Here is a 67,941-nt window from a genome sequence, read left to right on the forward strand (position 1 = left end):
CCAATATGACCAACCTTGTTCAACTGTAAACACAAAAAAGAACCAGGAAAAGCTTACTTTATCAGTTCGTTCCCCATCTACGTATCCCGATCTCAATATTGATCCATATATAAGGCGCACCTGATTATAAGGTGCACCATCAGCTTTTTCAAATGATAAGGCTTTTATGTGCACCTTTTAGTGCGGAAAATATGGTATATATATATATATATATATATATATATATATATATATATATATATATATATATATATATATATATATATATATATATATATATGTCCTTCGTTCTCATCTTGATTTGTGTGTGTGTGGCAAAAAGCGTCAAGAAAAAATTGAAGTGATATCATTTGGGTTATGGTTCTGTGTGGTATCATTTAGACTGTTGAATGTTTTGGTAGACGAACATGAATTCCTCGTAAAAATGAAATGCTCTCTGCCTGTATGAACCTTTGTCGTGAAACATGCAAATTTTCGATAGAGCTTTAGTACAAAGGTAATGCAGACCGCCCGCCCCTACCCAGTGGATTTTTTTTATTTTCAAATCTGGAGGCACAGTGCATCCAGAGTATGCTTCCCTTCACCAGTTGCAGCTGAAAGGTAAGAAGTGTCTTTTGACTCAATATTTTTTGTCAATTAATGCAATTTACTTACCTGCATGTTAAAATGTTAAAAACAGTCATATCGATTTGTAGTATTGTGCCCAAAATAGTATTTTAATATCGCTACAGCGAGGAGGAAAAACAAAATCTGTATAGTAATAATTTATCCCAATTGATTATTTCCACAAAGTAAAGCACAAGCTAGTAAATACAGTTAATAATATATTCTTCATGAAGCTCATACATGCACTTGCTTGATTTAATAACAAGAAAAATGACAATTCATTGTAATTTATTAAATGTTTCTTTATATCATTTCAAAAGGCAAACAAAGGTGAATTATGAACAGTGTGGTTCTATTCTCTAGAATATGTTTGATCAAAGGTCATCATTAGTTGTTTTCCAATTAACCAACACAACCACACAAATCAATAAATGATTTCAATCAATTAATGTATCCTTTTTGTAGCTAACTCTTTGAATAATAATTCAGTAGCTCTATGTTTCTCTGTAAGATTTGTATTTGCATTTTATAATGTGGTTATAACACTGACGTAAATGCAAACTAGGCTAAGTCTATCATAAAAGTACAGTAAAATTCATGAGGAAAAAAACGCAACCAAGTTGACAAAGCATGAGCTATGGCCTGCTTAATTCAATATTTGTGGTGGTCAATAGGAGTGAATACATTTCACTGAAATAAAGTAGTTTAGGGAATAGTCTACACGTAGCCTGGGTTCTTATAAAAGGGTGGTAAATGTCTCAGGTTTGCCCTTAATTTTTTTCATTAGAAAAAAAAAATCTCTAAAAACTATGACCAAAGTGGAGATTTGCCAAATTCCCTAGATCCGCAATTATAAACCGGAATTTTATACCATGACTCTGCGACGAAAATGCTCTGACGTCACATGCTTGACTTGTGTTTGAGAATAAACATGGATGCCCACTTTATGCCCCTGGTAGTGTCAGCCATGGCAAACAGTGAGGGTCCAGACTCCAATGATGGCTCCAATGAAGTCAGTGAAGTGGTAAAAAAAATAAAACCTTTGTGGCAAGGGCCCGTGATGACAGCCGCCCAAAGTTCCTGAGGGCTCTGAATGTTGTAAGGTTGATCTGGTTGACATGTTTCGGCAAAATCGTGTGGGCATTGGGGGCAGCGCTTCTTGTTTGTCAGACTGGGGTGGTGGTCTTCTTATGAAGAGGGACTGGAGGATGTGTTCCAACTATAGAGGAATCACAATCCTCATCTTCTCCAGTAAGGTCTTTTCAGGGGTGCTGTAGAGGAGGTTCCATCAGCTGGACGAACCTTGCTTACAGGAAGAGCAGTGTGACTTTCATCCCGGCCGTGGAACCCTTGACCAGTTCTATACCTTTGGCAGGATCCTCGAGGGTGCATGCCTAACCAGTCTACATGTGTTTTGTCGACTTGGAAAAGGTGTTTTACCGTGTCCCTCGGGGAGTTCTGTAGGGAGTGCTTTGGGAGGGCCCGGTAGCGAACCCCCTGATAAAAGCTGTTTGGTCCCCGTACCACACTTGTCATAGTTTGGTCCGCATTGCTGGCACTAAGTCGAATCTGTTTCCAGTGAGGGTTGGAGTCCGTCAAGGCTGCCCTTTGCCACCAGTTCTGGTCATTACTTTTATGAATAGAATTTCGGTGCAGCCGAAGCATTGGGGGCATCCAGTTTCTGGCTCTTAGCATTGCATCCTCTACTTGTGGATGATGTGGTGTTGTTGGCTTCCTTGGGCTATGACCGCCAACCCTCACTGGAGAGGTTTGCAAGCTGAGTGTGAAGCAGCTGGGATGAAGAACAGCACCTCCAAATCTGAGACTATGGTCCTCTGTCAGAAGAGGGTGGAGTGCCCTCTCAAGGTTAGGGATAAGGTCCTGCCCCAAGTAGAGAAGTTCAAGTATCTTGGGGTCTTGCTCATAATTGAGGGTAGGATGGAAGGGGAGATCAATAGGCGGGTTAGTTAGCATCTGCTGTGGTGTGGACTCTGTACTGGTTTGTCACGGGAAAGAAAGAGCTAACCTGGAAGGCGAAGCTCTCTACTTACTGGTCTATCTATGTTCCTGCCCTCACCTATGGTCATGAGCTTTGAGTCCTGACTGAAAGAATGAGATCCAGAATACAAGCGACCGAAATGAGCTTTCTCTGCAGAGTGTCCAGGCTCTCTCTTAGAGATAAAGTAATCCTGACGCCGGTGACGTTTGGATGCAAAACCTATTTGCAATTGGACAGAATTTGGTCAAATTACTGCCATCTAGCGGCTTGGCATGCTTGGAAATGAATAAAACTACACTATGTGGATTCGGCTAGAAGCATCCATTTATCCATCTATTTGCTATAGACTCATATTTTTCAAAATAAACAAAGCTTATATGGATGGATTGTTTTACACATGAAGAGGGGAGAATTATCCAGGTTTAACTAGCCCTGGTTACGTGTAGACAAGGCCTAAAATAGCACCGGTGATCATAAAAAGGAAGAAAACGTATTCAATATGTTAATGCGTGCATTCTTTGGTGGAGAATAGTCATGTGACAACTTACTCATGTGACAACGAGCCTTGGTCTCTCCTATTCCTTTTATTGTGATGTATGGTTTACTGAATGTTGATTTTTCCATTAGGGACACAATGTTTTGCACCATGTTAGTGTACCTGATGGGATCTTTATACACGCAGGTAATGATGCTTCTTCACATTTTACTGTGTGATGTTTCCAGTATTGACTGCTATGAACTTACATTACTGTTAACTTGAAGGGGTGGTCAACTCAAACATTTTCTGTACAATAAAATGTTCCATGCAACTCCACAAGTCTGAACACAGTATTCAGATTAACTATGCGTTTGTTAAAAATAAATTAAGCAGCGTAACCTGCTCATTTTTTTGTCTCGTCTGAAATTAATATCACAGTTGCTAAGGGCACAGCTACTGGCCATTAATAGTTCAGCTTACCAATGTCACATGACTAAATTAAAACAACATACTGAGCTGTGATTTGGCATAAAAACAGTTTGATGCTACACTGTATCTGCATGGCTGACTAGTATTACATAGTCGTCAATCTTGACACATTTTCAGCATTTCTCTTCAAATTTCAATCAATGTACTCTATTTACAAACATCTCTGAATTCTATTAAGTTACTTTAACTGCCCTTTTCTCTACTCTATATGTATGGTTGTGTAAATCATGTTCCATTACAGTGGATCTCAGAATCACAAAGTAACATTTTGTATACATCACAATGACAAGATATATTGATTTCATTGCATGCAGTACACAGCATATTTTTAATATATGGAAAACAAATAGTGGAGAAGTATTTTATAAATAAATCGAATGTTTGTTCTTGTGATTTGCAGGCTGATGCTGCTGGTATGTATTACTACCCCTTCAAATTTCATTTACACATTTAACTGCTCATATTACAGATATACACATATACGCATACACATATTTTCAAATTTGTTGTGCAGCGACCAAGTTCAAGTTAATATTTCCAATTGCATCATTGGCTTTCCCAACCCAGCAGCCTTACTGTTCTGAGGCTCTTTATCAATGAAACGAGATGACTATATTTTGTATTAATTGGGGTATTTAATTAAAAAAAAATGTTACTGATGTTTCTCTAGGGATATCCTACATTGCTGAAATGTTGGTGGAAAGTAATGTCACATGCTCAGCCCAGACCATCCTGTCAGCCTTGAACCAATCAACCAATCTTCAAGTGACTGATGGGAATGGAACGTTCCACACAGTGATGATCGATAAAAGTGAAATAGTTGCAGGTACATCATGCAAGTTACTGATTAGCTTCTTCTGCCGCATGACAAGCTACCTAACCCTACATCATAATATACAAATAATCCTGGAAAGAGGAACCAACACCAACTGTCCCAATGCAGTATCAATCAGTTGATACTTGGATGAAAAAAACTCAGAAAGTATATCATTCATATTTTGCTTATTATACATTGTACTCCGTATGAAAAAGCATCCTGTGTTTCCCATTCAAGAATGCAAAGTTATTGAAGAGGAATACACGTGCAACTGCTCTGATGGGTACACTTGGAGCAAGGAGGTGTGCTACAATCTAAACTGCTGCAGTGAAGTGACATGCAAACACAATGTTTTGACATTCTCATCAGTCTGCATTGAAAAGGTCCAAGGTAACAGATAACAGGAGTTGCAACTTGATTATTTAAAAAAAAAAAAAATATATATATATATATATATATATATATATATATATATATATATATATATATATATATATATATATATATATATAGTGGACCCCGTGTTACAGCGTCCCTGGCGTATGTATTTTTCATGTTGCGATGTGGAATACTAAGTTTTTTAGCTTTGCAACAAAAAACAACTGTTTGCTGTATTTGTGTTGTCTTACCTCCATCTGCAGGCGTTTTTAGGTAATTGCACTTACTTTCTGTTCTGTTGCCTAACTGCCTCCATGCAACACGTCACTACAATGCCAGTCTGCTATTGGTCAGGGTCTCCTCACAGAGATGCTGGTCTGCTAATGGTCGGCCTCACTCGTTTCAAAATGGCGGAACGGTAAAGCTTTGTTCTATTGTGAGTGGTTACAAAACCTAGGTTCTCACTTTAACATCACTAGCAATCTTGGGCCCCGTAGCTAACCAATTAAAGTTTGAATTAATGACTAAAATGCACAATAAATATGATATTGTATGCACTCACACTAAGATCAAGTCCTTAGCGTGTCGGCATCTTAGTGACACCGTAACGCCGACCAATAGCAGAAGAGCAGCGCAGGCAGTTTGACGAGACCAAAAAATGAGCAATGACCTAAAAATGCCGGAAGATGGAGGCAAAATACCATAAACATAGCCGACCCCTAAGGTCTATACAATTGTTGATGTTGTAAAGCGGTAAAAAATGCCATAGAGAGGGGACAAAGAATGTTGCAGTCCATGTCCTGAAGTGAAAAACAAACAAAAAACATAAGACAGTACCGTCGTAAACCGAGGGTCCACTGTAAATAGATTTATGACAAAACTATCAGTTTGAGAGTCAATCTGCTGCCCTCATAAAACCTTGACCTGTTCTTGTGAAAACTAGCATTTCACCATTATTTACTGCGATAGACTATACTCACTCTTTTATGCGGTGCAGTCTTTGTGAATAGAAGACAAGGAGGACATGTTAGGCAGAAATACAACGAGTGAGGTCAGAACTGAACAAAATCCCTCTTGTCATCTCCACAGTCCACCTCAATGGAATTTCAACACTAAAGGGAACCACATGGGATTCAAACAAAACTAAACAGGTACATAATTTCATCTGCATTGAGTTTAATCACATTCTTATATTTTCTTATATACTTATTCTTATATATTATATATTAGGGATGATAGGGATAATAATAACAATAATAATAATAAGAAGAAAAAGAATAAGAATAATGCAAACGTGCTAGAGAAGTGAAAATGACCATCAAACACCGACAACACATACTATAGTAATCAATGTAATCTATAGTAAGACACTAATACAGCGCATATTATCAAAGTGTTTCCGCAGTACTAGAAGTTTAATTGAGGAGAAATTGTACAAGGCAAGCTACCTTGTTGACAGTGGGCCCAGCACTAGCTTGTTGTGCATGGAAAAGTTGTTAAATGCCACTAGAATGTGTAGATTGGTGTGTAATGTGAAGCGCTGGGATACCATTTCAGTTACCATTTCTATACCCACTGCCATTTTTTTTAAAACTGTGGGACACATTGTCCCAACAAGTTAATATGAATCTAGCATATTAGCCGCTAAATAGGAATTGTATACGTGTGTAAGTGTGCGTGTGTATGGATGTGTGCGTGCGTGGGTGCCTATTATGAAATTTTACTCACCCCCCTCCCCTTTTTTTTTTTTAAAGCTTGAAAGTGCCTTTCAAGGACTTAATAGTTTGGAGCACCTGAACATTAAGAGCTTGAGGTATTGTACTAAAAAAAAAAAAAAGGTTCAATTTTGTTTTTGTTTGAAATAGCTACTTTGTGACATATCATACTGTTGTCTGTTACAATGCGGTACTTGTGGATTGGTATCAAATATCAATATTCCTGCTTTCTGAAGAATTTAAGATCTGCATTTTCATGTGGTTTATTTTTGCAAATGCATAATTTTATATGTATATATATGTAGATTTTCTTTTCTTCTTTTATAAATACTGTATATTTTGATATATCTGATATGTACTGTTTTTTGGAAAGCCCAAACCTTAAAATATCTTAAAAAATGAAAATGTTGCTGCTACCATCAACTTTGTGTTTTTGAGCTTTTCTCAATCTTTAAGGCAATTCAACGACTCTTTGGAATTTGAGGTGGAACTTAGAGTCAAATTTGAAATGGCGAAACTCCAAGGCATTGTGTCAATTTTGGAAGCCAATCTTGGAGCTGTTTTCAAAATCAGCTCTATAGGCAAGTAAAAGTTTGTTGTTGATGTTTGTTCATATCTAATGATGTTTGCGATGGTTTGGTGTTTCTTTGTGCTGAAGATTTACTCAAATATTCTCGAAGTTGCAAGTCAGTTTCTGAAGAGTCCAGTTAAGTTCTTAAACGGCTAACATGGTGAGCACATCAATAATCTGTGATCGCCCTGCCTACTTTATATTATCTAGCCATGGAGGTCTGAGCAAAGCATTCTGGGATGCATTTTAATTCAAATCGGCATTTCGTTAAATGACAATCTCTGATCGGCTCTTAGCCAGGAAATGCAAGATAGAAGTTTTCAAATTCGGCCTCAAAAAGGCATCATTTGTTAAATTAAGGTCAGGAAAACATTGCTTATTACTTGTGGTGTATGTGACACTTCACGTGGTTAAATTTAAACTTTGTTTTAGATAACCGTCAATTAAAATCTTTTTTCAAGTGGTTAAAATGGATGGTTAGATGGATGGACTGCAGGCACTGAAGGCTGATAGAGGGGACATGACTGCTTATTGCAGACTGGTGCCAGGGGAATCCTTCAGGCCAATTTACAGCGGTACTTGTTTGGTTTTAGTATATTTTTTCTAAGGTTTGCCCACCTTAGGATGATTGAGTGATTGTAGGAAAAGGAAGCCTTAAGATTTCATCTTTGGGTCTTGGGCTTTTAGGTCTGAGTGTTGATTTTAGGTTTGATTGTTGTTTTCTTTGGCAAGTGCTTTATTTTTTTCGAGGGCTGGGGGCACTGGGGATGACTTTCTTGAAGGAAGTGATGACGGAAATATTGGAAGTGATGACGGAAGTGTTGTAACATTTGACTGAAGGACCGACAATTACAATTTGGGTAAACTTCCAAAAACGATGGACCAACGACGACAACAAGGGATCACGTACCGCCAGGACTGTAAATGACAAACCAGCAAAAACATGTAAACTGCCGGCCTTTGCTAATATTTATGTGTTTTCTTTCTCTTAGGCATGGTCACCATAGAGTCAACAGAACCTTTTGTTTCATATATGTCTGCATTTAGTCTGAAATGCACTCTAGAAGAGGCATCGGAGAGCTCTCGCTGGAAAATCAGCAGGCTGAATGAGAGTTTTGATCTTAACAATAGCAGTGTGGTCACCCTTGATTCAAACTGTGCCACAAAAGAATATAAATCTTGCACTGCCGTCACAATTCATAAAGCAACAAGCCTCTGGGCAGGTGAGTTGGGAGATTTCTTATGACAATGTCATTAACCTCTGATAGATTAGCATGACTTCCACGTACTTTTGTAAATGTATTTTGGAATAAACCAACCATGCATCCATCCATTTTGTCATTGTTTCAAATTATTGGTGCATGATTGAATTTTCTTCCATGTATCAAATATTCCAACAGAAAAGTCCTGATTTCGAATTCTCTAAGTAACTGCCACACATAATAAAGTATAGCACAGTATAGCATGTTCCAACATTCACTTTCTGTGAATTCCGAAAGACAAATAATAAAATAGGGCACTGGTGTGTATGGCATCTGTGTGCCTGTATGCGCTCCTTGCAAAATCTCAGGATGCTTCTGAATTGGCACCAGTCTGCTCCTGAATTGGCACCAGTCTGCTCCTGAATTGGCACCAGTCTGCTCCTGAGCAGTGCTTGATGGTGGAAAGGCCTAGAGAAAAGGCAGGCTAGCGGATAGCCCTAATAGCGTCACCAACCAGGGAATGACTAGGAATTTATTTTTTGAAGCGGTTTGTAATTTGATTTCCAAAAAAAGTTTTTGCATTGTCAAGACTTTCTGTCTAGTAAATGACACATTTACTTGCAGCCATTTTCCAAGTCTTCCTATTGTTTATTGCAGGCATGTATGAATGTGAATTCACTAGTGGGTCATTTAAGCATACCGCGACGACAAATCTAAGAGTGGCATCCCTGCCTGAAAATATCAGCATGAGAGCCAAACCAGTTACTGTGGACTGCTCGAACAGACAAAGCTCTGAAAATGTTACAGCTCTTATAACTGCCACTATCGATAACAGCGACACCTACAAAGTCTGGTGGCGATACAAAGATGGACATGAAAGGCAACGTAAGCTGAAACATATTATATTATATTATAAGGTGCATAAACCTGTAACTGACATGTTTTTTCTTCTTCTACAGCTAATTCAGATTCATCGGTCTACTATTTCAAAGCTGTAATCAGTTGCCAGAAAGCTATTGAAGGACATTTTGTGACTGTCACCTTTGAAAATGTCAAAGGTCAACATAAAACTGCAAGATTGAAAATTCCTGTGATTTATGGTACGCAATATTCATTTTTTCAGTCTTTCTTTCCACATAAGTTTTTTTTGTTCCTTTCATAAATGTCTAATTATCTAAATAATTGTTTCCTACCGTATTGGTCCGAATACAAGTCGACCTCGCTTATAAGTCGACCCACCCTTTATTACGGTCAATTTTAAAAAACTCACAATGATAAGTCTACTTCTGACTTAAGTGGTTACATAGATCATGGCTGTCCAATTATAACACATGGCTGGTGCTATTAAAATGCTGAAATAACGGTTCATATAGATGTATTTTTTCATCGTATATTGAATAACGTCGTGGTTGGGGGGGGTGGCAGGAGCAAATGCATGTAGACGTAAATGCTGAAACTAAAGTTGCAACAATAAAATTATTTAAAGTTTCAATTTTTTTTGACACAGCTGAATATTCAATATTGATTTGTCCAAAAGCCCTAAAAGTCATCATCACTATCAGGCCAAATAGCTCCTCCCATTTAAATCCCAGAAATCCTTATCTTACTCCTCCTTCCTCCAAACATCCTTGTTACTCTTCCACGGAAAGTCATCCTCTAACCCATCAAATTTGTTTGAGATGTAGGTCCTCGGAGAGAATTTTCTGATTATCTTACTTGGGACGTTCTTTACCCAAGTGACAACTATTGTGAGATCAGAGCGTGGAAGGTTGCCATTCGCTGCTTCTGCCTCCCGTCTGCTGACATCCATGCCGGCTTGTTCAAGCGCACATCCAAGGGCTGAAGGGGACAAGTCAGGCTGTCTTTTCCTTTTCATAATTCCTCATGTCTGCAGAAAAAAAATGATCCATACAGCCTCAATGTTGCCAACAAAGAGGCAATTAGGCGACGCTTGATGAAAGTGAATTTTTTTGATGTTCTGCGCAGACGTTTTAAAACAGACTATATCGAATTAGGGATATATATATATATATATATATATATATATATATATATATATATATATATATATATATATATATATATATATATATATATATATATAATCATTTTAAGCCTTGTAAATGCCATATTACTTATTTCACTTTCTAATTAATGTTATTCAAACACAGACATGTGGAAACATATTGGTCTGTTTGATTTATGTGGTTATAAGTCAGCCCACCCCTAATATGGGGGTTGAGAATGAGGCGGGAAAAAAAAAACTTGACTTGTATAAGGAGAAATATGATGTATGATCTTCTACATTTCTTCCTATATTTCTTTCAAGAGGGTGAGAAATTTTGCAAAGAAGATGGGGATTTGTGGCCCAACACCCCAGATGGAGACACAGTGATTAAACCATCATGTCCAGAAGGCAGAGTTGGCTATGAGTCACGCACTTGTAACGGAAACGAGTGGCAGCCAGTTTTCTCCAAATGTGTCAGCAACCATTTGTTTAACCTTATAAAAGCAGCAGAGGTAACCCATGTTTCGTGCTTTTACAAGCAGCATAATGATGATCAAGCTATACTAATACTGTTACAATCATAACATCCAAATGTTTCGTTTATTGCCAAGGTATCTTAATGTAAGGTTTCACACATCTTTCTTCAGTCAAAACACAATAAGGATAAAGAACAATTCACTTTACATGAACTTATGTTATTTTTCTACTCAGAGGTAGAGGTACAAGATAATTGGAAATGATAAGATAGGGTTGGGCGGAGGAAATCAGGAGCAAGTTTTCACACTCACACGCGTGTGTGAAAACCTGCTCCTACATGTGTGTGTGTGTGTGTGTGTGTGTGTGTGTGTGTGTGTGTGTGTGTATATGGTGTGGTCCTTTTCAAACAAACATGACAAACATCTAGAATACAGTAGTTTAATGAGTTTGTTTTCACATTTCTAGAACTTCGTGAATGGACAAGAGGCCACCCCAGAGGCGGCCATGGGTATTTTTAGAGGACTTCTTAATAGTTCTCTGGTGAATTCAAATTCAAGTGAAAGGATGGCTGACCTTATGGCATCTATCTACATTCTTGAGTTGATGGCCAACGCCTCAGAAAAAATCCCTTTGCAGAATAGTGTCTTATCAGTAAGTGTTTGTCAGTTCTTAACACGAACAAAATATTGTTGGGCAACTGGGTAGCCTTGTGTGTGTGTGTGTGTGTGTGTGTGTGTGTGTGTGTGTGTGTGTGTGTGTGTGTGTGTGTGCGTGCGTGTGTGCGTGCGTACCTGTCCTTGTGTTAACCAATCAGCTCCCTGCTTTCATTGTCCCTTATCCAGGTGTTCCTTGTTGTCTAATTTGTGTGAGTGTATTTAGTTCATGCTTGTTCAGTTCTTGTGGAATTGTTGTCATGCCTGCCTACTTGTCTTTTGTAATGTTTACCCACCTACCTGTATTTTGTAGTATTCTTGCTGTCCTGTTTTTGTCCTGTTTCTGTGAGCTTCTCAGCAATTCGGTCCACAATCCTCATTATTCACACCGCCCCTTCACTCATAAATGTGACAACAGGATAGGAAATTCCATCTCAATTTTATACGCTACACATCTTGTCACTAAACAAATTAAAACCATGATCATTTAAAAAATATGTTCATTAGCACCTTTGCACGGTGGGGTAGGAGGAGTGTCGATGGTGAGGTTGAAGTCAACCATGCTTCCTTTGCTGTAATCATTCCACAATAGCATACATGTAACAATACCCTGAATTGATGTATAAATCATTTATTTACATTATTTATTATCATTTGATATACAGTGATCCCCCCTACTTCACGGTTAATGGGGGGTGTCAACCCCCCGCGAAGTCTAAAACCCGCGAAGTAGGGTATCAGTTCCTAGATTTCTATGTACGCCCCAATATAGCTGCAGTAACCATAAACAATCCTTTTTTAATTATTTTTTTGCATATTTTATTTCCTTTCTCCTATTATTTAACATTAAATTATCCTTATTAACCGTATTGTATATTCATTAAATAACTATTATTACTTAGTTTGTTGAGAATTTGTTCTCAGGACTGGTTAACTGCACCAAGACTCCGATGAAAGAGTACGCAAATCATCACTTGAACTTCACATTTATTTTGGCTCATGTATGGTGTATCATGTAGTATCTGTTGAATAATAAATCAACAATAATCTTAAAGTCAGTAAACTAACATATAAACACTTGCAGAACTTTAATCTGTGAATTTACTGTATTTTTAGCCGATATTAGCGGGTTAGCAACAACTAACAACAACTACTAACTATAAAGTGCAACCTCTACACACACGAACACATAAACAGAATAAACACTCATCGCTTACTAAACATAGGCAGTAGCGTGCGTTATCAACATAAATGATAATAAACTATAAATATGATCTTACGTTGTCATTCACTACGTCACCTTAACGAGCCGAATGACGCACAGAGAACGTAAAACAGGAAACGGAAATGCACCCCGACCCGACAAATTAAAAGCATAAATTTCAAAATAAGAAAAAAATCACAAACTCTAACGCTTGAAGAATTCTTAACATAGTTATTAGCTAATATTACTTAGTTATTTGATGAATACAGTACTATATAATGTACTTTTTTGTCTTTTTCAATTTTTTCCATATTTGTGCATTTTTTTAATTATTTTTTATTTTGAAATATTTTTAATTTTTCCTGGAAAAACCCGCGAAGTACTGAGACCGTGATATCTGAGACTGCGAAGTAGGAGGCATCATTGTATATTTTAAGTAGCACACCGTGCCAGCACAGCTAATAGGGGGCGAGGGAAAATAAATGATTCACAGTCATCCCAGTTATTTATTCTACATTAATGCATTGAACGAATTATAATAAAGGATGAACAGATTGATACATGGATCACTTAAAAAAAAAATAATAGCACTCTCATAACCGTCAAGTTGGAGAGGACCATAGACAGACACCACTTCAATTGTGATCTACAAAATGTCTTGTAGAATGTCTTGACACCCAGAATGCTTTGCCACACATGTACTAATCATACAAACATATAAAAGGACAAGCGCACTGGGTTCCGGCCTTGTTTTTTCTAGGTTGGAACCTTCATGTAAATAAGGGACTTCTGAATCAAATAAAAAGAGAAGGTTTGGAAAGCCTGCTTTAGAGTGCAGTAGAATTATACTTGTGCAGTCCTTCTCTGATCTCATGCATGAGCTGAAAAAGAATGCCTTTTCTCTTTCTTTGTGTATAGTTTCTCACAAAGTGAAACAGGTGAACCTGACATATACAGTATATATAATTTATTTATTTTTTTTGCATTTCAGGACTTCATACAAGCAGCAAGTAATATGTTGGACCAACCCTGGGACGGAGGGAATACCTCAGTTATTAATGACCTGTCTTCAAAGTATCTTGGGGCTGTGGAAAGTTTAGTGAAGAACATCCAAATCAACAGAGGTCAAACATTAACTACTCACAATTTAGACCTCAACTTTTGCCCAGATGCTAACTGTAAAGTGACTATGTTCAATAGCACGGTAATTTTGAACAGGTCACCTGGATCATTGAAAATACTGGCTGTGAAAAATCTGACGGACAAATTGCGAAACAACTTTCTCAACACGACGCCATCACCAGTTTTAATATCTGCAACACTAGAACACAAGGATAAGTCATCTTTAAACATTAGTTTGGACTTCTTCAAGGAGCAGGAGATCTCCGGAAAATCTTTCTGTGTGTTCTGGAACACCACAGGATGGTCAGAAGAAGGATGCAGAGTAATAAGTAGTAGCAGTAACAACACCGTGTGTGTGTGCGATCACTTGACTCCATTCTCAGTTCTTTTCGGATTTGGTGATAAATCATCACAAAGTGTTGATATTCTTACAAAAGTAGGTCTGAGTGTGTCCATTTGCTCCTTGCTTATCTTTCTTCTCAGTCAGTTTCTGGTATGGTCAGCGGTGGTCAAAACAAACCTTTCCCATTTTTATCACACAGCCATGGTGAATATCGCCTTGTTCCTTTTGCTTGCCCACTGCAGTTTCTTGATTTCCTCCTTAACTAATCTCCCAAAGTATCCCCCATGGTGCGAAGTTGCGACTGTCTGCAAACATCTTTTTTTCTTGGCCACATTTTGCTGGATGCTATGTCTGAGCATCGTGCTTGTTCACCATCTGATTTTTGTCTTCAAACCACTTAGCAAAATGGTTTTCACGGTACTCTCCAGCATAGTCGGCTATGTCTGCCCGATATTCATAGTGGTTTCCACCTACATGTATTGTAAAAATAGCAACACACCTTACCACAATGACAAATGCTGGCTAGTTTCTGGAAAAAATATTACAAGTGCCTTGCATTCTTTTATTATCCCAGTAGGAACTATTACTTTGACAAATCTCTGTTGTTTAGTGATTGTCATTATCACTCTGTTAAAGTCTCCGGTCCTCGATGGCTTCAGGGCAGATCACAAGGAAACAGCCAAAAGTATCCTCAAAGCCGTGGTTTTTTTGACACCAATTTTTGGATTAACATGGATCTTTGGATATCTTTACTACGTATTGGACCCCAGTGAGACGTTTTTTAAATTTGTGGACCACAGTTTCTGCTTCCTAAATTCCTTTCAGGTACGTTCAACACATACAAACCTAACCACAGTCCTAATACCATAGATCACGGGTGTCAAACTCAAGGCCCGGGGACCAGATCCGGACCGCCACATAATTTTATGTGGTTCATGAAATGCTGACTTGACTTTAGGTTTCTGGCTGAAATACTAATCTTGCAAGCTGCCTTCAACTTTTAAAATTATGAGGAAAAAAAAAGTTGGTCAAAAATGTTTCTAGTTTGAATAAGGATTAACTTTTTTTAAAAAAATTCGGGCCCCTTGGTGCACTTGAAGTCATTTTTTTTTCTTTTTCAAATAAACTTGTAACCTATATAAACACTGTTAAAAAAGTTAATATTTGTCGAAAGTTTATTTATATTGTTTTTTTTTTATTTATAGTCACCGCGATGAGGGGGGGGTTGCAAAATGTTTTCACTCTCCTGGGGGCCCTTTGCAAAAAATAATTGAGAAACACTGAGTTAATTGAATTTTTTTTATACCTTTGTATTCCTATAAGTTTAATTATCAAATATTCAAATATACAATGAAAATCTAATAAAGACTTTTCAAATTATTGTGTGATATAAGCATATTTAAATATATTGCATGGCAATTTTTCAACTCAAAAAGAAAAAAAAAAGATAAAATTGGACGTTGCGTCTATGTATGCTAAAATAGTGAAAAGGCACCACTTTGCTTGTCCACCTATTCATCATTGCTTATACTTCATTCTTAATACTGTATATTGCGATTAGCAAGGACAGGAACAGCACTAGAAGTTAGCTCCTCCCTCCCTTTAAAGTTCCAGCCGGACCAAGAAAGACCTTCATGGCTTGGAGTTACTTATAATGCTCCTGTGGAATCACTTTACGAAGGCAAAACATTTTAGTGGCAAAACGGTGCCATTTATCATGGTAAATAAAGATGCACCAAATTTTCCTGTTTTGGAAGAGGAAGATCTGTCATGCGCACAAATAAAGGTTATTACATGTAAAAGCAACATTGAGGCATGATAATCATCATCTAACAATTTTACATTTATTTTACATTTATTTTGCTGTTTTTCTTACTGGCTTGCAGGGACTTTCTATTTTGCTGTCAGGCTGTTTTGCAGAGAAAAAGGTTGGTGAACTTTTTCAAAATATCGATTAAACCTACAAATTTTGTATCCAAGGGGACCTAGTCAATATATTTGTGTGTGTACGTTTGTAACAGGTTCGAGAGGAACTGTTGAAGCTCATAATGGTACACTTTTAAATCTTATTTATTTTGAATTATGCCTTTGAATTGGAATATAAAGTGCTTTTCTGCTTATATTCTCAGGTGAATTTGAAAACTCGAAACGAGGTCAAAAAAATATCTTCATGCAGGAAGGGCAAATGAATGTTGAGGTCGGCCACTTCATGCTCGTCCTGACTGACACCATTTTCTGCCTCTTTAATTTTTGTATCTTTTTTTTTTATATAATCTGGGCTATATTGTTTTGTTACTAAGTGTGGCTGAACTGCTCATATTCTTCTCCAAATCAACACCAGATTGCTAAATAAAGATATACTTTACGTCCAGCATAGGGCGGCAGTACAAGAGACAATTGTCATTGTCATTCCTTTCAATACTGTATACAGTACGTATTTGCAAGTTGAATACAGGGATTTCGAGGCATTTTGATAAGCTAAGTAAAGTGCAGTTTTTCTACCGTATCCCTTCATCGTAGTGATTATTTATGGTAGCCCCAGACTGCATCAAAAACCATTTTGTTTAAAAAAAAATATATTTTATAATTATGACAGATATCTGGTGTGTTCTATGTTTTCTATCCACAAGCAGCAATACTGGTAACACAATATCCCAAACTTTTTACGTTTTCCAGTAACGAGTCCAAAGATTATCAGTTACTTTTTCAAGTTGAATAAACTACACAGCTAATCTTTAAAGAGTGCCAAATAAAATGTATTTAAGGTGACATCAAATACAGTAACCTCCCCACCTAATGCAATTACAACAAACTGCCAATGTGTTGCAGCAGTGAGAAAGAACTGACACAAAACTGAACAAGGAAAAGGAAGGGAAACTGTTAGTCACACTATGATTGCAGGTCAAAGTTCTCCTATATACTGTGTATATTTATATATATATATATATATATATATATATATATATATATATATATATATATATATATATATATATATATATATATATACAGTATATATAATCATAAATACATAAATAAAATCACATATACTGTGTACTGTATATAAAATGTAAACATCACAAATTTACCTACAATTTTACACATATTAGACATACATTTTAGACATATTTTTAATTATATATTGTTTTAACTCTTTTCAAGCACGGCCATTGATTCACATTTTTTCAGTTCTATTTGATACAGTAGTTGTTCCATAAATTGACACCTCGAACAGATACACACAATTGCTTGCTTGTGGCGAGCAAAAAAACAAAACAAAACAAACAAAAAAAACAGATAAGCCGCACTGGACTATAGGCTGCAAGGCTTTAAACATGAGGAAAAAGTCACGGCTTATAGTCCGAAAAATACGGTATATATCTATATATAAATATATAGATATATATACCGTATTTTACGCACTATAAGGCGCACCTAAAAACCTTAATTCCTTTTAAACAGCTGATGGTGCGCCTTATAATCAGGCGCGCCTTATACATGGATCAATATTGAGATTGGGATTCGTAGATGGAGAATGAACTGATAAAGTCAGATTTACCTGTTTCTTTTGTGTGTTTACAGTTGAACAAGGTTGGTCATATTGACATTGAGTTATTATGCTATTGAGAGTTTAGAGTTATTACTTGAGTTATTATTGTTATTACTTTGAGTATTACTCTATTGTGATTGAAAAGGTTTTAAAATACATTATGTCATTAATTGAGGGTGCGCCTTAAAATCCGGTGCCCTTATATATGGAAAAGTTTTAAAATATGTCATTAATTGAGGGTGCACCTTGTAATCCGGTGCGCCTTATAGTGCGGAAAATACGGTATTTGTCACACACAAAAAATACAGACAACTCAGCAAAACATAACAATCACACCTGGTTTTGTCACACAAAACAGAGGGCTCACACTTCCCAGCCTCCCTGGTAAAGTCTATTCAAGGGTGCTGGAGGGGAGGGTTCATCTGGAAGTCGAGCCTCGGATTCAGGAGGAGCATTGTGGTTTTTGTCCGGGCCGTAGAACAGTGGACCAGCATTATAGCCTCGGGAAGATCCTCGAGGGTCCATGGGAGTTTGACCCCATCCAGTCTACATGTGTTTTGTGGACTTGGAAAAGGCATTCGACCGTGCCTTCTGGGAGTTCTGTGGAGGTTGCTTCGGGATTACGGAGTACCGAACCCATCTGGTATGTCACGTTTGGTCCCTGTACCACCAATATCAGGGTTTGGTCTGCATTGCACGCAGTAAGTCAAATCCATTTCCAAGGTTGCCCCTTGTCACAAATTCTGTGCATTACTTTTATGGACAGAATCTCTTGGTGCAGCTGAAGTATTGAGGGGGTTTGGTTTGGTAGTCTCAGCATTGCTTCTCTACTCTTTGCAGATGATGTGGTGCTGTTGGCTTCTTCAGTCTGTGACCTCCAACTCTCACCGGAGTGGTTCGCAGCTGACTGTGAAGTGGCTGGGATGATGATCAGCACCTCCAAATCTGAGACTATGGTCCTCAGTTGGAAATGGGTGGAATGCCCTGGGAATGCCCATGTCCTGAGGTCCTGTCTCTCGTGGAGAATTTCAGGTATCTTGGGATCTTCTTCAAGCGTGAGGGTGGGATGGAACAGGAGATTGACAGGTGGATCGGTACAGCATAATGTGGACTCTGTACTCATTAGTCGTTGTAAAGAAAGAGCTGACCCGAAAGGCAAAGCTCATTGTTTATCGATCTACATTGCTGCCCCCGCCGGTGGTCAACAGCTGTGGGTCATGACCGAAAGAACGAGGTCCCAGATGCAAATGGCCGAAATGAGTTTCCTCCACAGGAGGTCCAGGTTCTTCCTCAGAGGTAAGGTCTATCTGGGAGGGACTCAGCAACGAGCCGCTGCTCCTCTGCGTTGAGAAGAGCCAGTTGAGTTAGTTCGGGCATCTGGTTAGGATTTCTCCTGGACTCCTCCCGGGTGAGGTGTTCCAAGTATGTCCGACCGAGAGGAGACGACCAGCGACAACCTAGGACATGCTGGAGGGACGATGTCTCTTGGCTGGCCTGGGGATCCTCCCAGAGGGGCTGTAGAGAGGGACGTCTGGCTTCCCTGCTAAGGCTATTGCCCCCGTGACCCTACCCCAGATAAGTGGAAGATGATGGACGGATGGAAAAAACTCAGTATTCTGCATCGCAAAGTGAAAAAACGTAAGTCAGCTATGCTGTAACCCGGGATCCACTATATATATATATATATATATATATATATATATATATATATATATATATATATATATATATATATATATATATTAAAGGAATATAAGAGTTTGAGCTTAAAGTAGTTCATTAGATGTTGCTACATTCTGTGTATGAGAGTGTGAGACTGTAAAGTGAACAAACAATATGGGGTGCACGGGAGTGTAAGAATGGAATGTTTCAGAGCAAGCGGTGCTAGTCGCGGGGATGAGATGACCTTGGCACCTGGTGAAAAACAACTTTGAGGAAAACTACAACCGGGAGGAGTAAGCAAGCAATTCTGCAGGGGAAGAAAGACCAATGAGAGCAAGCTAAAGTTAACAACAGTATACACATAGCCAATAAAATAATGCCAGGATGCCTTTGTTGATGTGCCATTTGCATATTGTGTAGTATAACTCATTGCTGGGCAACTCGGATGAGAGTACGTCTGCTGGTGGCAACAGCGGCGTACAGGGCTGTATTGAGAGGGACCCGAGACCCAGGTGCTTGTATTAGATCTGCGTGTTAGGAATAAATCCACTAGTGTGTGAAAATGCCGGCTTCCTGATACCTTTCTATTGCAGAACGAGCGCGCAAATTGTTGGATGAGTGGCAGTTGGGTAAGGTCACAAATTGGAGTCAGATTACCAACTTGAGTTTATGTTGATTTAGAAATAAAATTCCAACAATATATATATATATATATATATATATATATATATATATATATATATATATATATATATATATATATATATATATATATATATATATATATATATATATATATATATATATGTATGTATGTATATGAACGTAAGTAACTGTAATAACAGTAAACTAACTAAGCTTTTCAAGGTGTGGACTTTCCACAAGCATAAAATATTTGTCATGTTCCAGGTCATTCATCATCAGTTCAGCTTTATTGTAATATCAGTGCTCTCAATTTAAACATTTTCTTACAAGTACAAGTACAGTGATAAATTACAAGTAAGTGACAAATTCATCCACGGTATGGTTACATCTTCAGTGTTAGTACTTTTTTACCAGTAGCTTTGTCCTTTTATGAGCATTGCAAATACTTCTTGTTGAAATGATGTATTTTGATTAAAATGGAGTTTGTGGTCTCAAGTCAGGAAAGCCCAAAGCCATTTGCTGTCCAAATAGGTAAAAAATAAAATAACAGAGTCGGTGTTAATGCTGGTAACTGTAAGTACTATACTGTGTACATCTGAACACTGGGCTCACAGTCAATGTGAGACACTTGGAGATTGCATCTGCCTATTCTCACACACACACCACTGTATAGAGAGGAATCACTTGAAGGACACCTGAAAATAAGCAGATGCTAATGAAGTAACTATTGGTCAACATGAATCCATCACATTCAAACAAATGATAAATAGGGGTCAGAATAAAGAATAAAGTTCAGATTTCTTCTGTATGCTTTTCCTGGCAATTTTGTAGTCACATCACTAAACTCAATTAAATGGCATACACACCTGCATGACACTGCTCCTCCCCTCTTCACACAGACACCTTCATTCAAATACCTGGTTCTCTTTGTTTGATGGGTACCTCAGACTTGATCAAATGTGTCAAATCTGTTGATATAAATTAATTCACTGAAATCTTGCACACCATATATTAAATATGAATAGTACTGTAAAATAATGGATATTTGGGGTTATCACCATTGAAGTCAGCAAAAATAATGAGGTCATTGTTTTTAATGAAGCTCCTCTTGTGGAGTTGCTTGTGAGATATAAAGGTGCTCCAGCCTCTTTCTGCACCCCGGTAACATTTGCAATCAGCATCCCACACTGCACCCGAAGCAGCAGTTGGTTTGCTCCAGCCGTCATCTACATCGACAAAAGATGAATTAGTAATGAAGGGTGAATGAACAATTATTATCATTAATTTATTCAATACCAAAGACATACCGTATTTTCAGCACCATAAGGCGCACTGGATTGTAAGGCGCAACTTCAACGAATGGCCTATTTTAGAACGGTTCTATGTAGGGTGAACCGCATTATAAGGCGAACCGCATTATAAGGCGCATAGAATAGAAGCTAAAGTAGTGACTGGTGTTGTATTATGCATCCACTGATGGAGCTGAAGGGAATGTCAAAAATACAATCACATAACTTTTGTCAAAGTTTTCAATGAGAAATGAAGAATAAAGATGATTCGTCGAAAGTGCTAACAGAAGAATGGGGAATAAAAAAAACCTTCCGATTACATTAAAAGACTGTTTGGGTAAATGACAAGACCAATAGAGGTTAAGAGAATATAACTATGATTCAAATCAATATTAAACATACATTTTGGAATAAAATTGCACCTAAAAACATTAAAATATATTGTTTTGTTGAATTAAAAACTGCTTCTGGATTTATTTTATAAAATTGCACTTTCTTTTTACAAAGACACATGTTTTTGTTGTTGTTTTTTTTTGCGCCTTGTCCTGATATGAATTGCTTCAAATTTGGACCACATAGCACATAGCCTATCAAAATTTCAGACTGGGTGTTGCAAAAATTTTACGGGGAAAAAAAATACATTTATAACTGAAAGTCAGTGGTAAAAAAAAAAAAAAAAGAATAATTTACATGCCGATTAAAGGCTTTTATTTTTTTTGTCTCCTCCAAAATGAAAACTTGCAGTTCTTTCACTATGCAAGAGTATAATGAAAATAGGTCATTTGAGTGACACTAAGCAATTTCAGACAAAAGGAGAAAATGAGCTATTTTGTGAAAAGATACATTTTCTGCACATTTTTTTAGTAGCTTCTGAAACATCTAAACAGTCCTGCCCTTTGATAAAACAAACAAAAACTGTGAAAATGTTTTGATAACAAAATAATACGTTTTGTGTATGTATATTACTTACTGCATTACAACGGTGCTCAATTAGCATAAATTAAGAGGAGCCACGAGTGTCATCTATCCATTTATAAACAACAACAACAAAACCTACTTGATAAGAATTCTTGTCACTGGCACACAGCCTAAGTCTTTTACATGACAAAAAATGTCATCCATGGAACTGATAGAGTTAAGAAGTGCACCTCCTTTGACATCTAGATCGAGTTTGTGCACCCAACTCTTTGGTTAACTCATTTCATCATTTTGTGAAATAAACCGCCCCACAAAACAACCCAACGGTAGGAAGAGGGGGAGTGGAGTTCAAAATGACCAAATTTCCTGGATTGATTTGTCATTTATTCTTTTGACTCAACTTTTGGGGTTGAATTTTAGTAAACGGGGTGTACTTATGTTGTGCTTTCTTTTCCATACGGTGCTCAAAGCACTTTACAATTGCTCATTCATCTGTTCGTTTTTTTCTAATTCAGGTTAGTGTGTTTATCCGCCAAGCCCCTGAAGTGAAGAGTCCTTCGTACTTTTTATAAAAACCACATATGACTGTGAATGTACATTACCGTATTTTCCGGAGTACAGAGCGCATCGGTATATAGCCGCAGCAGTAAAAATTGAACAAAAAAACATCTTTGGCCACGGATAAGCCCAACTGGACTATAAGACGTAGCTATATGGTGGTAATATGAAACTTAAATTTCCTTTATATATGTTTTTAATTGTCTACCAACTGCAACATCCTCTCTTTAACAGACTAAACATGCCTGCATATTTAGACCCAGCATTATATATATAGATAATGGGTGGATGGATATTACCAACAGAATACTCCAGAGTTAAATAGCAGTTCAAACTCAAAATCAATACTTCAATAGCATTCTGTCTCCCGTTGTTTAATTGATAGATTATTTTAGTGAACATTGCATACACTGCAAATAAATAATATATGCAATCAAAAATTTATAAATACAATCATATATACTGTATACCTTATATCAAATTTACATGTCACAAACTTTTAACACAAGATCTTATTCAATTTAGACCTTTTTAAAAATATTTTTAATAATAAATTTTCAAACTCTTATTGAGCACAGCCATTGATTCACATCTTTTCAGTTCTATTTTATAGTTGTTCAATTAACTGACCTTGAACATACATTTGCTTGACCGGTGGGAAAAACCAGGAGATAAACTGCACTGGACCTTAAGCCGCAGGGCTCAAATCACGATGAAAAAATTGCGGCTTATTGTCCAAAAAATATGGTATATGTCAGTGAGCTTTACCTGTGGTAAAACTCCTTGAAGAGGACATCCTCATTTTAACATCAGGATCCTGGTCCATGGTAACAAGTGTAACTTGTCTGTTCTGGGCCGGCCACTGCATCACGACATCATTTTCACCACTGCACAAGTGGAAGAACAGACCCACGTAGTCCGGGTAGTCATGGTCTTTTCCATTTGGGTAAACATTGATGCCAAACGAGTAGCCCTCAGAGTTGTAAAAGCATGGACTTTTTACTGGACTTCCAGGTGGGGTGCTGGAAAGAAGTCCAGAAATGTTGTGGACTTGCCAGACAGCAGTGGGGCAAACAGCCTCACTGAGAGTGATGTCATCAAGAAAGATGGCACCAGAGGAACTGGGTGAGCCTGTGATTCCTTGGAAAATATAGCGAAATTTTTTGGACATCTTGAGTGTTACATGGCTTATTTTCCAGGCATCGCTTCCATCACCTAAAAAGAAAAATCATTTCATTCATCATCTCAGCTGGCATAGTCAAAGTTAATCAAATACAATACCTATGATGGTGTGGATTTTCCTGACACTGCGAACAGTTCCGGTTCCGTCATCTATCCGGACCCAAATCACTAGTTTGTCTCCTGCTGCTCCTGACATCTTGTAGAAGAACTGCAAGCACTGCTCATTTCTCTTGGGATAGAGGATGCGAGACTCCAGTAAGGCGCTGTTTGCAGCAATTCCAGTAGAAGTGTCAAACTTCATGAAGTAGCCAGAATCTTCACCAAAAAAAACATTTTGAAAGCTGCATTTTAATCGATACATGAGCTATTGTAAAAAACCTGTTTTTTTGTTGTTGTTTTTTTTTTTTTACCTCTGCACCGGCCTGCAAGTGTCTGATCTGTATCATCGGGAGTGCTCAACGTCTGCACCCAGTCTGAGTTGTCTTCCTCATTTTGGATCATTCCACAGATGTTGTTCAGTTCAAAGGAACACTGGTCCAGAAGAGTGTGTGTGTTTGCTGTTATGAGACATGTCAAAACAAGAGGATCTCAAATGAAAAATGTTCATTTGGATGGACAGCCTCGATTGTTAGATGAAACCGCAGTATTATTGTTCATACATATATCAAGTTTATTTATATAGCACTGAATCACCAAAGTCTCTTCACAGGTGAAAAAGTCATACAGAGACTTCTTTTCAACATAAATACACAACAGCATCCCCTGAACAAAGCTGCTGGAAAGGGAAGGAAAAACTCAAAATCCCAATTGAGGAAAATGAGAAACTTTCATAAGGGCCAACAAGTGGGATGAGCCCCCTTACCGGCTCATCAGGTTGAAGTGGATGCTGAGTGTACAAAATACAAACAAAGATGGATAAACGCAATGTGTCATATTAAGCAGAAAGCATACAATGCAAAAATGTCTTGACAACAGGCAAAGCAGATTAATTGTGATCAATTAACAACAGTCAGAGTTAAAGTACTGCTCATTTTACTTCTGAAAAGTGTTGGGTCCCTGGGACTCGCAATACTAAAAAACTATGGGTCCTGACAGAAATGTTTGGAGTCCCAAAAATTTTGCAGTAAAAAGGACAAAGTAAGGCCACGGTTCAAATTTGAGCAAAAACCAACAAAAGTTATTAACAAATGCCAAAGTAAAACATTAAAATAGAATGAACTTACATGTAGCATCATCTTCTTCATAACGCAACCACTGAGATAACAATTCATTTTGGTAGAAAAGTTTGCATTTTACTTTGAGTGTTGATTTGTTTACTTTGTCACTGATACTAAAAAAAAAACAATGCAATTTACTTTGTGCCTAAAGATAACACTTTTTTTTTTACAAGGCATTTTAGAAGGGGGGTTCAAAACTTTCAAACAAAACATTAAAACACCCCAGTTATCATCAGTTGCATCTCACTTTTCTGCTTTTTAGGTTTTGCGTTTTACTAAAAGTGTATACAGTACATATATATATATATATATATATATATATATATATATATATATATATATATATATATATATATATATATATATATATATATATATATATATATATATATATATATGTATTAACAGCATTGTAACATGATTCCGATTTCTTCAGACTTCTTTGTACTACCATACTTTGTATACTGTTGCTTAATGCCTATACTACATCCAGGGGATCACCTGATTCTTATCTTTTCAAATGTTTATCAGATGACACTCACCACAGCTGTACATGTGATTTAGCCTCGTGATATCCGCTGCACTGAAGTCCAGGCGCTGACCGATGACCTCGTTAAAAAACGGAATAGCGGTGGTGATTGTAGGGATACTCTCATTCTTGTTGAAGGAAAATGGCCTGTAGTGCATGATGGACTCATAATCATATGGCGTGTTCAGATCAGTGATGAAGTCATCATCATACTTATTGAAATTATGCTCCTTTCCTGTGAAAACGTGACATGGATCATATATTTTGCCTGTTGTGGCTCAAGGGGTGTCGAGAGAACAACATTCACTGTAAACTTGCAACATCACTTGATTTTAAAGCTTATTTTTCATTCATACTAAAAACCATAGTCTTTACCTTCTTCAATCTGGTCCCACCAGATCTTGACATAGTCGTCTCTGTCCGAGCGTGACTGTTCATGGTAAAAGCCAAGAGCGTGCAGGAGCTCATGCTCAACAATAGCTTTAGTGTCACACCGGGCCCCGATGGACACATTCTGTCCCGTTTTAAAATCTCCGACATAGGACCAGCATCTAAATTGAGATTAGGAGAAAATCCCCCACAAGGTTCTGAGTGTGACATAAGAGTTGGCCACATCAACATGTCTTATAATTGAATAATGAGATGCGTGATCCATAAGGTTATAGTTTACCCAGAGAGCTTAGTGAAGGTGATATAGCTTTCCTCTCCTTCATAGGGCTTAAAGTCCACACAGGATCTTAAACGGTATTCCTCAAAAGCCTGGAGTATTACCCCTTTGGCATTCAACTCTGCAACAACAGCAATCATGGTATTAATATTGTTTTAGATCAGATAAAACGTCATTCACCGTCCTAGCTCGACCTACCGAGTGAATCTGTTAAAATGTAAGGTATGGGAAACGTCCATCTTCTTGTTTGATCAAGAATTGCGTTCCTGCTGGGCTGCAATGCACAAAGCAACAACTTGAGATATGTCTATTTTCATTGACGTGATTTCAACGTCAGACGTATGGACTCACATGACCGGCGATGTCACCCTCAAAAAGATGCTTCAAGTCTAAAAATGTTACGTCAGTTACCAAAGCTCGCATTTGCAGACATTTTAAACAGCTGGGAACTCTTACCTTTATTGATGTCTGGGATGTCGCCCCTTAGTTCACCACCATCTGCATTTTCAACTGTATAACAAAAACATATATTGATCAAAAGCGGAGGTGGGCAAGTTACATTTTTTTGTTGGTCTGACACTCCTCAGAGCCCTGCCCCATTTCCGTCAATATCGGTCCGTCATTTTTTCAATCCATACAAAATTGTAATCGTCAATGTATTATTATGCCCAAGCTTCCGCCACCACAAGAGGGCGACATTTGACTTTTTTCTTCTGGTCCGTCCCTCGTTAAGCGCTGGTGTACTTTTCTGTCTGCACTCATACTAATTCTTTTTTTCTGTTTTTCTGCTTACACTTCAATTTAACACCATGTCTGTGGTTCTACCGTTACACTGCAATGTAAACATAGCACAGTAATAAAAGCCTAACACGAAAACAAAGCTAGTTATGGAGTTTAATCCTAGACTATAACACACCATCATGTTTAGTATCCCATATATGAGGGAATACAGGGGATGAGAGTGCAATTAGCAATCATGTCTTTTGGATGGCATTATTATGCTTAACATGATACTCAAATTGTGGATGTCGGTTTTCATTTCCTGCCATACAATTTTAGAAGATGGTTACATTAACATTTGTCTAAATTGCATCTGTCGCATAAGCTACAAGTAAAACAAAGTATTGCTGGGTGTGCAACATCTTAATTTAGGGAATTAAAAATCTTCTATCTTGCATTTCCTGGCCAAGAGCCAATCAGAGAAAGAATGCAAATTTGTTCTGTATTCTATGGTTACCTGAAAGAGTGACCGCATTACAGTAGACACACATCCCAGAATGCTCTTATTAGCAAGAAATCTGAAACCAGGATTAAGAAAGGTGGCAACTACAAATAAATCTCTCGTAAAGTCAACTGTGTTATGGCAGTCAATGACAAGTAGTGAAATGAACCAACCCAGTTAGTTCACTCAACTGAACATATTTGTCCACTGCTAGGTGGCTAAAGTGACTATTGTCACATTGACTGCAGGCTGCTTGCAGTTTGCTATAGATGCAACAATATAGCAGATAAACATCCAAGTCAGTTGAATTATATTTCAGTAAGCAAAAGACCTATAGACATCTGACAGACATATGACATAATGTCTATCTCGACGATTGCAACGATGGATGAAAATTGCAATTCTGAAATTTTAACGCGGTATTTTTCATCATTCGTCGGTCTCTCAGCAAAATGGGCGTCCGTCAGCGACAAAGTCCGTCAGTGCTGATGGAGTGCCCACTTCTGATCAAAAATGATATGCAACAGACAACAACATCTGCCTACCTGTATCTGTTGGAGCAGTTTGCACCTAGTATAAAATAAAACACTTAATTTCAAAACAAATAATTTCCTGATTGCAGCTCAATTTGAGATAAATCTACCTCCAAAACTGCCAAAATGACAACCAATGACCCAATCTTCATCCAGGTGTCTCCGAAACACATGTTGTTCTCCGCACAGTATTTGGTTTTGTGAAGCTAGAGTAAGGATACACTTAAAGAAAGCAGTTCAGGAGGAGCTTTGCTCTCTTTTAATGGCGCTTAATGAGTAACCTCTGCGTCACACAGCCTATCAGTCTCAAGTATTGTTGTTGATGGTGTACATCATATGATCTGATCTTAACATTCGTGTTAAGATTACCGCATTTTTCTGACTGGTATATAAGCCGCATCAGCAAAAAAAAAAAAAAAAACTGTCACAGATAAGGCACACTGGACTAAAAGCCGCAAGTCATATCGTCAGATATTTACACAGAAAGATGGTATATGAGTTTTATACCTTTATTTTCATTTTTGGTTCATTTTTTAAATGTTTTTTTTATTGAATGCTTACAGCAACATTGTTAATGAATAAACATATTGCACATAATTCATATCACACACACACATAAAGTATCTATCTACAGTATCTCTCTCTCTCTCTCTCTCTCTCTCTCTCTCTCTCTCTCTATATATATATATATATATATATATATATACAGTGGACCCCCCATGTTTCAACGTCCCTGGCTTATAATTTTTCATGTTGCGACCTGGAATACTGAGTTTTTGTCAGAGAAATCTCAGAAAAGAAGACTAGGACAAGCCTAGCTGCTTAAACAGCAAAAAGAGTAACTCAGACCAGCCAAGATTGACTTTTCTACGCCGGCGCAGGGAAAAAAGCTTGAGCAAATGTAACTCGTGGGTCTTCCAACGCCAGTTTTCCACTTGCCCAGCCGTTCCCCCCGGCTTTTATTGAATAGAAGCATAGCAGATTACAAGACACAACAAAAGAGCCAGCCGGGCGCCACCGGCAGCTGGGCCAAGGTCCCGGCTCACACTTTCGTGCGTCAACAGTTCTATCTAAGGACAGGGTCAAGATGAACTAGGATTGCATAAATGGGTAACAATGAACTAAGAACATAATGATAACAACCTAATATATGATTCCCTTCACAGTTTTTAAATCCCCTTTTTATGACATCTTTCCAGATTTGCAACGGTCATGACCGTAGGGGCTTAGCTGTATCATGTTGTTTCGTCACCATCTGCAGGCGTTTTTAGGTAATTACACTTATTTTCAGTTGCCGTCCTTGCAACGCATCACTACAATTCTGCTATTGGTCGGCGTCTCCTCACGGAGATGGTGGTCTGCTAATTGTTCGGACTCACTTGTTTCAAAATGGTGAAACAGTAAAGCTTTGTTCAATTGTGAGTGGTTTCAAAACCGTATTTATAGTGCATTTTATTTCTTAATTCAAAGTTGAATTAGTTCGCCATGGGTCCCAAGGTTGCAAGGGATATTAAATAGAGAAGCATGAAGATGATTTATATGGAAACGTTGCTAGAGATAACCCTTATTTATCATGAGTGGGGAGAGGATCCAAGAGCACGCACAGGCTGGTAAGTGCTGATAAGGTTTGTTTATTGCTCGGCAGAGGACTGCAGGTTGGCAGGATGACGACAGTATGGAAACTTTGGTGGTGGTCCGCGATCAAGCCTGGTTGAGGCACGAGCAAGCCTAGTTGAGGCACGGGTAGGCAGACGTGGGCGGCAGGCGGGCAGAGGAGGACGGGAGGCAGGCGGGAGGTCAGAAACTTACTAGGACGATGCACGTGTGGACAGACGGGGGCAACAGGCAGGCGGGAGGTCAAGGACAGTCCTGGTCGGTACACGTGTCGACTGGCAGAGAAGAGTGCTGGAAGGCTTGGCCTGTGTGTGTGTGTGTGTGTGTTTGTGCGTGTGTACACACACTCATGCACACGCACACACACTGGAATTGTATCAAAGAACAAGAATCTGAACTGCAATTGTACAAATAAAGAAAGGAAAAAGCTGGGTCAAAGGTCACTTTGAGTTGATATTGTAATGTAGTGAGATAATTTTACCAGTGGATTTCAATATTTCTTTGATCTATTTTCCGCACTGGTCATCCTCAGTCCATTTGGTGTGACCTATCAGGTCAAAATGCTAGTAATGTCTACATTACAATTTTTGTTTCTCTCTCTTTCCTGGCACATTGAACCAGTTGTATGATTAACCCTATACAGTACATGTTTTTGTATTAGGGTGTGCAAACAAACACCCCACTTGACTAAACATATATGAAAACCACAGGTGATCAACACAGTGTTAATCGTGTATATAAGAATTGGACAATTACATTTTAAATAAACCACGTACAACATACTAAAATTTGCAGTTTATCGGAAACCATTCCTCAGGCACTAAAAAAGACTGCTTGAAAATCTTTAAAATGTATGTGGCATACCCCATAAAATGCCATTGCCAATGCCTAAAATCCCACTTGTCCAATGACCAAATTGAATCTGACATCCACAATTCCCGAGTCTTGATTTTTTTCTGACGTTCGAAAATTTTCATTGCAGTCAATAAAGCTAGCACGGATTTATAAATGGCTATAGACCGCTCTAGGAGGGCGCTATTGAGCACATGACGAGGTGGCCGAGTGGTTAAGGCGATGGACTGCTAATCCATTGTGCTCTGCACGCGTGGGTTCGAATCCCATCCTCGTCGAGTCATTTTTGTTTCTCGAATTAACCTGCGTTTGTTTGGGAACGCCACCGAACCAACATAGTTATTTATTTATTTTGATTTATTCATACATGAATGCATACATTATAATTTACTACTGGTCAATATCCATCCAGAATATGCAGCGTCATGCAAGGGATCATTTATCCAAAAGTTGGTTTATTGTTATAGGTGAACGCATTGCTGTGGAACATCTGGCACAGACCAACAGAGATCTTTGAAGGCAGCAGAAACACATTGCTGGAATTTTGCCAGACGCCTTAGTGGGGGACCATCAAAACAAATGACCAGAAATGACAAAACTACACACAGAAATATTGTACCTTAAACACTTTTTGGTTTGACAGCTGTTTGACTGCAAACTGAATGACTTGAGTCTTGCAATATCATTAATTGGTCTGTGGCGTCATCTGCTGGACTGCCAGTAACTATCTAAAAAAAAAAAAAATCCCCCAGTTTGAGCAGGGTTACTTAATCATATATTGCGTGCCTTCTTTCTTCTCATGCTTCTGGCTCGCGGACTGCTTTTCTTTAAAAACCTCGCATAATCGAATCCGAAAGTGGACTTCACCGACTCAAATTTAATTTATTAGTTGTATTGATGGAATACATTTCATTCTGCAAATTATAATACTTTAAACAAAGAACTACGAGATTAAAATATTACAAAAATGATAAACTACTACAGCAGTAAAAATCCATAAATCAAAAAAATTAATATATATATATATATATATATATATATATATATATATATATATATATATATATATATATATATATATGTGTGTGTGTGTGTGTGTGTGTGTGTGTGTGTGTATAATAACTAAAATTACAATAATTGAAAACCAATTTAAAGACAATAAATTTGTTGTGTTTTCATCTGTATTCCAAGTCACACAGCTTTACAAAAACGTGACTTCAGTGGTTACAAATATCATGTCCAATGAAAACACATGGTTTGTGTCATTAAAATGGCAAAATTATGCTACTTTTAGACGTAATTTTTCATCGTATATCAAATAACAGTTACAATTTGGGGGGTGAGGGAGGTGGGGTGGAAAGGGACAAGTGCGAGGCAATGTAGGTGCGCATGGACGCAAATTCTGAGAATAATGTTGCACCAATAAAATGATTTGAAGTTTCGTTGCCTTTTTTTTGTTTTTGTTTTGGACACAGCTCAAAATGAATTTGCGGTAAAGCCCTTAAAGTCATCATAACTATCCGTGGGAATTAGCTCCTCACACTTAACTCCCAGACATCCACTCCTTCCTGCTCATACATTTTTACTCACATCTTTGATACTCTTCCACGGGTAGTCATCTTCAGACCCGTCCGATTGGTTTGAAATGGAGGTCTTCTGAGACGATTTGCTTTACCCAAGTGACGAATGTGGTAAGATCAGAGCTTGGATGGCTTGCTCTTGGCTGTGTTTCTCCCCCTACCTGCTGACATCCACGTGTGCCATGCCATTTTTGTCTTGAACGGACAAGTCAAGCCATCTTGTCCTTTTCATAATGGGTCAAAGGGGCAAGAAGGCGATGCTTCACAAAAGTGCATTTGAAAGTGCAAATGGGGTTGGAACCTGCGAAGCCGATGTATTAAAAACAGCATATAAGAAGACGCTTATACAACAAGACCACTTGTGGACAGTGTGTTATGTGGAAATCTAATGGGGTTTCCCCGCACATGTTCGAACCCTGTTTGCGACACCAATATGTCGGAGAAGATACTTGCACTTGGAGCAATTTGGTAGAATGAGCCCCCCATTATTTTTGCAATGCTCGTTTATGTAACTTTGGGTTTAATAACAATCTGGGTCAAAACATTTCATTGTACGGACAACAGCAAAACCTGACCATTCATGGACAAACATCTGGGCGCTTGTATAATACTGAGCCTAAGATCAGCCAAGTAAGCTATCAGTTCATCCGCAGTTCAAAACCACTTCTCATCTGTAACAGTAATATTATATGCCCTATTAGACTGCCTCCTGGCAGGCAATTTGGCAGTTGGCAGCACCGTTTGAATCGCTGGATGTTGTTGTGCTCTTCTGTTTTTGTGTGCTTTTTCCTGTGTACTACTTTTTTTTCTTGTATTCTTTTTTTTATGTGCTCCATTTTTTTTAGTGTGCTTCTCTTTTGTGGTATGTTCATCTTTGATGATGTGTTTTTTTGTTTGTTTGTTTACAGCTACCTTTTTTGTTAGCTTGTTTTTTTTTTTTTAATGATTTTGATTTGCACTTCAGGGCCACCGTAACTTACAGCTCATGTACTACTGTCACTGCGATGATAAATTTTGCAATGATGTAATATGCTTGCTAAACAACTAAAAACAAATAGTAATGAAGTCAGATCACGGTATTTAAGTAAATGGTTAGCTAAATGTTCAGTTGAAGCCTTATTTAGCTTTCATGGAGGGGGACAGAAAAGATAGAGATAAAAAGATAGGTAGGTAAGGTAAGGTAAGGTAAGGTAAGGTCAGGTAGGTTAGTCGGTGCGCCAATACAAAATATATAAACTACAAAACACATACAAGGAATTATTGATGTGATTTAATATTGATTGTAATACAGTTTACATAAATTACAATAGGAACTTTACAATGATTTTCAATTGTGACAGCGAACTCACTATATTGATGAACGCGTGGAATGATGAAAATGCTAAACAAGCATCAGTCGGTTCCAAAGAGAGTTAAGATAGTTTCTCGCGTTGCATTCATGTATTTTAGAATTTTGCCAGCATTTATTTGATTTTTTTCCCCCATAGTTAGTTATTTATCCTGGCTGGAGTGACTATGGACAAAAATGTTACGAGTACAGCACAAATACAGTATATTACAAAGTGTACACAGTTCAACTGGTTGTGCTTCATTCAGCTCACACAAGTTAAAATCCAACTGAATCTTGATAATATGATACTTGTCTTAAAAGCAGGACTCAGCAGCACTTTTTTTTTTAACTGTTAATTTGAAATTGTACTTACACGCTTGGAGGAGCAATAGCTATATCAATAAAGTGCAAGTAGTGTTAACTATTAATGTTTTCTCTGCAATTCCAAGAGTTAACATGATTAAGCAGTTTATGTAAGGCAATAGCAATGTATTAAAAAAAATGGACAAAAGATTTCTGACTTGAATACTGTTGATTTGAAGTAAACTACTGAAATATACATACAATGAATAAATAAGGAACTATGGATATTTGGGGGGGGGGGGGGGGGGGGGGCCCTAACTATTAGTCTCTATTTTGTTCAGTAAACTGACAGAGCCATGACAAGTCAAAATTACCTGTATGGACTTATATGAAAGCTACATTAAGTATATAACTAAAACAGATTTCTTGGAGTGAATAAGCAGATTTAAACAAAAATTAATTTCTTGCTAACTTTTTGTTGGGAGCCATCTCAAACTTCAGTGGGCATCATTAAAGCACTCCATGATGAATGATGGAGCGAGTTGATCACATTTCCGTTTGAATTATGGAGCACAATGTCAATGAAATGCCACACATAATTAGATTCTACTATCAGATCAAAAATTAAGACGACTCTGGCAAGAACGATGGTGATGTGATATCTAAATACACAAAAACATTCCAGCATACATGTCAAAGAAGAGACGATCATTTATGTGGATATCGGATGCTACTGCATCTTGAGAGGAATGACTCAAGCACGTTTAAGAAATGGTGCAGCCTGTGTCCTTCTGGGGCTTTAAATCAGGTTCCTTTATTGGTTTTACTTCTTCTTCTTTAGGTTTGGCCTGGAGGAAGTAGAAAAAACAAAGAAGCATTTAAGAATTATTGTTTTCCAAATGTAATACATGACTAGGGGTTCGTGGAAATGTACTTGATTAGCACTTCATAAATACTGTATCATTGATGCACAACTAAATATTTAAACTTATGAACACAATTGTATGTATCCTTAGCAGGTGATAGTCATACAGTTGTGATAAATGTACACCAGGTTCAAGACATACAGTTGTGATTATACCTTAACTGATCTTATAAGATCTCTCTATCTTATTTATCTTTGAGCATAGTTGCGCTCCTAATTTTACATAGCAGCAGTCCTAGAACTCTGCCAGCACTGTTTCAACAGGCACAATGTCCTTTTGTTTACTAAATGCTGAATTATTATGATACTTTCTCCAAGTACAAGTCAACTTTTTCCCCCTCTCATTTTCAACCCCCCATATTAGGGTGGTCGAAAAGACTTTTTTTTCCCACATATCTGTGTATGAATAAGATTAATTCAAATGCAAAATAAGTGATACTATTTCATTTAAAATGATTAAAATGATTATATATACCACAAATTCAATTTATTATGCATTTTAAAGCGTTTGCACAGAACATCGCAAAACACAGTTTCGTCAAGAGTCGCCTAATTGCATCTTTGTTGTCAACAACGATTCCGCGTGGATCATTTTTGCAGCGGACTTGGACGCATGATGAAAAGGAAAATATGGATTGACTTAAACAAGCCTGCATGGATGTCAGCATTTGGAAGGGGGTTAGGGAGCAGCAAATGGCAACCTTCTATGCTCTGATCTCACAACAGTCGTCACTTGTCTAGAGAACATCCCAAGTAAGATGATCAGCAAATCATCTCTGAAGACATCCATTTTAGACAGGGTCCCAAGATGATTATCCGTGGATGAGTAACAGGGGTTTTTGCGCAAATGACGAGCAGGAAGGAGAGGACTTCCACGATTTAAATGTCAGGCGTGTCGTGTCAGATAGTGATGAGGACTTTGAGGGCTTTTTGACAAATGAATTTCCAGCTGTGTGTTCCAGCATTGAAACTTCAAATAATTTTGCAACATTAGTTTACGCGCACGCATACCTTGCCTCACGCTTGTTTCGTTTGCGCCTCCCCATAACTGCAACAGTATGTTATTCGATATACAATGAAGTAATGTGTCAAAAAGTAGCGTATTCGTCATTTTAATAGCACACGGCATGTGTTTTAATTGGACAGAAATTATTTATGTAACCAGTAAAGTCAGGGGTAGACATAATCGCGTTTTTGTAAAATTCACCCAAATTGAAGTCACAAAATTGGGTTTGACATCAGCGAGGTCTACATCGCTGTTTCTCACCCCGCTTGACAAAAGTGGATTTTTGCGATGTTGTGTGCAAACACTCAAAAGCGGATGGAGAAATAGTCTTAAAAAAAAAAAAATAACAGCAAAGAAGCCAATGTTGCTTTTCCCTGCATTGATGGTCATATTGGTTTTTCACAGAATGGTAATTACACTGAAAAAAAAAAAAAAAGGGAGTAAGATTACCTTGTCATTTTTGGCTCCCTTGGTGAGGTCAAAGGTGGCATAAACCTCAGGGGTACACTGCTCATTGGGGGGTGGCAGCTCAAATGGGACAGGCTCGACCAGGCCATAGCTTGCTTTCAGCTCTAGCTGAGGAGGTTCAGCAGGGACCTTGTGGAAGTAACTGGGGAAAAAAAAAAAAAATCAGTCCAGCCATCTAATAAGTGCTTAATGTGAATTGTGTTTTTGTGTGTCGAGTCCTGACACTCAGTCCCAGCTACTTATTTTTCAGAAATGTTCAACTGTTTGTATATGGAAGGGTAAAAATGTCTGGCACAAAATTAACTATGGACTAAAGTAATCAGTTATTTTAGTAATTATCTAAAAATAAATTATTACCTTAGTACTTAAATGGCCAAAGTAATTGATTACTTAATACTTAATTCCAAGGTAATTGATTATTTTAGTACCTAATTCATTTACTAACAGCCATTTCTAGACCTTCCATTAACCAAAGACTTGAACCTGCAAAAAGTATAAATAATTGATTGGGATTGAGTGAAAAAAATGTAAAAATATGTCATTGAAGTGCGCATTTTCTGGATTGTATGAGGCTAGGTCAACCAACACTATTCCTGGCTTGCGTATTTCAATTCAGAAATGTTGTTTTGGACATTTTAAGAGTAGTTGCGACATGTACGAGTGGAATAATTAGATAAGCCACAGACAGACAGAATTTGGATCAGTATCACTGGTGATTGTGATATGATTTATTAAAACGTTTTTATTATTGATTAATTTTGTTCATCTCTTCTTTGATGCTACACGTTGGATATGTATGCGATGCCTCTGCATGATTGCTCATCTGTAAATACTGTAAGTCATCAAAAGCCAAAAGGTACATGCCAAACATATATGGAATAAGATCGCTGTCAAAAAGAAGTATGCGTTTTTTACCATTCGTGTCCATGTTTTACCATTCGTATGAGTACGACTCTCGCGAGAAACGATTTCATGTCTTTGCATAAATCTCTCCTTTGGATTCGTGAGTCTGATCCTTTGCATGCATGGATCTGAGGCTTTGGGTTTTTGTTGAATATGCAAATTGAGATGACGTCATGCCAAGCTACCAGGCAAAGTCAGTCAATATGCAAATGATCTGCACTGCCATTAGTCAGTTTTTTTGTTGTCAATTCTTTATTATTGAAATAAAAGAATATAATGCAATGCAAAAAATAAAAAAAACATCGCTAAGGGGATACTAACAATAAAAATCAGTGTACCATAATATTTAAAAAAAAATATGAGAAGAGTCGATAAATTGTAGGTTTTAATGGCTTTTAAAATATGATTAAGTCTTTATGGTCACATACATCTTGTTGACAGTGATCTTACTCCATACATATACAGATGATTGTTTGCAACGTAAAAGTTCAATTTATTCATAAATTATTTTATGAAATTGTACTGGGCTTATGACCCTTAACTCCAAATCCATATATTGTTTGAAAATATTTTATATAAATTACAAATGTGATCACCAATGGCAATTCTAAGGGCTATTTCCGAATTAACTGCAGTGCTTGGTTCTGCCAGCAGAGGTCACTAGCTGTAAACTGTTGTCCAAACCAAAATAGCCCTAAATGGCCACAAACGGCCCACTAAATCTTCATATGAGCATCAACAAAAAAGGGCATATATAATCCTTAAAACTGAAAAACTTCTGTTTAGCGTTCAGTTCAGACATTTTTTTTTTCGGCTCTAAGCATGTGCGGCGCAAATGACTCGTAAATCAACTGACTTTGCCTGACAGCTTGGTGTGATGTCATCTTGATTTGCATATTCAACTCAAACCCAAAAGCTCAGATCCATGCATGCAAAAGGACAGACTCGCGAATTCAAAAGAGAGATTCATTCATGCTAAGATGTGAAGTCGTGTCTCGCGAGAGTCGTACTCATACGAATGGTGAAACAAGCATATGTCCTTTTGACAACAATTTTACGCCATAGAAGAGGAAGAAAAGAGTCAACTGAGAATTGTCTGTGAATCTGCAGTTGTTTTTCAAATCACATCAAAAGATTTTCCTGACAAGGCTGCAGGATTCATTTGGTCATATTTATAACAGGATTTTTGTACATGATGTTGTCGCGTTACGGCGTTAAGAGGTGGGTTAGCTTGCTGGATACCAACTGAAGGCCCAGATCCCATACTAACAGCATGCTACTGCCATTTCCATTTTATTATCAAGTGTTTCCTGTTATTCCTAGTATTAACTCCACTATTAAGTAATTTTTCCATTACAGGTTCCAGAGCTGCCTGACACCACTCCGCACCGATTTGGCTTGCACTGAACTGGCCTTTGTTACTTTTCATTACAACAGGCGCCAAACAAATATAAAGAGAACTATGCAAGCCTCCATTGCACGCTAACTGAAGAGTTCTGCCACAAAGTATCACATGTGTGTTTCCTTTGCGTTCATGTGATCTGCTCGAATGAATGTCATTTGTTTCCGTGAATATCTGTGTGACTTACATGAAGCCATTTTCTCTCTGACATTTTTCCAGTGTGTTCTTAATGAAGCCTCCCAGTTTCAGGAAGAAAATTTGCTCAGATGGTTTGGCCGTGGTGCCCGGACCTTTGGTGTGACGATACTCCTTGCACAGCTCCTCAGCTCGTGTATAAGCTATAGAAAAAAAAAAAAAAAAGACTTAATTTTATATTGATGAGAAGGCTAGCCAGTCAGGCTAGTCAAATAAAGATTTGGGCCTGTTCAGACAAATCTGAGACCCACCAAGCCTGTGTGCAAATGGTTCAAAACGTGATATTCTTTCATCTGACCTAGCTAAGCAAAAAAACAAATGGGCCATTTCACAAAATTTGTCATATCCATCCAACATTATGGAAATTCATAACTTAAATATTAGGACTGCATTTGAACTGGACGGTTTCATTACTAAGATAAGATTCTATGGCAATTCTTGTTATCTTGAAAGAGCTGAAACTGAATTGGTCAATTTAACTTACTCAGAGCTAATGCTAAAAAAAAAAAGCCTCATTTATTCAGCTGAACTGAATTAAACCGCTTCAAAACAATTCATTCACTGCCATTGGCAGCCATAAATCAAAAATTCATTTCAACTGGGATGGGACAGCTACTGATAGAAAGTAGTGTCTTTGTCTCCCACAGGCATCCAAATATTTGTTCTTGTCAATGGAACAGTTGTCCAGCAACTTTTCAATCTTCAATCTGAAATGTGTCATCGCATGGCATTTTTGTGCTAGTCCCATCAGATAGTAGAAGTTGCTGAACCTACTTCACAACTTGTAGCGTAAAACAGTGGACATATGGTTCCAGAAATCCATAATTAATGTGAAATGAAGATTCTGATATGCACGGGAATCAACACCAAGACAAATACCCTTTTCTGCTTCTTGAAGAGACCGTATGGCTTCACCACACTTATCATTCGCCAGCAGTGTCTGACCATGATAGCAGTAAGCCTGTGAACCCAAAGCGGCACAATTTGATAGGACCATTGTACTTCTGTGAATGACATGACACAATAAAAATAACCTTAATACACAAAAACAAACTTACATAAGCCATGTAGAAGTAGAACTTCAGCTGGAGATACTTCCTCCATTTGCTACTGCACTCAGGCTCCAAAGTGTTTAGAGTGTGGTCTGGAGAGAAAAAAAACAGCTGGTTTTAATCATAATTGGATCTCACTTTTATACTGTCTTGATACTGGATTTAAGTCCTCTTGGAGGAACTACAATGCACTAAAATTCAAACATGACTTGAAATGCTCACCAGCTTTCTGATAAAAGTTTGCCGTCTCAGATGCCAACGATGCGACAATCGAGGCATTGTGCTTCAGTTCAATGGCTCTGGCGATTGTCACTGTGGATAAACAAGAATGTTTGCATACTCAAAGATACTAGGCAGACTGGGGCCAAACGCTTTCACGTTCAATGCCTGACAGGAAATACAATTCATGAGAGGAGGGATAATCCGGTAAAGAAAAATGACATTGTGACATTTCACATTGCCAGTAAAAACACATTTTCCGTCTGATCTCACATACCTTCTTGAGCTTCTGCCTGAGACTGGATGATATATGCGTCAATCACTCTGGGATCCAGGTCTCTACCCTTTTCCGCAGGGGTGATGAGACGAGGGATGTGGACCTCCTGTCAGAAAATTAAGTCATTTCCATCCTTCAGAGCAGGACATCAAATAAAGGCCATCTAGGAACCTGCTCACGAGTGCTGGTTTGTAGAGCAAACAATTAAGACGGTTTGTGACGGTAAATAGTCTTACCCTAAGACTTTTAAAAATTCCAGCAGCAACTTTCAGGCTACGGTGAACAACTTTCGCTTCATCCTCTGAGACACTGTTAAAAATGAAAACATCCCATGAAAAAAACTGCAGGTAAATATTTGGAACATTTAAAGGCGATGAATCAAAGACATACTTTTCTTTTCCGGCAATTCTAGAGGCGAATTTGGTGTACCAGAGTGCTACATTGAAGGCCATGGAGACCAACTCGAAAACTGCATCTTGTTGGGCACTGAGACAAATGTTGGAGTATGAGACATAATATGTTTCAGCGATGTGAGGGGAAAGGCTTAAACATTTAATCCGTACCTTGGTGTGTTCCCCTGTAAAGTATCGGTCCATTTGAAGTTCTGAATATACCTCATCTTGTTGTCCTGTGTGGTTCCATCCAAAGATACGATAAAGCCTGTAGTTAAAGAATCATGGTTAAAAAGAACGTCAACAAATGGAAAAACACTGGAATTCATAATATAGTATACCAGTGTTTTGCACTATATATGTATGTAACATGTTTAATCAAATGCAGACACTACTAGGCATTATTTGAAAGACAATTCTATTTAAGGCGAAGTCAAGTCAAAAGTTTTTTCAGTTTTTTTAAAATAACATTCTACGCACCCCACTAGTCTAAGCATAGCATTCATTTATTGCAGGGGTGGCCAAGTTCGGTCCTCAAGAGCCACAATCCAGACTGTTTTCAATGTATCTCTTCAACCAACACACCTGAGTCAAATCAGCGTCGTTATCAGGATTGTGCAAAGCATGCTGATGAGCTAATCATTTGAATCAGGTGTGTTAGTTGAAGAGACACAATGAAAACAGGCTGGATTGTGGCTCTTGAGGACCGAACTTGGCCACCCCTGATTTATTGCATTTGTGAAATATGAATAAAGCATCAAAACCCAGCCATTTTTATCCATGTCCGGGGCGGCCATTTTGCCTTGTGCGACCACCTCCCATTGACTGAAAATTACATCTCAGTTGCTCAGGGAACAACCACATCGTGAATCACCGGATTTTTGTGATTGATGATGTGATTTTTACAAGCCGAGATGTGATTAGTCATTAACTGAGCAATTAGCAACTGTGATGTCACTTTCAGTTGTGACGTGTCCTCTGTGTCATCTTTGACGCGTGTACCGGGTAAACTGGAAGCGAATATTCTAAGAGCACAGAGAAAATGCTCCAACGACCTAGATGATGACAGTTGCAGTCATAAAACAGTTTAAATGAACAAACATAATGCAATGGAGGTTTCTCCTTCTGCCATTTTTTTTCTTGGGAAGAATTGTTGCTATCTAGCCTTCTTTTACATTTTTTCATTGTGAGGTGACATGCCCGTTGAGCGCTGGGATACAAAAACAACACTTCATCAATGCTAACCCTTGCTGTACAAATATAGGTGTACGGTCGCAGTTTTACCATACCACTCATTCAGTGAGCTCAATTATGTCTGTTATTATGCTTGTCTCTCCAGGCAGTAAACTACACGCTTGAGAATGCAACAAAAACATCAAGAAAACTAAGTGGCCCCTTTAACCACTAATGAATGATATGTATTACAGCAGCGGTCACAATTTCAGAATACAAGATGATACATCACACATCATTACAAATTATTTCAGATGATTTTGCGTGACTGTGACAACTTACATTGCAGGAGGGAGAAGTATGCATCTGTGGCACTTTTCATGAGCTCTGCATTGCAGGTGACATCTGTGAACATTTCCAGTAGCCTTGCCCTGGTTGTCCTTAGGTCACTGTATTTATGGACAAAAAGACAGTGTTTCAATGGTTGATTGAAAACCATGTGACCGATTTATGATAACATTGATTGGCTATATGATATAAACCAGACGGCAACAGTGCAATATGAGCTAAAACACACATCCAATGTTTAATCATGATCATATCAAAGTCCATTTCTGAAAATACTATCAACAATATATTCAGACATACTTGCAAATTTTATTGGCAGCGGGGCTCCCTGCAACGCCATAAAAATTAAAAGACACAGGCGCTGTTGCCTTCAGGGGGTTTCGGTGAAACCAGTGTGCCATCTCTGGGTGAGAACACGCTTATAGTGGCTGTAAAAGTCAACATGACAACAGGGTAACTATAGTGGACGCAACAGTCAAAATGACACCAGGTTAATCATTTAGTTATGGATTGAGTTTTGACCCGTTAATTACAGCAGATAGCCTGTTTTAGCTAGTAGCTAACAATGAATAAATACGGTTAACTCGATATGACTGTAAACACAAAAAACAGACAACTCAAAGCATGTGCTTCTCCATGTATTTATACTGGGATTTGACTACTTCCTACTATTATTTGTACATTGCTTCAGCGTCTTAAAACGAAAGGATTACTTAAAAAAGAGGAGCGCTATCGGCTAATATGAACGCTAGCGAAGTATAAGAATAGTTAGAGCGATGTATCAGACGATTCTTTACATCGCAAATAAGTTAACGTCAAGTTAAAAACGTTGCGTTTAACACTTACCGATCTTTATGACGTTTGTTTTTGGCGATGTCACGGAAAGTCTGATGTTACCAAGTTACTTCCGGAAATAAACTGGGACTGTGCGTTGACCAATGAAAACAGACTGTTTAGTCACATGACAAGAATCCGGAAACTATGTTCAACCTGCTTATCAACCTGTTTATCAACTTGCGATCCGATGAACGCGTACTTTAGGATTTTTTTTTTCTGATGTGGACAAAAGGACATTATCACAATTTTTTTGTATACAATAAATGTGTATCCTGACGCCAACTGGGACAATTTACCCATGCAATATGAGAAAACAAAATTTTCAGTGCTTTTCTGCTCTAGTGCATAATATCCAAAGTTCGGTCCCGGGGCCAAATGCGGCCCGTGGTCAATTTCCTTCCGGCCCGCAGCCTCCGTCATAAAATCAATAACGTCTGGCCCGCATGGAGAATTTATACTTTGGGCAGCAGCGCTGTTACCTGCGTGTGCTAAATGCTGCTATCTATAGGCTCAATTAGGAATAGCAAATTAGTATATGAGTAATTGACTGTATGAGCCCCTAATTTTCTAAAATGGCGACAATCAACAAAAGGAGGAAAGTTGAGCTGCAGTGTGACGCAGTGACTGCGGTCAGCACCAGCAGCTTTGTATCGCCAACTTTTACCGACAGCTGGATAAGGACAAGAGAGATTCGAGCATTTGGTAAGAAAATGCTAAGCCTGCTTGGTTCGACGTATTTGTGTGAGAAGCCATTCTCGGTTATGAACTTAAATTAGAGCCGTGTGAGGACACGGCTATCGAACTCTCACTTACAAGACATCTTGCGCATCCATACTACTGCCTTAGAGCCACACCTGGCCTTTGTCCTACACTCCAGATCTCAGTTTCACCCATCACACTCATGTGGACATGTCATTTTTCATTTATGATAAGTCTGAGAACGTTTTTTTTTTTTAAGTTTTCACTCCAGAATAATAACCATTTAAAAATCCAATCCACATTTATAGTAACTAATTTCATAGTTTAAATGACCCTGCACTTGTTGATATGACGATTACTTGTTCATTTCTCTGTTATTGTGTTTAACAATTCTATAAACATTAAACTGCCATGGTGAGATATTTTTTGTTTCAAATGTAATATGCACCTAATTACTTCTGTTCAACTGTTACTAAAAATTTAATTAAAGTGTTAAAAAAAGTGAAGTGGAATATTCAATTTCAATATTTAACGTCAATTCATTTTTGATAAGCATGTTCCAAATGAACCAAAACACATGCTTACTCATGTGGACAAGTCATTTTTCATTTATGATAAGTCTGAAAACGTTTTTTTTTTTTTTTAAGTTTTCACTCCAGAATAATAACCATTTAAAAATCCAATCCACATTTATAGTAACTCATTTCATATTGTAAATGACCCTGCACTTGTTGATATGACGATTACGTGTTCATTTCTCTGTTATTGCGTTTAACAATTCTAACATTAAACTGCCATGGTGAGATATTTTTTTGTTTCAAATGTAATTTGCACCTAATTACTTCTGTTCAACTGTTACTAAAAAGTTAATTAAAGTGTTAAAAAAAAGTGAAGTGGAATATTCAATTTCAATATTTAACGTCAATTCATTTTTGGTAAGCATGTTTCAAATGAACCAAAACACATGCTTAAAAAAGCTGAAATGAAAATAAAAAAGCAAATGTTAAACAGAACAGCTCGCTGAAATGTAGTAATGTATTTAAATTAATTGCTGTTATATGTAAAGAACGCCTGCCAAGGTTGGCCCCCCTACATTTTTAACACACCAAATCTGGCCCATTTTGCAAAATGTTTGGACACCCCTGCTCTAGTGCCTTATTACTAATACCGTAGACTAGTCTGCTGTGCAAACCTTGAAATAAAAGACACCTCGTGTGCCTACATTGTTTATTTATTTCTTTTCTTAAATACTCCTTGACATTCATAGAATTTGATATTACTATTGTTTGCAGATTCTTTTTTTAAATCTATGCTCAGACCAGTTAAACTATTTCATTAAGAGGAGATATTTAACAAGCCTCGTGTAAAAAGTAATGTAAAATCATTTGTTTTTTCAACGTAAAACGCAGGTAATCAATATTTTAATTAGCTCAGAATGCCAAATAAAATAAAGATAAGCACTCTTGATATTTATACTCACTTTACACCCTTTTTTCATCTTGTTGAAATTTGTTTTGAGTGTCTGTCTCATAAAAGTGAGTCATAAAAGCAGCATCCACTGCAGGGCCAATTGCGAGTACAGATTTATAATTACCATCAAGAGGCCATGGGTTTGAGGCCAGATTGTAAAAAAAACAAAAACAAAAAAGTATGTTAAATATGAAACTTGAAGCACACATGAATTGTATTTCCCCTATTGCTTTCAGGCATTTCATGCTGATGAATGACATGACCAAATGTATGTCCACTTAGAAAAGCTTTACTTTTGTTTTCCCTTTCACACTTGGTGAATGGGCTTGTACTGAAGAGAACAACATATTTATATACAGGAGCAAGTGCTATCAAACACTTTGCAAAATGTAATTATACCCCAGTCAACTTTTTATGAAGAGAATCTTTTGTGTTGTTTTGTGTTGTTGGCTTGTAATTAGAATACTTGCTTTTTTGCTAGCGGCTGCCTCAAAAACGTGTTTGGTATTGGGATGGTATGTTAAACGTTCCGTTATTCAATTAAATGATAGTTGCGATGAATGCAAACTGGTTTCATCTAATGTCCCATGCAGATGATTTTTTTTTTTTTTTTTTAAAGCCAAATCTCAGTATTGATCTTTTGAACAGCAAAGGCATTGACCTGATCACTGATGTAATAACAACATCCGCCTCCTTTAAAGCGGTGGTTCTCAAAGGGGGAGTCAGCGGACCCCAGGGTCCATGAAAGAATTTGGGTTATTAACTTACAGCATGGCCAGTAAAAATGTATCTTTGACGTCTACAGCCGTCATTGGCAGTGAGAGGGTTAAAAACCTAAAGTAGCTGATTACCTTAGTACTGTACTTAACTTATTCAATCCCAAAGACGTATTTCTATGTTTTTTAAGTCCAGACATTCAATCCCAGGTACTTCTGTATTTTTTTCTTCTTCAGGTTTTTGGCTAAAGTAGCATCTAAATACAGCTGAAAGTGAATTAATGAATATTCAATTACTTTAGATAATTGCTAACACCAGTACCTCGAGTTGAAATTTATCCATTTAGAACAAGCCTCTTTTAGCCCCCCTAAAAAAAGTCTGGACACTTTAAAAAAAGAAAAAAAAAAAGTAAAGATATATCTTTTGCATTGAATGAGTGAAAAAAAAACAAATTTGTCTCAATTTCCTTTTACTTTATGTTAAATTGGAAAAGCATTCATGACTCTTCAATAAAGCAATCCATTCAAGCAGTTGAATATATTTAAAAAAAATGTATCATTTTGAAATGTGTAAAATAAACACATGTAATTCACGTCATCATCAAATACTTTGATTTAGTCACTTAATATGATGACTTTTTTTGTTTTGTTTTGTTTTGTTTCCACAAACATTTGCACTGGGGGTCCTTGGGAAAATTTGCTTTTTAAAAGGGGTCCCTGACTCCAAAAGTTTGAGAACCCCTGATTTAAAGTAACAATCCTGTCATGTGAGGAGGAAGATTTTGATCCAGGAGCGGACAGGACATGGAAATCAATAATTAGAAAATATTTATACACAAAAATCCAATGTAACCACAGCCAGCAATGGAAAGAGATAGTCTTGGAACACTAGACTAGGAAACTAAACTCATAGATAGAAAATTAACTCCCAATTTGGAACTAAACTTAGAAATAGAAATGAGGAGCTGAGTTAAGAACTAGATTTAATGTTCTGACAGTGTCACTGAGAATTTAATGCCAGACATTAATCCCATATGGCAACAAAGCAAACTAAAGGACCATTAATCATATGCGTTAAAAATTTTACTCTGCCTTTTAAAAAAGTCAGTTTCCTATTAAATATCCATCCGCCCGTTCGTCTGTCCATCCGTCCATCCTCAATAGCAGCTTATCCTCACTAGGATCCCAGTCATCATCGTCATCTTTATTTTTAAAGTAAAAAGTAAACTAAAAATCACATCAACTAACTAAATTCAATATCCCATAAGCTGGAAGTACTTCATCATTATAAATAGGAAAAAAAAAACATTTTATTTTTTTCTCATTATGAAAAAAAAACATTGATCAACAAAACAGAAGTAAGGTTCAGAATTTGGCCAAGACATTTTTTAAAATCACATTATCAATATCACATGCTACCCAACTCATTACTATGAAGCATATTAACGTCAGAGACTGCGATTTGTAGTATACCACAGGTTTGGTATATTCACCAGGACTCGAGTTAACAATCTAAAGATGAACTTATTTCAGGGTATCATCTTTAGTTAGTAAATGACTGCATAACAATCAATTTCAAGTAAACAAAAGGCACTGTTGGTCAGCTTCAGTTTTACACTGTTAAATCTCAATTCACACAAATGCATCTTCACTTTTGCTTCCACCAAATGCACAGTTTTTGATCCCTCAGTAAGATCCCAAAAAGAAGGACACTTTGTTGCCCCCGTTTCAAGAGCAAACAGCCAGAAAAGAAAAATAAAAAATCCACAAACCAAATAAACCGAGTTCTCATTGTTGACATCAGTGGCTATCGGACAAGTGCAAACATAGAATGCATTGGGTCCAATGAACAAACCAGATTAAAGTCTGCTCACTCAAGATACAGCTGTAGTATCCATACGTTCCATTATGTGCATTAGTTTAACAGTTCCATATCATCCATGTGCTGTTTAAACTGCACTTGAAATCGTACCATGGAAAGCACAAATACAAATACGAGCAACAACAGTGCAGGACATAACACAATTATGTGTAAGATTCTGTCAATCGTGAACAAAAAAAAAGGAATCACATCGTCATGGGATGTCTATGGATTGCTGGAAATACAGTAAAACATCCACCCATCTTATATCGGTTGGTTCACCCTGGCGTGGACGTTAGCCATCCACAGATCAAATGGATCATACACACATTATTAACAGTCTTTGGCAATGACACATCTAATTCCTATCAGGAGATGAAGCAGTCTTAAATATGCACTACATGCTTCGACTTGATTTGCTCATGATTTTTTTTTTTTTTTTGTGGTGGTGGCGGGACTTCCCAAATGGCGAATGTTCGTTTAAAACATGTGCGACACGGACTTTTTCTTTAACTCGTTCACTGCCATTGATGGTTATAGATGTCAAAGAGCTGTGTATGTGAAAAATACATTTGAACAGTGATGGCAGTAAACGTGTTAAAACGTTGTAACATAAAGGCACATTTTAAAGCCGTTTGGCATAGTTATTGCATAGAATATGGTCTCGTACATCTCCCCACCCTCCATTCTTCATGTGGTCCTCGTGTAGAGCAGCTACAGAAGAAGTAAGGACCAGAGAAAGAGGGTAAAGTTCATTTTTAGTTATCTTAAGTATCTCCTCCACTTTCTGTGAGGCCCATTCTGGCCTGCAGTTTTTTTTCTGGTGCAGTCCACATTCTCCAGTGTGAAGAACCCGAGAGCCCTGAGCCGCAAGAATTTTTATAGGCTTTGAAATGCAGGTACCAGAGAGATGCTGCAGCGTCCAGTCCCAGTTGTAATCATCATATGTGCAGAAGTCATTGCTGCAGCCCATCATTTTATAGTACAACTCCCTGGAGATGGCCATGCCAATATTGTGCTTTGTGGACAACCACCCAGTGGCCATCACCTTATTAGACAGTGTGGGGAACTTAGTAAAGTCATCATGGTTCCCCAAGGCCAGCAAATCACAATCCTGGCAGCTGTTTGACCTGAACTCAAGCATTAACTTATAAAACTTGAAAAAGTCCGGCAAAACGTAGTTGTCTTCCTCCATGAATATTACAAATCCACTGTAGCCCTGCATTGCTTGCACTCGTTCCCACACAAAATGCAACTTCCACCACCAGTGATGTTTGGTTTGAGTGATGAAAGCTTCTCGGTAGTGTCCGTAAGAGTCTGGGTGCTTTGCATTGAGACATCCTGTTTTGATGGCATTGTCTTTGGATATGTCCCGCGGGCAGTCCCGTGGATCCTGCCCAGGAAACTCAGTGGGATACAACTGAGTGCTGAACGGGAAATAAATTTGCAGTACCTTGCAGAAAGTGATTCCTTGCACAATGGCGTTTATTTCCGCTGAAAAATAGTCATGGCTGAAGATAAGGAGGACGCTGTCGACATCTGCAGCTTTCTCCAGAGACTTGATGAGAAGTTGGAGGTATTCCGGTCTGTTGTGGACCTGCACGACGAGCACCAGCTGGGACTCCCTTGGAAACCGCTCAGCATTTAAAATATGTTGCTTGTAATTAGCGCTGTAGATGAACTGAGACAGTTTTGACAGCGAACCAGAAATGTCGAACTTTACTGTGTCACTTGGGTGTATGCCAAGATTTCCTTGACCATTTATGTCACTTGCGGCATTTTCTGAAACTGACAGTACATGCTCGGAAACCAAAATAATCCAAACCACAAAGGAAACACCTAAAAGCACCAGCAGGTTCCTTTTAGTAAGCCGAAGCTTCATTTTGGAAAAGTCAGAAAAGCAACCTTTGATCAGCAGCTCACATTATCTGAAAAGTTCCCCTTTATGCGTCAGGTCATGTGTGTTGCTTTCAATAACGATGTGTGACTTCTCTCTTTCTTCCAGCTGCCACACGTGCTGCTGCTTTCTTGTACGTCTCTGAGAAGAAAGGAGTGGAATAAAGTATTCTTAACAAAAGTATAAACGCCGTGCTAAAAGTTACTCACCCGGCTGCTGTGTAACTTGACAGTGGCGTACGCTGCTCGTAACAGGAAAAGAGGTTTGACGGGGGTGTTTCTTCTCCATTCCACAACCCATTGACTGCTGACGTGTACAATGTGGCGAAAGCGTTCAGTCGTTTACGCCCCCAGATCAAGTTCCACCCCTCTTTTGCAGGCTGCAGATTGACCCTCTCCCTCTTCAAGCGAGACTGAGAGGCCGCTGGACAAATCATACTCGCAGTGTTGCACAATATGGAGGAAACAGAGAGCTGGCCCTGTTTGACAGTCGACAAAGGGAGGGGCAAGGGGCATTAGCACATGCCTCCTACTACAGGTCCTTTTTAAAGTTAGAGCAACGGTTCTCAAGATTCAAGAGTTTTATTATATGCATCGTAGTACCACACAATGAAATTCTTAGTCTGTTCCCTTTCCCGAGGAGACTACATTTCATAATTTGTATGCACTAGCAAATAATTCAAACGCATCCAAATACATTTCAGTTTTTGCAAATACATTCGAACCATGTCTCAATACACAGTTGAAATAAAATGGAACATAAAACAAAAAAGCTCATTTTGATGTTTCCATGGGCCAGGAGGCACCAAATTAAAAATTTTAACCAACATCATCAAAACATGAATTACAGACCACACCAAGAATTTGTAAGCCAAACTATGTAATATATTAACCCTTAAAGTAGCAAAAGGAGCAAAATAGCACCGAGCAACATTTACACAGTATGCCTTTATCTCGAATTATTATCAAGCTAAAACCTTTTCAAATAGTGCTATTAAAAACAAAACAAACAAACAAAAAAAACTCTGGGGCATAAAGGATAACTAAATGAGTTCAAAATATGGGTTTAAAATTGTGGCTGGAAGGATACAGAACCATAAGACTCTGGTCTGAAAACATTAAAAAATAAGAGACAAACTGAAGCTCATTTTAGAATTGTGAAATATCCTGAATACTGAGCTACTGTCAAGATAGTATCCAGATCTCAGGAGTGAAAAAAAATGACCTGTTGAAACTACACTGGTTGGACTGGTTTGGCTGAGTATCACCTGAATATACAGAAAAAAGAGGAACTAGAAAAGCTTGGGATTGCATCACATGAACAGCATAAAAAGCAGTAGCTGGTCAGGTTTTATTTCTTTGCAAAGTCTACAGTGGGGCACGACAATATATTCCCACAAATGTGGTCAGGTCTGGTTTTATTGTATTAGTTTTTCCAAACAAAAGAACTTTATTGTGATCTACTGAGAAACTTTAATGCTCCAAAATAATTTAAAATCAAAATAATGTAGCCTGAAATGTAGTTTAAGATATACCGTCTAATATAATCTTACATGAAAATGCAACACACAAATAATTTTTTCCTTGACATTCCAGATTCAGACATGTGACTTATCTCAACATAAGACACACCTGTGTACAAGACTTAAATTTGGGGACAAATTCTGGTATTCGCTATGTTATCATGTCCAAGACAAACCAAAACTTTGGCAAAAATGTCAAAACAAATAGCAAAACAGAATAAATCTCATTTTTTCTTCATATCTGTAAGTTGCATATTTGTTGCGCATTAGGTTCAGCATTTTTCAATTTCCCATATTATGAGCAGCCAGTGAACGCCCCACCAGTGTAATATTAATCGAATGCGCACGTAACTGTTGCTTTTCATTTTCTTCGTGACGCGGTTTGAGTTCATTTCACCATAAATACTTGGTGTTGAGCACCATCTGCATTTCACCAAGTTTATGATTGTGTGTAAATGCCAAAACATGCAATTAATAAACGAGTCAAATGAATTACCTTTCTGCGCACATTTGAATCAGCTGGAGACGTCATAACTTTTACATGATCTTTTCGGTTTTAGTAATGTTCCTGTGTAGGAACAAGGATGGTTCAGTCTGCTCGCTTCTTTCATTGAAAATTATGCCAGAACAAGCTCAGCTAACATGTGCTGCTGTCAACTGCATCAGGCACTTGATGCTAACAGCCAAATGACGTCCACCCCTTAATGGTAATTATTTTAAGTAAAAATACATCTGATATTAAAAAGGCACATCTGAGCATCAAAACACGGCTTATGTGGCTGACAGCTCAATCTTCCTCCAATGGTGTCAAATATTTTTTTTTTTAAATCAATTTTTTTAATTTACCGTTTATAAATATACAGTTTATATTTTACTTTTGGCCATCTTTTTTTTCTTCTTTTTTTGTCTTAAAAGTCTTATGTGTTATATTTGGGGAATTATGGTAATCAGTCAAACTATTTACAGAGCACCTTTTACACGACACGATGATAATGTAATTCAAATTACTGCTCCAGTAATTTTGAGGAAAGCGTGAATCATGTAGATTCTACAAAATTTCCCCAGATTATGTGCAAACTTTTGGGTTGATGGAAATGATTTTCCCCAAATTTCCCCAGATTATGTGCAAACGTTTGGGCTGATGGAAATGATTTTCCAAAGCGAATGAAATGATCTTAATGTTTTGAAATGATCAAAATGTCGAATGATGAATGTGTGTGTGTGAAATGAATGGGAAATACAGTAACTAATTTATGTACTTTACGTTATCATCAACAGCCTATGTCGTCCTCCTCACATCATCACCCCATAATGACAAATGTTTGCAAACATATACAAATAAAACGGTAAGTGAGCAGTTATTCCTAAGGAATAAAAATAACAATAGCAACGGTCCAACTAAACTGGGTGGTTTTCAAGGAAGCAGGTGCAACATGCTTTGCAACAGTAATCATCTGGGTCATCTGATCAGAATTAAAAGGGAATAAAATGTAGTCACTTGTCAATCTGTGCCCCCAAAAATGTCAGTGACTGGCATCCATACTTCTGTCCTAAACTCTAGGCCCCTTTCGGAAGCTATGTCAACTGGTGTACTAAGGCGAGGCTCTCGTTCCATATTGGAATCCTTGCATAGATCATACTGTGATTTTAGCGAAGAAATGACAGAGGCCCTCTAATGGTGACATCCTAATATTCAAATTGTTTTGATTGACATGAGCTTTGCTTCACTCTATAGATGTGCAAGGAAACGCCACTCTACTCACCATTTGATGTAGTATGTATGGTAATGATAAAAACAAAAATGAATCAATAAATATATTATTTTTCAGTTTGATATGAAACAATTGGGGAGTTGGCATCTTTTCTCAAAGATACAAACGATTCAAGAACTGTTTAACTTGAAACTGGTACGATTCACTTCAGCTCGACAGCAGGGTTAAATTTAATTCAATAGGGTACGAGGAATAGGATAGAGAATATGGTGCAATTACCGGTAAATTTTTGTTGTCTTTTTACAGATCAGAGGAGAAAATGATTTCAATACGGTTCTTTTAAATTTCGTAAACTCTATAGCACCGTTAAGATTTAAAAGTCGTCCGAAGCGGCACAATCCGTGGTTTACGGATGAAACGCGCACTCTTAAATTGTTAAGTAGAAAAGTTGACCGTAAATGGCGAACAACCAAACTCGAGGTTTTCCGTCATGCGATAGCTTGCTGAAATATAAAGAGGCTCTTCGGTTAGCTAAAACAAATTACTTTTCCAAAATGATTGGTCTTAATAAATACAACTCCAAATATTTATTTGATACGGCAGCAAAGCTAGCGCAACAGCAGCAGATTAATCATAGCTCCCTCCATTCAACACACGATTTCATGCGAATTCTTTACTTAGCGGATTCAGCTAATCAGGGACGAAATAAAAAAACTGCAGCGCCACTTACCCTCTCGGGTTTTGTGATTGCTGAGTCTAATTTGGACAATCAGGTTCATGAAAGTCTGATAACCCTGTCCCACTTTGATTTAGTATCTCTGTAGTGTCTTACACACCTGGTTGAAGCAGCAAAGCCGACATTCTCGACCCGTTTCCAGGAAAACTCGTCAAAGACTTATTCCCGATCTTGGGAACATGTGTCTTGAAAATTGTATTGTGAAAATTCTTGAGCAAGTTGTAGCTTTACAACAGCTTAGCGATTATATGATTCATAACAGTCGATTTGAACTCCTTCAGTCAGGATTTAGGGCCAACTGAGACAGCACTTGTAAAAGTGACGAATGATCTCTTAGCCGTGGATTCCAACATCTCATCAATATTGTTTGACCATAGTGCCGCACTTGACACTATTGGTCATCGTATTCTTATAGAGGTCTTGAATCACATGTTGCTATCTTGGCATCAGCACTTTCTTGGTTCAGATCTTACATCTTGGGAAGGACACATAGTGTCTCTTATGCCAATGTGATCTCTGAATCTTTCTCCGTTTCATGTGGTGTCCCGCAGGGGTCAGTACTTGGTCCTTTACTGTTTAAGATCTACATGATCCCCCTTGGCGATATTATACGTAAACATGCTATTAGTTTTCATTGCTATGCTAATGATACCCAACTGTTCATGCCTTTAGAAATAACAGATCCGTGCAAGTGCTGTAAACTGGAGGCCTGCCTTGCGCAGATTCAACAATGGATGTCTTCCAATTTTCTGCTTCTTAACTCTAGTAAAACAAAGATGTTAATTATTGGCCCTGCTCATCATCAGCACTTGATTGAGAATACCACTTTGAACCTGGATAACTGTACTATTGTCCAAAATAATTTTGCAAAAAACCTCGGCGTGGTATTTGACTCAACTCTCTCTTTTCAAACACATATTAAGAACACGGCGAGAACGGCGTTTTTTCACCTTCGCAATATTGCTAAAATTCGCCCTATTCTGTCTCCTGCACTTTGTGCGTGACAATTAAAGAGCTGTCCACTTTGCAAAATAGCACAAGTAATTTGACAAACTTATCGGAGCGGCGCCATAGTAACGTGAAGTTAGCGAAAAGAAAAATGCGAAGGATGGAGATTGAGGATATAACAAAGCAGGCAAAATTATTGATCTCTAACTCAGGGATGCCACTTTGGCCTACTCTGTTATGTCGTACGTAGAAGATACTGTATGCTGCTGCTTTCCATAATGCATTTGCCAGCATTTCGAAACCTTGTCAGCAAGATTCCTGTCACAAATACCAATAATGATAATTTTCACTGAACAACTGATATTAATAATAGTCTATATATAGTTGTGGTCAATGTGTATCAAGATGAAGCATACAAAAACTCATACAGAAACCATCTATTTTTTAAACGTCTGTCCGTACCCTAGCTGACTGAACTTGAATTTGAATATTAGCATTGAAATTGTGGAATGCAGTAGTTGTGTTCGCCTAAAGCATAAACAATGCATTATTATGTTGCGAAGCTAAGTAATAAAATGATTAAAATACAAAAAAAGATTTGCTGCCTTGTCATGTCTCTAAAGCACAGGTGTCGAACTCCAGTCCTCGAGGGCCGGTATCCTACATGTTTTCAAACCCTTTCCCTCAAAAACATCGGATTCAAATGATTGGGATCATTCCGAAGCTCCTGCAGAGCTTGCTAATGAGCTACTTATTTGAATCAGGTGTGTTGGGGAAAGAAAACCGGAAAACACACAGGATGCCGGCCCTCGAGGACTGGAGTTCGACACCTATGCTCTAAAGGTTTACAATACAATACAGATGAAATGATTTGTACTGTTTTTAGGCTTAAGCCAACCTCCCACTAGATGTGTAACGAGCATACAGTAATGAGCAAATCCATATTTCCAGTTATGGTAAAGAGAGTAATATAAAAGCAATCCAATAGTAATGTAATGCATTACATTTCAAATACAGTAATATAGTAGTGTAACAAATTTCTTTGGCATGACAAGAAGTAATAAATAATGCATTACAGTTTTGAAGTAACTTGCCCAACACTGTTGCTGATTGATCTCAGAGTGGAAGCGAATAAACTATGTCCTTAGTAATCCTGGAAGAAAAAAAAAGGAGTCATCGCAATCACGAAGAATCCTGTTCACGAAATACATAATTTGCGACCACAATATTCGTAATTGTGTGCGGAATGGACACATCGAACTGCAATATTGTCTTAAAAAATGACATGAAAGCGGATTTCTTTACCAAATCACGACACAAACAGAGGTTTGATTCCCTCGGGGAAGAGCTTGGACATTTCTCTTCAATGTAGAGTGGTAACCTGTGTTTGACCGGAGTACTGTACACCGAATGCTGCCTGATCAATGCAAATGTAAAAAAGGTTTTGAAAAGTTAACTTGAAACAAATGGAAATGAAACGAAAGAGTTCCAGCAAAAAATACGTGAAATGATTTTTTGTTGCTTGAAATTACTGGCGAATAAGAGCACAGCTCTGTAATATTAAGGTAACTTTAAGTATATTGAAAACTAAGTGGGAGTTTTGTAATGACTTAGTTTGTCCAACAGAGGGCACTGCTTTTTCACTGTTTTGTTCTACTTCTGTACAGTCGTGTGTCTCAGAAGATGTTCCTCCTGTACTGTAATGTGCCTTAGAAGAAAAATAACTTACTTTCTTTCACGTTATCTTTGATGTAAGTATGCTGGTGAATACAACTATGCCAAATAATACTCTATTCGTGTAGAGTGTGGCGAGGCGAAGAAACCACACGTTGCCGTGCTAGTGGAGATCTTTACTCTTCGCATGCCATCACAAAACTGATACAACAAAGTCCAAAACAGCAAAGACAAAGCCAACAGGTTCAAAGCATCAAAGGATCATAGCGACATGCCTACTGGGTGAGGGACATGGTCCTAGTGTCCGCCACACAGCTCCCCCCGAACACCCAGAAAGGCATAACGGAAAACCCCACAGGGTATTCACCAGTCTGGCACCCTGAGACTCAGTCCGGTCCTGGGCGGTGTATGTGACACCAGGGCCCCAGGTGCGACGGGAGTAAGGGTGAGACGCTCAGCGTGAAAACCATGAGGTAGCGTTGGCAAAGGGATGTTCTGAAGTTCCGCAGGAGCCGGATGGCAGTGCTGACCCGCATGCTGGTAGGCACAGTGGCTTCCGAGGGACGGCCGGTCACGGCTGCGTCCCAGTCTGTGCCTGGGCATGAACCTGCTGCGGCACCAACACCAGCTGACCCGCTCCGATGTATACTCGGACCATACCTGCGGGCATGGTGAATCGGAGGGGCGGCTGAATGATGGTGGCTGGAGGCCTACTGCTGAGGCCGAACGGACATCGGTAGTAGATGAGGCCGCCCGGCTGGAAGATCCCGGTCGACGGCCAGGGACTCCGAAATTGGACTGCACAGCCGTTCTCACCAGCGCCCGTACCAGCCTGTTGCTGGCTGGCTCGATCCCTGGTGCGCCAAGGGACTGTGCGACGGGTGAGAGGACCCTTGTCGGGGTGCTGGCTGGCTGATGTGGTACCAGCTTGCTGCATTACCTGACGTATAGTAGGCTGGTGGAGGAATGTCACGATGTGGGACGTCTGCGGTGATTCCTCGCTGAAACATTCTGACGTCCGGGGTCACCCATGTGGCGAGACTACATCTCCAACAGCCTGACGAAACTTTCTAACGTCTGGGATAATAATATGGCAAGATGACCCATCCGGGGTCACCCATTCTAACGTCCGGGGTCACCAATGTGGCGAGGCGAAGAAACCACACGTTGCCGTGCTAGTGGAGATCTTTACTCTTCGCATGCCATCACAAAACTGATACAACAAAGTCCAAAACAGCAAAGACAAAGCCAACAGGTTCAAAGCATCAAAGGATCATAGCGACATGCCTACTGGGTGAGAGACATGGTCCTAGTGTCCACCACAAGAGTGTTATTTTTATTACTTTTACATAGGGTCCACGACAAATTTATTTATTCATGTGTTGTTGTTGTTGTTGTTTTTTTAACTTTCTTTTAATAACCTGGGACACAGCTGGCCTGGGAACGCCTTGGGATCCTCCTGGAGTAGCTGGACGAAGTGGCCGAGGAGAGGGAAATCTGGGGTTCCCTGTTGAGGCTGCAAGAGAAAGTATGAGTGGGACACAGTGGCCTTTCACTTAAAATTTTAGTTGGCCAGGCAGAAATACTGTATTAGGGGTGCACACTGTTAATTGATTTGCAAAATATCCATGCCCAATAGTTCATCATACTTCCAAGCCACGCATTCTTGACAACAGTCAAAAGCTGCACATTTTTAACCACAATTGCCTTTTTTCTCGAGTTTATATTAATTGACAGGACATGGATGTCCCATATTGTGAGCGGTCATTGAAAGCCTCGTCAGTGTTAAATGCGCTAAGCGGTTATTTTTTCTTTTCCTCTTGACGCGGTTCAAGTTCATTTTACAATAAATAAGCCGAAATTGTACAGCATTTGTGTTTCACCAAATTTATGATTGTGAATATGAATGATTAATTTTTGTGAACAGATTTCTGCAATGATCTCAAAAGAGGACACATTAAGTTGAATATTTTTATGTTGACAAATATTTATTTTTAATTATTTCTTTTTGAGAACAGGTCTGACACTTTATGTTGATTATTTTTGTGGGCAAATATTTATTGATAATTAAGTTATCAATTATCAATAAGTTTTTAATTATTTCTTTTTGAGAACAGGTCTGACACTTTATGTTGATTATTTTTGTGGGCAAATATTTATTGATAATTAAATTAGTGATTTATTTTTGTCAACAGATCCTTACTGTAATCCCAAAAGAGAAAGACACTTTATGTTAAATATTTTCCAATTGTTGATTATGTATTATGCAGAAAGCATGCGAAAAGATGTAGAGCCATCTTTTTTACTTGACAGTCTTTTAAAGAATATTTCTTGTGAATGAAAAATGAAGTTCAGGCTTTGTTTGTTTAAACTAAATTTATTTGGAACATCTCTTTCACTTCATCTTTTGTTTTGGGGGTAACAGCACACCCATGTTAATTCGTTTGTTACATCAACATCCAGCTCACAATCACGCACAGTTGCTATAAACACACTAGTTTTGGGAGGTTCGCCCGCAAGAACAAGACAATAAAGTCCCCGGAGTATGTGTTTCCTTTTGTTGAAGGATTACATTCCTCCTTAATTTCCATAGAAATACATGTGATCGGAAAATGGCAGGATGTTTGTGAAAGTGGAAAATTATTGGATAATCACAGGATAATGCAACCTTGTTTCTATCACATAAAACTTGATGTCACACGTACAGAGACTGGTGCGGATAAAATGCTAAAACTAGAAAAGGCTGTATAGAGAAACTCCCTGACAGTACTGAAAGGCTGTGAAAAAGCAAAAAAAAAAAAAAAAACTGGAGCACATGGAACTATGTGAAAGCATTTGGAATGATTTGGCGTTATAGGCAATGATTATGAAGAGCATGGATTAAACTTGAAGAAGATGATTATGTGGAAGTTGGAATGCTTTGAATCTCTCAGTATATATGGAAATTGGAGTTGAAAATATGCCAACTCCCCAATTGTTTCATATCAAATGTAAATATATTTTCAATTAATTTATTCTTTCTTATTTATTGTTTAATTAATTTTTAAATTTGGTGCTTTGGAAAATTAGTTATTGATAATTATTAATTTGCAAAATTATAACTGGGTAATAAAATGGTAAATGACATGAGCTGTTCCAAGTGAATTTGGAACAGTTTGAATAGGTCAAGTAATTCTGCAAAACTGTTCCAGTAATTCTGAGGAAGGAGTGAATCATGTAGAGTCTACAAAATTTCCCCAGATTATATGCAAACCTTTGGGCTGATGGAAATTATTTTCCACAGCGAATGGAACGAACTTAATGTTCTGAAATGATTAAAATGTCTAATGTTGAAAGTGTGTGTGAAATGAATGAGAATTGCAGTAACTAATTAAAGTACATATATTTTTTGGGGGGGAGACTACATTTTTTCAGTGATATGAAAACTGAATTTTTGGAATGAGAAATGGAAGCAGACTCGGTGTGGATTTGAAAAAATACAAGATTTATTGTAATTATAAAAACAACACGGGTGATCTTCAGACTTCACGCAGTGATGTTCCTGTTATCCAGAAAAAACTTGACTACAAAACTATCAAAATTATAATGATAATGTCATTTCCCAGACATTGTATATACAGTATGAGGAACACCTCTGAAATGCTTTCAGATTTCCCTTTATTTGAAACAAACGCAATACAGACAGAATGGGTATATTAGTGACACATATCTTTTTTCATTTGCAGTGTATTTTAGTGGAAAAAGTATGTGAGTATTTTTTTGTTTCTGACAATAGTTTTTAGCTCCTTTAACATCAGAGGAAAAAGTGCAATATTTGACAGGTAGACTCTTCAAAGCATTCTAATATTTAAGTAAGAATCCAGAAATTATGCATTATTTAATTTCAATTTTCAAATGAAAGTAAGATGAATACAACATTTTGATGTCATAAATTGATAAGATATATTTAACCTTGTCAGTGTTTATAAAATGTTTCGCTTGTATAAGTTATGGTGTATTATGTAAAAGTGTAATTTTGTCTGCAGCTAGACCGGCATTGCAATTCATAATCTTTTCTCATTTGCCTAAAAAAATAAAAACGGGTTAAATGAAGAAAGCTATCACATCATTAAACAACAGTGGGGGACTTATTGTATTCATGGTATTTATTTTAGGAGAATTTCATTGGTGAGGTTTTTTTTATTGTCACTCTTATTTGTTTTCATTGATAATTTATACTCATTGCTCTTTTATCATTTTGAGTTATACAGTTAAAAAAAGCCATCTCAAAGAAGCAAACAAGAACGACTTTTTTTTTGTCAATAGTGAAATGTTTTGTGCATATCCTAACCAATCAAAACAAAGCTGTGATTCAATTTGCAGACAGCGATACACATTATACTGAAGTTATTTAAAATGGGAACTTTGTGGTCAAAGAGACTAATGACATAACTGAATTATGCAGAGTCTTTCCACTTGAACCCTGTGTGGACCTCAAACACATGACAAGCAAAGTAACTATTCTAACAAAATTAACATTGCTGAGATGCATAAGAAGAACATTATGCTCTTAGCAAAAAAATTGATGTGAAGAATTTGTTCTCAGTTTTTTTTCCATAGATATCTGACATTGTTTGCTCATGTAATTGAAAATATACATAAACAAAACCATAGAAATGTATTAATAGCTCTGAGCATTTGGGCGCCAGAGTGCTGAGAGTGGCCTTCCTGGATGGTTACCGCATGTGTTATTACATAATAAAAGACCAAAAAAAAAAAAAAAATCCTCCAGGCAAAACATGTCCAAATCTGATGTTACTCAAAGATTAAATCTGATACATGAATGTAGTTCTTACAGTTAACAATTTGAAACTATGAAGGTTTCCTAAACAAGTGCTATGATCACTTTTTGTCCCTTTCTTTTAGGTAACAAGTGCATTAAATGTATTAAATTGCCACGTGAGGAGCAGAATTTGGAGCCAGAATCAGACAGGATATGAACGTTGTTACCGTAATTCTCACTTATAAGTCGACCCCCCCCTTTGTGACTTAAATTTGGATGAACTTTACAAAAACGTGAGTATGAGTCGACCCTTGTCTTTAGTGGTTACACATATCAAGGCAGTCCAATGAAAACACATGGTGTGTTATTAAAATGATGCAATTACGGTACTTTTAGATGCGGTTCTTCATTGTATATCGAATAACATACGACTGCGGTTATGGAGGGGCTGAAAAGAGACGAGTAAGTGTGAAGAAATGTGCACACAATCTAGACACAAATACTGAGACTAATGTTGCAACAACAAAACGATATGAAATTCCACTGCTTTATTTTTTTAAACAGTTGAATGTGAATTCATCTAAAAGCCCTCAACGTCATCATCATTATCAAACAGGCCAAATAACTCCCACCATTTAAATCCCGGACATCTTCTCCATTCTGCTCGTGATATATGCAAACAACCTTGTTACTCTTTCACGGGTAGTCATCTTCAGCCCTATTCAATTGGTTTGAAATTGAGTTCTTCGGAGATGATTTGCTGATCATCTTACTTGGAATATTCTTTACCCAAGTGACGACTGTTGTGAGATCAGAGTGTGGAAGGTTGCTCTTTGCTGTTTTGATGCACATCCAAGGGCTGAAGGAGATAAGTCAAACCGTATTTTCCTTTTCATAATGTGTCAAAGTAAGCCGGCAAAATGATCCGTGCAGCCTTGCTCTCCCTTCACTGTTTTCGCCTTCACACGCAATTTCTTCAGGAATTGCACTTTTTTTTTTTTTGGTATTTTTAAAATTATTTTGAGTATTTTAACTGTATTCATGTCAATTAAAACACACATTTCAAACTGTTTGTGTTATCTCCTGGTTGAAACGTGATTGTGAGAGTCCTAAAAAAGGTTTTATCTGTGTGATGGTGCACTGATGCCTTTTCTTCTCTGAGCCCCAACAGAGCAGTTCAGCCCTTCTCAGATTAACAACAGCTGGTGTAGTTTAAGGATGAGCTAACAGCTAACATCATTGTGCGGTGCCGCTTTGAGTTAAGGGCGAACATCAACATTTCTCTGTGTAATCATTTTGTGAGAAATTCCTGATACTTCCCGACACCAAATGCATGTTTAGTTTCTTATGGTTTCATTCCTTTTGTTTCTGTGTTTAAACACTTAGATTGAGCTCATGAAAGTGAATGTCAAATATGCAATTTTCATATCTGTTTTTGCTCTTTCTATAGTTTTGCGTGTTCCTTAAAGTGGCTCTGCTGAGCTTAGTGTGAGGGAGCAAAGGGGTCCAGATTTGGCGTGCTGCTCAGCCATGCAGAGCCACTTGTGTAGTTTGTCAGGGTGTTGACATTCACGTGGCAAGACCTAAGTAAAAACAGATGAGTGTTCTCCGGCCATGTGCAAACATCCCATCTGACACCTTGGGTTGACGTTCATACTGGGAAACGTAGGGCTGGAAGCGTGTGGTTAGAGTTGACACTGTACACTATGTATGGTGTGTCTGATAAAATTAGTGTGTGCATACAAGTGACTTGTTTGCAGTAATGATCAGAAGGCTAAGTAGGTCAAACATAAAAATAAAGATAACACACAGCATGCTTTACGGCACTGCTTCTCAACTATGTTTTGCCAAGCCCCCCAAAGGAAAGAGAAAACTTTTTGCCCCCCCCCCCATACTCGACGTGCTGATTATAAATAAGATTATTATCTATAAAATTGTATATCTAAGCCTGTATGATTTTTCACATTAACAGAAGTAAAAAGCAATATTATTCAACTTTCAACAACTGTTAATACATTTCTACAGCGTTTATACGGGTTACACCTTTGTCTAAAACTGAAAAAAAATAAGTGCATCAAAGTGCCTGGGACTAAAAAAAAAAAAAAAAAAAGAAAAATCGTATTTTATTGCAATTACATTTCACATGGCAAAAACAAAGCCTTTTCCCTGGGTCATCCGCGCCCCCCGGCATTGCCTCAGGGGGGGCCGCTATGCTATTTGAGAAGCACTTGCATTATGGGAACCTTCGAAGCAAAATTATTTACTGCATTTAAAAGTTTGAATCATTATACAGCAGAGGTTTGCCCGAAAAAAAATCGATGCACAAAAGAATCATGAGTCTACAAATCAGATCTGATATGTCCCAAGCTTGATTTTATAATTAAAAATAAATCTGCTTCCTGTCGGCTTCCACGCTATGGCGTTATATTTGTGCCACAATTACGCACGCGCGGAAAAAAAAATTGAGCGTTGAAAATAAAACTGAGCGAGCGAAAACAGATTTTGAGCGCAGAAAAAAAGTTCTTGAAAAGAAGTTTCTCGCTCAAAATTCCTTTTTGCTCGCTCGCAATAGCATTCTCGCGCTCAACATCTCGCTCTCGTTCGCAATACTCCTCCCTCCCTCGCTCAACATCGCGTTTGCTCAACATCGAGCTCTCGCTCGCTCGAGTCGTCCTCTGCGCTCGCTCAGTTCTGCTCACGCGTTACGTTTGTGCCACAAAACCAGCCAATCAGAGCTTGTAAAAGCACATTGATTGACAGCTTGATATCCAATGAGATTGCTTGTTGTGTTCACCCGGAAGGAGCAAACGAGAGTGCGTCACATCGACATGGGCGGGAGTTGTGGGCTTATATTATTAAAGTACAAAAACTAACAAGGTATTTCTGTCAAATGATACAATTCAGTAATAATAATGATATAAAAGTAATTCTCCAGCCCAAGACCGTGTTGACGCACTCTCGTTTGCCCTTTCCGGGTGAACACAGGGCAAACGAGAGTGCGTCAACGGATAGCGTACAAGCAATCTCATTGGATACTGAGCTGTGTCAATCAAAGTGCTTTTACAAGCTCTGATTGGCTGGTTTTGTGGCACAAACGTAACGCGTGAGCAGAACTGAGCGAGCGCAGAGGACGACTCGAGCGAGCGAGAGCTCAATGTTGAGCAAACGCGATGTTGAGCGAGGGAGAGAGGAGTATCGCGAGCGAGAGCGAGATGTTGAGCGCGAGAATGCTATTGCGAGCGAGCAAAAAGGAATTTTGAGCGAGCAATTTCTTTTTCTGTGTTCAAACTCCATCGGCGCGCGCTCAAACTCTTATCATTACGCGCTCAATAGTTTTTTTCTTGCTCTCAAAATCTGTTTTCGCTCGCTCAGTTTGATTTTCTCCGCTCAATTTTTTTTCCGCGCGTGCGTAATTGTGGCACAAATATAACGCCATACCACGCCAGTTTCGGCTCTCAATTGAAGCCGCACTGGCCTTCCTTTCCTCGCTACAAAATGTAATGTCAATACCGGCCAGAGGTAGCGCTAAAAACAAAGATCAAGCAAAACAATGCACACATTAATGAACTGTTATAAGATAAAGGAAATCGTTTCCAAAACATCATTATTTCATTCATTATAACAACTCAAAACGCTCTGGTACTTTGTGAAAGATTTTTGGAGTAACGTATGGAATTTTGGGGAGATGTTTTGATTTAGATTTTTATCATGTATTCAAGAGGATTTAGGTAGGTTTGGGAATTAATGTTGCTGTGCGTGAAGCTTTTTTTTTTTCAGTGACACTTTTCGGTGAAGGTGAGAAACCTTGGTCTTTTGTACCGAAGATGAATGTTATCGACACAATATACAACATACGACTCGTAAAAGACCACATGTTCTTAAGATTTTATTTTATTTTTTCAACAAAACAATTGATTTACAAACTTCTTTTCTTGTACCAAAAACATAAAACGTCTTGCCATGGATATTCTGTTCTCTCGTTGATGAATGTTGCCAATGAAAGATCATTCCCATGCTTGTCTGTTGAAAACACTCATCATTTTAAATCATTTTCAGGCAGTGCCAATAACAATTTGTGCAGGTCTTCACTGAATTCTCACGGGGGAAATCCTTGTGGGAGGTTAAATATTTCATCCCCTTCTGAATTCCTTTGGTAAAAGATGAGATTTGTAAACAACGTTTTCTCTCCTTATCACAAATCTCTATGATGTAACGTGATCATCATCTCGAGCTTGCAGTAGAAAGTGTGCTCAAGGAAATCTTGACTTTTGAAGCTGCATGGATGAAAAGGAATCCAACGTGGATTTGATTATACTCAGATCACATGGTCTTGTATTTTTTTCCACCATCTGACATTCTTGATCAAAGGGTTGCTTACCCATCAATTTAGTAAACAGTGAAAACTTGCAAAAAAAAACAGTGTGAGTGCAGAAAGTGCATATGCAGTATACATAGAGGAGTTCCAAATTCTTTTAAATCAAATGAAGCCTCCAGGTTTAAAGTGTTTGTATAAAATGTGATCACAAGATTTTGTAAACAGAAGCTCACATCTGGATTAACAGCAAGAGGGCTCTCACTTATTACTGCCATTAATGGACAAACAGCTGTGAGGCAAAGACTTGTTGAACTGTACCCGAGTTCTCCTCAGGCGCAGAGGAAAGGAATGTTTGGAACAAATGGAGTGTGATTGATGGCGGTGGAGGAGGGTCCAGGTCCTGGAAGAACGGCTGGTGGTGGTGGGGGTAGGGTTGGGGGGGCTGAAGACCTACACTTGTGGAAAGTTGTGCTGAAAAAGGGTTGTTGTTGTTTGTTTTTAATCACAGTTACCATAGTATTTAGCATTATGTGACGCACGGCGCCTCAAGGAATAACTGGTCTTCATTTGAGTCCTGGTTTTTAAGCTTAGACTGTCATGCCATAATTGTCTTCTGGGAACATGGCATCATTAGAACATGTGTAGTGAGAATATAACCATGCTTTTGAACAAAACCTCAAATACATTTTTCATGTTTGGCTCATACATGAAGATAAAATTGCTAAATGTTTGACAGAGGGTAAGGGAGGGAGAGAGAGAGAGAGAGAGAGAGAGAGAGAGAGAGAGAGAGAGATTTTCAGCTTGATATGTGATCAAAGGAAAAGCATATACAAAAAAAACACACTAGGAGGCTAAAATATTGCATATCACAGATTGTCAAAACATGTTGACTTTCAATATGCCGTACTTCTAAATGCTTGTAAACAGGAGGTCGAGAGGTACACAATGCAGATGTCAAATTTAGCCCATGTCGGCCTCATTTACTGCCATCCAATATTGGAAATAGTCCATTTTGGACATATTAAAAAAACCAATGTTTTATTGTGCAGTTCCCCCAATTTTTGGATTAATCCTTTCAATGGCAACTCACAAACAGGGTCCAAAAATACTTTTGTGTTGCAACCCAAAACCACCGGGTGGCGCTAGCAAACAACTAATGACATTTTCAAGCCTTTCAAATGACTTCATTCGGTGGCTTAGCCTGACTCTCATAATACAAAGTTCTTGCTATGCATTGTGGGACTTGTAGTTGACAAAAAGCTTCGATCCAAGAACTAAATGTTGCAGAAAAGCTTTTATTTTGCTGCAGGGAAGTGTTTTATTTAATGCGATGCAAAACATATATCCGCATTTCCGTCTGCGAAATCTGCAGCATTGAAAAGCTTTTATTAATTTATTTTTTCTCACAAAATGAAAATTCTTCTGAAACGAAACAGCCTTGGAATATGTATGTGTAAAAATGGGTATGTATGCATATGGCTGAGGCACTAAACATTTTGAGGGGTTGAAAGTAAAAATGTATTGATATTTTACGATGTTATGACTTGTTTAAAGTAATTTAAAAGGCCAGGTTAAAGAAAAATTCTCGGACACCTAGGGGTTAATGTAATTATGAAAATATAGAAAAACTTAAGCATACTGGACACTCCATTGGAACATGACCTTTTTTTGCAATGCTAATCAAAATGTTGATTATAGAGCTGAGTTTGGCCTTATTTTCTGTATTGAACCTCAATCACACAAATAATTCTGTCTTTGATAATAAGAAAGAGATGAAGATGATTGTTTATTTGCATGCGTGTCTAACCACAGTGTACTGCAACCTTGTAAACACATGTTACAGTGAGCTCAGCCAAAATACTTGAGTTGAAACTCAAGTTATGCAGGCTCCCCCTTGGCTTGAATTGTACCGCAGTCACAGCCAGTCACAATGTCAACCATGTGTGATTGTTATATTACAAGGCCAGATTCTTTCATGGGATTTTAAAATATCCTATTCAGTACAGCATTATATATTCAGGATACAAAACAAGAAAAACGTGACATGTGGGCTTCAATAACAATAGTACTTGGTTGTCAGCAGACAAATGGGACATTTAAGCCAACATATAGTTTTGTCGCTCTGGTGTTCTTTTGAATTGGAGTGCAATTTCTTTGCATTACCTCATTGCCTGTGCAATGAAACGATCCCCAATTGGGACACACTTGATTTTCAGACTTTGTTGCCAGGGTGGATGTGTGGACAAAGCCGCATATCCCTCTCAAATCATCAGCTAATAAAGAAGAAATGAATAAATCAAGAAGTGTGTAGAATGGTGTGGCACAGAAAGGAAATGGCAGTTATCCCAAGACTCCATTTGTTGACCAAAGGCACTGAAATATTATTGTCACTTTTTGTTCAAACATTGGCACTGAAAAGCTGTTAAAAGCTCAAGGATTCTTCAAAGCTACACAGTGGCTACGCCCTTCTTTTTTCCTAATTTGTTAGTTTCACAAACACCTAGCATCAGCACATTTTGTAAAGCACATTTTAAAAATAAATCGTACATTCATTCTTCAGCACATTTTATTCATTCATCTCCTAAATATGTTTATCGATTCAAACCACGCCTTCAGCATATTAAGCTCATTTAAGCTTACTCCATCATTCACTATCAAAACATTTAATTCCGTCCTCAATAATGAAGTCATTTAAAAACTTGTAACCTTGAATTGCTTC

General features: G+C 38.0%; 4 protein-coding genes and 1 non-coding gene across 5 annotated transcripts; 2 read left to right on the forward strand and 3 right to left on the reverse strand.

Annotated features, from left to right (window-relative positions):
- Nucleotides 1-3,251: 3,251 nt before the first annotated feature.
- Nucleotides 3,252-16,251, forward strand: adgrf3b (adhesion G protein-coupled receptor F3b). Its single transcript, XM_088403968.1, has 16 exons — nt 3,252-3,287; nt 3,973-3,985; nt 4,243-4,398; nt 4,627-4,779; nt 5,857-5,918; nt 6,522-6,580; nt 6,939-7,063; nt 8,046-8,276; nt 8,913-9,140; nt 9,215-9,355; nt 10,585-10,775; nt 11,206-11,391; nt 13,589-14,887; nt 15,949-15,990; nt 16,084-16,113; nt 16,192-16,251. Exons 1-16 carry the CDS (start codon nt 3,252-3,254, stop codon nt 16,249-16,251), a joined length of 3,012 nt encoding a protein of 1,003 aa, XP_088260094.1.
- A 2,530-nt stretch (nt 16,252-18,781) lies between these two features.
- On the reverse strand, nt 18,782-28,207 carry mep1a.2 (meprin A, alpha (PABA peptide hydrolase), tandem duplicate 2). Its single transcript, XM_088403970.1, is given in 16 exon segments — nt 18,782-18,952; nt 20,506-20,614; nt 20,786-20,849; nt 20,852-20,887; nt 20,978-21,145; nt 23,453-23,899; nt 23,966-24,181; nt 24,277-24,423; nt 25,626-25,847; nt 25,988-26,163; nt 26,283-26,400; nt 26,478-26,553; nt 26,631-26,668; nt 26,736-26,789; nt 28,047-28,071; nt 28,145-28,207. Coding segments are annotated over 16 exon segments (2,130 nt in total).
- Nucleotides 28,208-30,696: 2,489 nt separating this feature from the next.
- On the forward strand, nt 30,697-30,778 carry trnas-gcu (transfer RNA serine (anticodon GCU)). Its single transcript has one exon. It is a non-coding gene; the product is annotated as a tRNA-Ser (tRNA).
- Nucleotides 30,779-33,328: 2,550 nt separating this feature from the next.
- On the reverse strand, nt 33,329-43,018 carry brox (BRO1 domain and CAAX motif containing). Its single transcript, XM_088404034.1, has 13 exons — nt 42,920-43,018; nt 42,374-42,501; nt 42,068-42,174; nt 40,724-40,820; nt 40,551-40,646; nt 40,397-40,469; nt 40,161-40,266; nt 39,887-39,976; nt 39,671-39,756; nt 39,492-39,573; nt 38,605-38,755; nt 36,095-36,254; nt 33,329-34,561 (listed from the first exon to the last, which is right to left on the reverse strand). Exons 2-13 carry the CDS (start codon nt 42,472-42,474, stop codon nt 34,478-34,480), a joined length of 1,233 nt encoding a protein of 410 aa, XP_088260160.1. The 5' UTR covers nt 42,475-42,501; nt 42,920-43,018; the 3' UTR covers nt 33,329-34,477.
- Nucleotides 43,019-47,701: 4,683 nt separating this feature from the next.
- LOC148407446 (alpha-1,6-mannosyl-glycoprotein 2-beta-N-acetylglucosaminyltransferase) lies at nt 47,702-57,450 on the reverse strand. Its single transcript, XM_088403759.1, has 4 exons — nt 57,086-57,450; nt 56,201-57,015; nt 49,763-50,031; nt 47,702-49,694 (listed from the first exon to the last, which is right to left on the reverse strand). Exon 4 carries the CDS (start codon nt 49,536-49,538, stop codon nt 48,282-48,284), a length of 1,257 nt encoding a protein of 418 aa, XP_088259885.1. The 5' UTR covers nt 49,539-49,694; nt 49,763-50,031; nt 56,201-57,015; nt 57,086-57,450; the 3' UTR covers nt 47,702-48,281.
- Between the last annotated feature and the right edge of the window lie 10,491 nt (nt 57,451-67,941).

This window comes from Hippichthys cyanospilos, chromosome 20 (genome assembly GCF_059441005.1).
Source record: "Hippichthys cyanospilos isolate Australia breed blue-spotted pipefish chromosome 20, RoL_Hcya_1.0, whole genome shotgun sequence".
NCBI classification, from domain to species: Eukaryota; Metazoa; Chordata; class Actinopteri; order Syngnathiformes; family Syngnathidae; genus Hippichthys; species Hippichthys cyanospilos.

Bases quoted from the DNA above. Each gene is read 5' to 3' on its own strand.
- adgrf3b (XM_088403968.1), top strand. From the start codon at position 3,252: ATGTTAGTGTACCTGATGGGATCTTTATACACGCAG. The intron at 10,776-11,205 runs GTAACCCATGTT...TCACATTTCTAG, and splicing joins ACCTTATAAAAGCAGCAGAG to AACTTCGTGAATGGACAAGA. The intron at 14,888-15,948 runs GTACGTTCAACA...ACTGGCTTGCAG, and splicing joins GCTTCCTAAATTCCTTTCAG to GGACTTTCTATTTTGCTGTC.
- brox (XM_088404034.1), bottom strand. From the start codon at position 42,474: ATGGCACACTGGTTTCACCGAAACCCCCTGAAGGCAACAGCGCCTGTG. The intron at 40,470-40,550 runs GTATGTCTTTGA...CATTTTTAACAG, and splicing joins AGAATTGCCGGAAAAGAAAA to TGTCTCAGAGGATGAAGCGA. The intron at 39,574-39,670 runs GTAAGTTTGTTT...TTGGGTTCACAG, and splicing joins TCTACTTCTACATGGCTTAT to GCTTACTGCTATCATGGTCA.
- LOC148407446 (XM_088403759.1), bottom strand. From the start codon at position 49,538: ATGAAGCTTCGGCTTACTAAAAGGAACCTGCTGGTGCTTTTAGGTGTT.